The sequence below is a fragment of the Panthera onca genome, chromosome F2 (assembly GCF_046562875.1).
Source record: "Panthera onca isolate mPanOnc1 chromosome F2, mPanOnc1 haplotype 2, whole genome shotgun sequence".
Taxonomy (NCBI): domain Eukaryota; kingdom Metazoa; phylum Chordata; class Mammalia; order Carnivora; family Felidae; genus Panthera; species Panthera onca.
The window spans coordinates 66,962,094-67,023,325 of NC_138356.1; the positions used below are offsets into that span (position 1 = coordinate 66,962,094).

General features: G+C 44.2%; 1 protein-coding gene and 2 long non-coding RNA genes across 5 annotated transcripts; 2 read left to right on the plus strand and 1 right to left on the minus strand.

The window, feature by feature from the left end:
• Positions 1 to 1,331: 1,331 nt before the first annotated feature.
• Positions 1,332 to 52,874, minus strand: ANXA13 (annexin A13). Of its 3 annotated transcripts, XM_060611254.2 has the most exons (12): positions 52,756 to 52,874; positions 51,249 to 51,371; positions 28,926 to 29,001; positions 21,005 to 21,099; positions 17,073 to 17,243; positions 14,722 to 14,755; positions 14,537 to 14,616; positions 13,860 to 13,928; positions 13,106 to 13,207; positions 8,238 to 8,313; positions 4,791 to 4,903; positions 1,332 to 1,918 (listed from the first exon to the last, which is right to left on the minus strand). In XM_060611254.2, the coding sequence occupies exons 1-12, from the start codon at positions 52,768 to 52,770 to the stop codon at positions 1,799 to 1,801; spliced, it is 1,074 nt and encodes a 357-aa protein (XP_060467237.1). In that variant the 5' UTR covers positions 52,771 to 52,874; the 3' UTR covers positions 1,332 to 1,798. The 3 variants fall into 3 exon arrangements, with proteins under 3 accessions (XP_060467237.1, XP_060467238.1, XP_060467239.1); XM_060611255.2 differs by lacking the exon at positions 51,249 to 51,371 and having other exon boundaries at positions 52,756 to 52,805; XM_060611256.3 differs by lacking the exon at positions 52,756 to 52,874 and having other exon boundaries at positions 51,219 to 51,293.
• LOC144615088 (uncharacterized) lies at positions 25,451 to 28,679 on the plus strand. The gene is made up of 3 exons (XR_013553484.1): positions 25,451 to 25,701; positions 26,862 to 27,042; positions 28,551 to 28,679. It is a non-coding gene; the product is annotated as an uncharacterized LOC144615088 (long non-coding RNA).
• On the plus strand, positions 28,937 to 51,212 carry LOC132664481 (uncharacterized). Its single transcript, XR_009603700.2, has 3 exons — positions 28,937 to 29,022; positions 48,628 to 48,717; positions 49,799 to 51,212. It is a non-coding gene; the product is annotated as an uncharacterized LOC132664481 (long non-coding RNA).
• Positions 52,875 to 61,232: the final 8,358 nt, after the last annotated feature.

Below are 61,232 nucleotides of genomic sequence, written 5' to 3' on the forward strand. Positions count from 1 at the left end.
ACTGGTTGTCTTGTTTCTGTTTTTAAAAGCAGCTTTGGCAACAAATAAGTAAACATGAGTATGTTCTATCACTGAGCTTGGCTCTAGAAAACCTTTTTATGTGTTAAAGCTCATAATGACAACAATGACTGCTAGACTGATGAAGCAGCATGTGGAGGACACAGATGTTATCATAACTTCTTAATGTGTCAGTCACCATTTTATAGCCACTAGAAAGGCACACCATGATATATACTTTTATACTGAGAGTTTGGGCTATTTGCTGTATGTTGATTGCACCACCAAGTCAATGGCTAAAGCCCCAAACTGATCATGTTTCTCACTCCTTAAACATCTCCAGTGACACCCCCCCCCCCCCATTGCCCAAAGGACCGGGCCCACGCTTGGCAGGCAAAACCATTGCTAATGTGATCCAAACAAACTTTTCAGCAGCTTCATGGCCTGCCTCCCCAACCCTCTCCCTCCTTTCACCGCATCTATGCCCAGGAGAATGGATTTCACCACTTCCTGAACATATCCTGCTCCCTCATGCTTCTGAGCCTCTGCTTTTACCCTTCTTATTTTGTTTCTCTGGAGAACATTCTTCCACATTCTTCAACATCCAGCGTTAATACATCTCTGTGAATTATTCCCCAATTCCTTCAGGCAGACCTGTGTGTACCGTCTTTTTGCTAATGGGAAGAGAGCTTTACCTGCCTATATTAACTTACTTGCAGCATTCTGTTGAATACAGAGGCATCGGTCTACATTACTGGCCTGGGAATGAACTCTCCAGTTTCTTCAACTGATACATGGGAGTAATAGTAACCTTATAGGGCTGTTGAGAGGATTAGACATGAAAGTGTGCTACTGAGCAGTGCCAGACACAAATAATTGCCCAATGAATGATAACTGTAATTATTGGATCAAAGCGTCCATGTTCTCTTGACAGACCCCTCTACGTCTAGTAACTCATGGCTGTGAGACAAACATCTTGAACAGAGATTCTATTGGTGTGGAACCAATCCGTTTGAGAGTCAGACCATTGACCTTGATCCTGTTGGCACCATGCCCAGCCTAATTGTATTTGAAGATCAGAGGTAAGGCTCAAGTGGGTCAAATGTCTAGAGAAATAAGAAGAACCATTTATACAAGGTAGCCGTGAATCTTACCCCTAGTTACATTCCACACGGGCACCTCAATTGTTTCCTTACTGCTAGCCTTGATTGTTATCTTTGGTGGTTATTAATTAAGGTTGTTATATGCATTTCCCACATATGTTTGAATTTCACAAGTCATATACTTCCAGGACAAGAGCCAAAACGAATCAACCCAGTCTTTGGAAAAGCAGCTGATGGGGGCATAATCCACTTTAATTAACATTGAGCATTTGAGATTGAACGCACAGAAGGAACACTGATGAATTGGTTAATTTTGTCTTCCCTGTACCTTAACCATTCAGTCTTTACCCGCCTCTATTTGATACATATTCTTCTGAATGTTTTATTACAAGTATAGTGTTTTCATCAACTGCGAATTTCATTTGTGCTCAGAAAGCATTCAGGTTGCCACGCTAAAGGAAAGCTGAAAGGCAGCTCAGATACTTGCTAAGCCAGCATTCAGGGTGACCTGCACAAGTGTCTTGAGGCTGCTGCCCTTCACCTAAACAGCTTGGCCTGGCTACAGTATTCAAGCTGGCAAGAAAATAAGCCAGAACTCTTCAGTAGTTTTTGTGCTGGAGTCACATTTGCAAATCTGGTTTGAAATGGACTCTTGACAAAGGTGGCTCCTCCCTGTCCTTCCACTGCTCTGGCTTGCTTCAGTGCAAGAGGGCCACCAGCAGTTTCTGGAAGTCCCCAGACGTGTCTGAGCAAACCATGTCAGACAGAGACTTCTGATACTTCTCTTGGAACTTTGCCTTTATCCCCTGAAGGTCCACCTGTAGGAGAAATGACGACAGCAGTGAGGACAAGAACATCTATAGGGTGTTCACTATGAATGCAGGTGGTCACTGTTCTGAATACATTACGCTCATTTGCTCATGTATGCCTCAACACAACCCTTGGAGGTAGGGGCTATCACTATTATTACTATTATTTTATGAATGGGAAAAGGAAAGCCGAGTCCAGCTCCGGTTACAGAGGTGAATATATATATATATATAATATATATATATATATATATATTATATATATATAAATTTATTTATGGACACAAAAACTTGAGTTTCAGATGATTTTTATGTATTACAAAATATTTTTCCCTTGAGTTTTTACAGTCATTTAAAAACGAATCATTCTTAGGTAGCAAGCCTATATAAAAACAGGCCCACCTGCAGGTCACAATTTGCTGACTCTTGGTATAGGGTTAAGAAAATTATCAACACAGAGATTTGAAATGAAGCTTTTGTTTCCTTCTTGTACCCTGATCAGCAAGACCATTAATGCCAATCAATAAAATTCAAATCAATACCAATTTGTAGGACTTATTTTTGACCTAATTCATTGAAAGCTTGAAAAACCTGGGTGCTGGAAATGGGCAGAGGACTCAGAAGAAAAACAAATAAAAAGATTGTTCCGCTCCAGATATTCTTAGAACCTAGTGAGGGAGACAATACTGGCAACAGAAAAGATGTAAGTACAGAGAGAACACAGTGTGTCTCGTAAAGGAAGCAGAGAGCTCTCTTTAACCAGGAGTTGTGTTCTTTTTATAATTTTTAAAACTTTAGACTCTATCGTGCATTCCAGACAGATCCACAACCCATCATTCAGCCTTCTGGTTCTTTTTCCTCCTGCCCCAGTTGGAGGCATGAACTAAGAAAGAAGATGAGAGCAGAAGGCAGGGGAATGAAGGATTGTGCCAAGCGGATGCTGAGCAGGAGGGAGGCTCCGGCAGGATGTTGCCTGTGCCCCCTCCCCGTCCCCCGACTTGTCTGCTACTTGGCTGGGGGAGGGGGCAGGACGGTGTGGGTCAGTGCGGGGGTGGGATGGGGCACACCGGGGTTCTGTTCTAGTATTATGGGGCTTTGGGGGAGATTAGGGTATAGCCAATATATCTGGCTGGGCCTGAAGCATTCCAAGGAGATGCTTAGTCTCCTAAACTATCCCAGGACATGTGGCCAATACTAAGATGGGACAGAGCTCTGGTGGGCCCTCCAGAATGTTCCAACCCTCTGGGGTCTTTCAGAATCCCCACCCTGCTCCGTGTTGCACATGCTTCTATGAGCCTCAGAATCTCTTGAGACTTTGGCAGGAGCATGGGGGGGATGGGGATGGTTTGCTAAGAGACAGACAGAGACCGTGGAGATCTGGAGAGACAGTGGAGGAGAGAACTCAGGAGAGTGGCAGAGAGATGGGGAAGGGAAGGAAGGGAGAGCAAGAGAAACAGACAGTAAGCCAGAAGAAAACTATGAACAGTGGAGGGGGAGGAGAAATTCCTGGAATAGAAATAAAAACGAAAGAACGGTCTTGTTGCTAAGTTATATTTAAAAATGGTGTCAGATGTTAAGTATTATTTGTCAAAGCCATGGGCCAGGATTTGGGTTGGGATCTGTCCCCCTTCATTTAACAATTTTTTTTTTTGAGGGAAGATGTCTGTGGTTTTTCAAGTGCTCAGTTACACTTCATTCTCCAAGGCTTCTCCCAGTGTGGTCGAGATGCCATTTCCCCTTCACTTGTCCCTTCTTCCCTCTGTGACCCCTGTGCCAGAGCATCGGTGCTGAATCTCAACAGCTGCTCACAGGCCGTGGGTGCTCATCTCCCTCTTTCTTACAGTCATGCATTCCCAAAGGTGGGCGATATCGCTCCCAACAGGGCAAAAATGCATTCTTAGAGGGTGAAAAGAACCTTAATCTTTTTATGTCAAAGCTCGCGCGTGCACACACACACACACACACACACACGCGCGCGCGCGCGCGCACATACATACAGAACAGAATCTATAGATGTATTTACAGAACACAATATATACATACAGAATATGACAGAATATGTGTAAACGGAACATAAACAGATACAAAGTCCCTCTGTGGTGTTCATGTTTTGGGGGAGTGGCAATTAGGAAAAAACTGGGCCCCCAAAGGCTCCTTAGTGGGACGATTACTACTAATAATTTTAAAAAAGGTTGAGGGACGCCTGGGTGGCTCAGTCGGTTAAGCGTCAGACTTCCGCTTAGGTCGTGATGTTGCGATTCGTGAGTTTGAGCCCCGCATCGGGCTCTGTGCTAACAGCTCGGAACCTGAGGCCTGTTTCAGGATCTGTCTCTCTCTCTCTCTCTCTCTCTCTGCCCCTCCCCTGCTCGTGCTCTGTCTCTCTCTCTCAAAAGTAAATAAACATTAAAAAAATTTTTTTAAAAGGTTGAGAAATACTGTCTTGTACTGATGTGTCTTTTGTGCAAAGCTGTGCTTCTGTGGTGTGTTTAATTAAAGGCCTGGCTGGGGAGTGAGGCAGTCATTTGCTCATTGTCTCTGCTGCTGGGTGACCTCGTCCGTCCCCATCCTTTCAGTGTCTCTGGTCCGTCTTCCTTACAGTGGAGCCGAGCGTGGGCTGCACTCCCCCAGGTCCCCCTGCACAGGCCCTGAGCTCTCTGGAGCCACACATGGCAAAAATAGAAGCAACTATCATTATTGTGTTTTTATAAAAAGAAACAGATTGAAGCATGGCACAAGGTCTTCCACAAAGTCTGGGAAGGCGAGGGCTGTCTCTGTTTCACTTTTTCTGTAAATAAACCCTTAAGAAAAACTTTGTTGATGACATCAGCGGTGGCCAAAAGAGAAGTGGTGGCCCATGTGCTGGGAGTGGAGTGTGTCTTACCTCAGCCCTGGTCACGATGATGTGAATTAGTGTCTCCTCATCGGTGCCTGCACCCTTCATGGACTTGTACAGACGGTCAGCAAAATAGCCCTCCTGGTCCCGGGCACACCTCACTGGGCAGGACGAGGGGCAAGAGAAGGTGAGGCTTTTACATGTTGTTGAAGAACATGGAGACCCTCCGAAGGAACAGAGCTGGCCCCCCGTATCACCTGGCTGTCCTTGGAGCTGACTCAGTTGTGAGACAGGTGTTTGAAAGGAGAAGACTTCACACTCTAGTGGGATCTGGAAGATTCCCCCGGGTCAGGGCACCTGGGCTCTTCAACCAAGAACTGAGTCAAAACCCCTCTGCTGGTCCCTGAAGACCCTTCAGGGGAGGAGGAACGCTGCGGCCACCCTCAGGCTTTCCCTGCCAAGTTCATGGTTCTTACCAGCAGGAGTAACTTTTCTTATCTGAATGAAATCTCTGATGCTGGCGTTGGGTTCAGAGGGGAAATACAGATTGGCTGGGGACTCTGCTGTAATAAAACTTCAGAATCTCGAAGACTCACTCAGCTGGACTGCCGCCAGGATGTGCTAAACATCTTTCCCGCCCTTTGTTTTTCCTCACTGGGTTTGCTCGGTGAGTTTCATCTTGGAATCTTTTCCAAGTGCCCCACAGTCTGAGCTCTCCATCTGGGATGCGGCCTCATGAAATGTTCGATGCTGTCTACAGACCACCTTCCTGTGTTCTTGCTAGCTGCTCTTTTCTGGTCCTCCCCTTGCCTGCCAGCTTTGATCTAATCCACAGATCAGTGAAGCACAGTGCCTCTCTACTCCTGGGGAGAAATCATTGTTCCTCTCCCCTCCTCCCATGCTTGGGGGGCCCATCAGGACAAACACTTTGGGGAAACGAACCATTTACTCTTTAGGTGTTGGCATTTACCTAGAACACTTAACATTTTTGATGTTAGTGATTGATAGCAAGTAATACATTGAGCGTAAGTGTGGGATGTGCATCCTTGATATGTCCTGGGATGGGAACTCTTGTTTTCTATGTAATTGCCTATATGATTGATGCTTCCGAGAATTAGAAGGGAACAGGATTAGGGAAGTAGCGTCTAGGTTGGGGGTCTGTCTCTTTTATAGGCCATGTGGAAGCCACCAGAGTTTCAGGAGAACAGAAAAGCCCAGCCCCAGGTGTCTGACCTCTTTATCCTGAGAACAATCCAAAAAGCTGCTGGATTGGTGGTGGTTGGTGGGGGGAGCCTGTCAATTTGGGGAGTGGCATACTTGAGACTCACTTAAGACCCCCTCCCAGGCAGGACACATTGATGCTGAAATGCCTAATGTCCGTGTGTTCCAACCCTTCATAGGTGTCTTCTCCCCTGACATTCCTTCTTCCTGATGTTCTGGGAAGAGAATTCTCAGCTTTTCTATTGTATGCAATCTATGCCTGGTGAATAACGTCTGTTGTTAGCTGCCGAAAGAATCCCTCAAGAGTCTGGATAGGGCTAGCCAGGGAAAATGTGAGCATATACCCTGTGGTATCTGGAAGGCAGGATAGCCAGCCATCATGAGGAGAAGACAATCCCTTGGGGAGCTTGTAAAAGTGTGGCTTCTGGGCTCCATTCTTGGAGATTCTAATAGGGAGCCTGAGATGGGGCCCAGGAATCTGTATTTTCACACACCTCTCTACAGGTGATTCTGGTGCAGGTGGGCCCTGGAGCCCACTGGAAAAGTGCTGCCTCAGAGCATGCAAGTGGTAGGACTCATTTGGTCTCAAATTTAACCATAAACCGGCATCTTTATGAGTCAGGTATGAGTGGGGGTGGGAAGTGTCTCGAAAATACAACTGTAAAGTCATGCTCTACAGCTTGTGTGGTTTATACTTAAGGTCGTTTCTAATCACTTTGAAGTTTCCTACCACCGGAGCATACCTAAGTCCTGCATTTTATGTTCCCCGTCTCCAGGGATGTGGCCCTTCCTTCCTCTGTACCCTCCTCACTCCGGTTGTTTTTGTTTTTATCTTTACTGTAACCTAATCTGCTGATTTGTTTGTTTCCACCATGGACTTGAAACTTCCTAAGAGCAAGAACTGGACCTATTTACCTCTGATCCCCTCACCAAGCGCAACCCCCAGCCCCGGTAGATGCTAACTAAATGTTAAACAATTGAATGGTTTTGTTACTGTTAATAATATTGATAGTGGATTATCATCATTGGTATAATCTTCTGACTGGACTCTGGTATTTTCCTGATTCTTTGCACTGCCAGCACAGAAAGGAAGAATTTGGAGCCTTTGAGTCAGGCTGTTAGTGGATCCCTCCATTTACTTAAGAGACTCATCTTTTAAGCCCCAAGGACAGTCGTCCATGTATGTCCAGTTGGGGTCAGGAGTGACACTAGGGATGTTTAGGCCTCTGTACATCATGGTAGAGGTCAAATTAGTAGAGGCCCTGCTAATTTGAATGCAAAATGAGGACAGACTGAAAAAAATCAATTGCTAACATTGTTTAAAAATTTTTTTAAAGCCCCCACAAAAAGCAAAACAAAAAGTTTGGCAGGTAGAGCACATTTTTTAACTTCCAGGACTACTTTTTCAATTCTTCCTCTTCCGGGGATCCGTCTTTCCGTTTCTTGTGCTATTTGAGATGGTGCCCTCGACTCCTCGCCAAAGGAGAGTATGGACAATGGACAATGGCTTCATTCCGGGGCTTGCAGAAAGGAAGAAAGGAGCCTGCCAGACACAGCCCCATGCCCGTCTCTCTGCTCTTTCCTGCCTATGGGCAACACCTGGAGAGAAGGTGCTGGTGTGCTTGCTTGGCACAATAAAGATCTGGTCTCCCTCCCCACTCTTTCTCAAGAGACCTCATTCATTCTAAATGTTGAAGGGAATCAAGTGGAAAAGAACACCCTCGAGCCATCAGGCATATGCAAAAACTTGTTCATAGGTTGGAAACCTGGCTGAACCACATATGGCTCCCTGAGACTAGACAATGCTGTAGCCTGTTGACAGATGCTCTTCTCGTTGACCCACGATCTTAATGAGACTGTAGTGGATGCCATGATGCATCGCCCAGAGGCCCTCTTTGGGACCAAAGCACTCATTCCATCTGCAGCCTACTGGCTGCTCACAGCTGAGTCCCTCCCCAGGAATGGCCCTCCAAGGCCCTGCCTTACCCACCATGGCAAATGCTCCGGGGTTGCGGCCAGCATCCACCGGTTGCTTGGTGTGTGGTTTAAACACCTTGCCCCCTTGCCTCCTGGCTCCAGGGCTCCATGGGGGACCAGCAAAGCCCCCGCCCCCCGTTACAGCTGCGTCATGCTTACTCTCTCCCTTACCCAATGCTGCTGAGGTGTGTTGTTCCCGAACTATTCCCTAAAGTCTTCCCACATGCAAACCTCCGACTCCGAGCCTGATTCCAGGGAGCCCACCCTAAGTCAGGGACTCTGCTAGGTTTACTTTACCAAGAGTTAAGTAGGCCTTCTGCACATCTCCCGACGTTTCTGCTTCAATGGCCTCTTCGATGTCTTTGTTGATGAGCTGGAAGGACAATCAAAGGCCAGCCATTATCACAGGTCTTGCTCTTGGCTTTGGCACTCCTGGGGTCACTTCTCTACAAAAAGCACTAAACTCTTCCAGATTTGGTCACGTGACTTTAAGGAACCTATCCTGCTCCGTGCCTTACATTTGAGTGGGGGCTCTTATGGCTGATGACTTTTGACCCCTAATGGATTTGATCCCTTCCTTGGATCAGGACAATTCCCTTGGCCTCAGTTTCCTCACCTGTAAAATTGGGAGTGGAAGAACAATGAATATATATTGTAAAATAATTCTTTACATCTCTATAATAGTTTAGTTTCCAATATGTTCTTAAAATTCTTTTCATTTCCAATTCTCTAGGAGGTTGTGGTTATTAATCATCTTACCCACACTTTTCTCATCTCCCATGTCCTGGGACTGGGGACTCAGCCACCCACAGTTTGGGTGACATAAGTAGTACAGGCTGTGAAGTTCACGGTAAGGACTTGGTCCAACGTTTTTGATAGAATGGGGCTGCGTGGGCTGGAAGCCAGGGGGCTGACCATGTCAAAACGTCACTTTCCTTCACTCTGGGGGTGATTCTAAATGATCCTATATTCACCACCGGCTCACATATCACTCTGCACAGCATTACACGCTGGGTTTCTTTCCAAATATTTACAGAAGCTGAAGTTCAGAGTGTATTGTGACAATGCTTAATGCAAGTACCACCTGGGCCAAACTCAGGGCAGGCAAATAAAAGAAAGGAGAACTCTTTGTTGGGTTTGGGGAAGTGCAGTTAAGCATTAAGAATACAGAAACTTCTTTCTTAGAAGTTATTTTTTGAGGCTATGACACAACGGTAGTTCCATAAATAGTTGGGGCCTTTGAGGACACACCAGTCAGAGTGTACGTAGTTTATTCTGAAAACACTAGTAAACAAAATATCCTTTTTGATGCAAGCACAATTGATGTGGGGGGGAGAGAGGTCGAGACGTAATGAGGTTTCTCGGTCTCCTTGTCGTGGTTTGACACCTAGAGGTCTGGTGTGGGTAAGGGACGTAGACGGTGGGGATTGGCTGGGGGCTTTCATTTCTGTCCCTTCCTTAGTTGCTCCTGGCCTCTCCTGGGTTTGATGTGGGAGCTGGTGTTTCGAAAGGGACTGGTACCACTTTCCCATGAACAGCGTTCTTGTTCTGTAGGCTGAGATTGCATTTCAAGAGGACATCTTGTTCACACGGGTCTGCGTTTACTAAAAAAATAATCCTCACTTTAAACCGCTTTCTGTTTCTATTGTTAGTGCTGGGACAGCATTGCCAGGTTTCTGCTTTCTCAGTCTTTTTGCCACACAACTCCAGGGGGCACTGTTCACATTGCCCCCTCTTCTCTATCAACCTCCTGCCCACATTCCCCTACTGGTAGCTATCAAGGCACCTCCAGGGGCTCCAGAGAACACAAATGGAAAACAATCGACTGGCCCAAGTGAATCTCCTTTGCAAATGGCAGGCTTTTCACTTCAGTTCCCGGAACACTTAATTCTTAGGGGGCTCTTTAGACAGATCAGGTTTTCTGATCTTAGTACAAAAAACATCACTGGGGTAGATTCCACACAAGCCTCAAAGGCCTCTCGTTACCAGGTAGCGTTGACCGTAGGGAGATTACTAGAAGAATAGGGGAGACATTTCTTTCTTTCAAAACCTATTCACCCATAGCGACAGCATTCTCATAGCAGAATCCTATGCCCTCTGGGTTTGGCCACAGAAGGTACAGGACTGTAGGCTCTGGAACAAGCTCAGGACAGGAGAGGACAGGAGAGAAGTAGTGACTGATGCGGTGGGGACGCAGTGTGCCCACGCTGTGGGTATGTGTACCTACAATTCATACTAAGCCCTGGGTAGGGAACTTCCTTCAGCTTTATAGCTGCACAAGCCTTTCATGTTTGGTCACCTTCGGGACGGTGATATTCCTGCCTGGTGTAGCAGGGCCGCAAATGCAGTTTCTTGGTGAGGATTTCTGGGAGCGTCAGTAGTTAAGACTCAAGCTTAGAGGGCAAAACCCTAAAGTTTTCATGCCAAAAATAAAAATTCATCTCTATGCCAGGGCAAGCTACGCAACGTAATAGACTCCCATGATCTCATGCTAGCGGTTTATTGCTTTTAGCCAGAGACCCTTGTGAAAACTTATGAACTAGGGTCATGAGATCAGGGTGAACTCACAAAAATCAGTGATAAGAATCAAAACAGATGATGTTCTGGGGAAGTTTTGGGAGTAGAGGAACAGGTAGTATTTTAGAGCTAGTTTCATGTAAAGAATCGCTAAATCAATAAATTATTTTATTGTCCATTTGGGCTTTATTGGTTCACATAAGGAGACAACTAACAGTTGCTGGTGTTTACTGAACACCTATGGCATGCCAGCACTTTATTTTTAGCACTTTATTTCTATTAATTCATTAACCTTTACTAACCCTATGAAGTAAGTACCATCGTTATCCCTGTTTTACAGTTGGGGAAACTGAGGTCCGGAATCCTTAATGACTTGCTCTGGCTCATAGAGCTAGGGGTCTAGAGCAGACCTTTGCAATTTTAACAGGCACCAGAATCACCGGAAAGACTTGTTGAAACATACACTATAGGACTCCATCTGATTCAGTAGGTCCAGGGGCGGGGCTGAGAATTCCCTCTCTCTTTTTTTTTAAGTTTATTTATTTTGAGGGAGAGACAGCAGGGGAGGGGCAGAGTGAGAGGCTGAAAGAGAGAATCCCAAACAGACTCTGCACTGTTAGCATGGAGCCTAATGCGGGGGTCGAACCTACCAACCGTGACATCATGACCTGAGCCGAAATCAAGAGTTGGACTCTTAACCAACTGAACCACCCAGGTGCCTCCCTCTCTCTCTCTCTCTCTCTCTCTCTCTCTCTCTCTTTAAATAAGAGAATTCTCATTTTTAACATGTTTGCAAGTGATACTGATGCTGCTATTTGGGGATTAATTTTGAGAACAATTGGCCTGGAGAATATCCTTGTAGGTCGTTAGCAGTTCGTGTATACACACACACACACACACACACACGCACACACACGCACACATGCACGCACACATGCACGCTAACATGTATGTGTGTTTCCACAGTGATCACCAATGGCAGCCATCCCCAGAAACTCCATCCATGGCACACACACGCACACATGCACACACACGCACACACACGCACACATGCACGCTAACAGGTATGTGTGTTTCCACAGTGATCACCAATGGCAGCCATCCCCAGAAACTCCATCCATGGCTCCAGCCACGTGGGAAGAGGGTGTAGGTCATGGAGAAGTCTTCCAGCTCAGAGTCTACCCCGTTCCAGGAGCAGAGGCCAGGGGAACGCAGGGTCAGCTGGCTTTGATCATGACTCTGGGCATGATTTGAAAGCAAAAGGCCCTCCAGGCTTATATACAGTAATGATAAAATTCCCAAGCTTTATTGTCTTTTCATCTGCTGGCAACACATAGGAAATGCTATTTCGAGTGAGGAGTGGCCAGCTCCCGCCGAGGTAGAAGCTCGGGCTGGGGAATCTTGCTGTTCTCATCCACTTTCTGCTACCGGCTTGCTGTGTGGTCCTGATAAGTTACAGATGGCGCCTTACTCGTAACAGACTTTCCTTGTCCAGCAGTTGTAGGTAACAATGGCTGCTTAGCCGACATTACCGTTACAGGATTGCTGTGAAATTGGAATGAGATACAGGGCACAGAAGTGCTTTGAATAGTTAAAAGCACTCTACAAATATAAAATAGGAGACCAAAAAAATCTGATACTCCACAAAAGGCTTCTTGCAATGAAAGACTGATTTTCAAGGAAGGACTCACCACTAAATGCTTTGAAGTAACTAACTCATCTTGTTGGCTTAAGATTATCATCAGATAAAAAATAATTGTAAACAGCAATTTATACACATCTTTTCAGGAGTATCTCTGAGGTATATCTCATCTGTCTTGGGAGTGGTAGGCACTCTGTTAACCCAACTGTGAACTGGAATAATAGTAAGAGAGAACATTTGTGTGCTTACCACATGCCAGGTACTATTCTGAGCCTTTTACATTTATTATTTAACTTTTTTTTTAATGTTTATTTTTGAGAGAAAGACAGAGAGAGACAGAGCATGAGTAGGGGAGGGGCGGAGAGAGAGGGAGACACAGAATCCTAAGCAGGCTCCAGTCTCCGAGCTGTCAGCACAGAGCCCGACGCGGGGCCCCGAACTCATCATGAACAGTGAAATCATGACCTGAGCTGAAGTCAGACGCTTAACCGACTGAGCCATTGGGGCTCCTCTATATTATTTAACTCTTGAAAGAAGCCCAAGAGGGTGTGACGATGAAGATTATTGTCCCATTTTACAAATGAGGACAGAGTCTGCCAGTGATAGGACATGGATTTGAACCTGGATGTTGACTCTAGGGCTTTGCTCTTCAGCTTGACACTCCTCTGTTTTCCTAGCCTCTGCTGTTAAGCAGGGGTTCCCAACCTTGGCACTACATTTGGGGCCGGATAAGCCTTTGTTGCGGGGCTGTCCTGTGCATTGTAGGATGTATAATAGCCTTGACCTACTAGATGCTCTTAGCGTTGCCTCCCCAACACCCAAGGTGACAACCCAAATGTTTCCAGACATTACCAATTATTCCTTGAGGTGGGGAAGAAGCAAAATCATCTCTGATTAAGAGCTGCTGTTGTAAAACACCCCCACAGTTCCTTATCCCTGATCTGGACTTCTTTTGGAAATAGTAGTTTTGGTGTGAACTCCATTGCCCTGGTGCTTGTTTACTTACAATCTGGTAGGCTTGAAAGGTGGCCTGTAATTGCTTGTGGCTCCTCTTGGCCAAGACTTCATTGAAGGCAAGCTCATCAGTGCCCCAGCGGTCCTCCCCTGCCTGCAGGACAAATGCAAACATTTTGGAAAAGCCTTTTGCGTAAAAGACTGAATATACTGTTCTATGACCAGGCCTTGCTTACAGGCAGTTATAAAATATGCACTGAATAGAAGTCAAATTGATCAACTAAGCACTATACCTGAGAGTTTACTTCACACATCTATTTATAATATTTATACCTTCATTGTTCCAAAATGGACCTGAAGCAGTAAACTCTGAAATGCAAGAATAGGAACAATTCTTTTTTTTTTTCTTTAATTTTTATTTATTTTTGAGAGAGAGAGAGGGAGAGAGAGAGACAGACTGTGAGCCAGGGAGGGGCAGAGAGAGAGGGAGAGAGAACCCAGAGCAGGCTCCAGGCTCTGAGCTGTCAGCACAGAGCCCGACGTGGGGCTCGAACCCACAAACCATGAGATCATGACCTGAGCCGAAGTCGGACACTTAACCAACTGAGCCACCAAGGCGCCCCAAGAATAGGAACAATTCTTACAGGTTCACAAAGACTGTATATATTGAAAATACTTTAAAGATCATGCTTATTTCTCAAGAAACTCCCATTTGCATGAAACAGAGGAATATTTGTTGAAAATAGTGCTAAGAAACTTTAAAAAGGACAAAGAATTGGCGGGGACTGGTGCATCTGCACACTTACATCATACAGATCCTTGGCATCCCGACCAGCTAGATCTCTGTCCACCTCATCTCCTTCATCACGATTAGCCTAGAAAAATTGACACGTTGTTATTAACTTGAGTTCCCACTTGACCACAGAAAACAAAAAGAGAAAGTCCTGGAAAGCTGGGGGTGATTTCAGAAGGGTGGTCTGGAGGAGATGGAACCTGGCAAAGTGGCAGTGTTGCTCTTTGCTGCCATCTTTAGGCACAACTGATAAACAGGGTAGCTTCTGAAACAACACTTGAGTTTTTCTCGTAGAAACCAGGGTGGCTCACAAACCCCACTGACCTCTAAGCAGGCTGAAAGCAACCTCGTGATGTTCCCTGGAGTGACTCCATTGGAAAGCTAATAGTGATCCTTTCAAAATATCTTATTTCACCTCTTGGGGGTTCCCAGTGCTGAAGAACCCTGAAACTTGGTCATGGAAGGTTCTGAATTCTAACCTGAGCCCTGTGTGGCCAGCGGAATCCTGAGTGGTCCAACCCTTATATGACCCCCTTCCCTTGAGTGCGGCTAAGACCTGTGAATATAAGCTGTCACTCCCACGATGTTATGTTATCTTAATATAAAAAGGAGATTTTACAGGTGCAATTAAGGTCTGTAACTAGTTGTGTTGATCAAAGGAGATATTCCCCTTGGTGGGCCTGATCTTACCTGTAGCAGGGACACCAGAATTTTCTTTAGGGTTCCACTTGTATCAGCTTTGACATCTGATTCAAGGCTCCTGTCAAACACTTTCGAAGAAGAAAAAGGGAGGAGAGAAAGCAGATGATTTCATTTCCCAGAGGTATTTTGAAAGGAACATTCTTTATCCAAAGTCAGAACAAAAGGTCACTTACACCTTTGGTAGGCTTCTTTAATGGCCATGATCTCCTAGGAAGGGTAATAAAACAAAAATCAATACTCCAAGGTGGGGTTGATCAGTAGGAGACACAGAGATACACAGGGAAGTAGCCAGAACCTGTCTCCAGACACAGGATGCCTTCGTGACTTCCTCCAAAGAGAGCCATCCTATGGCTCAGGGCCTAGGCCTGGGGCGGGTCCCTGGAGGTGTGAAGAAGCCCCCGGGTGCAAACATCTCTAACCACACACCAAACACACGCATACATTCTCCTTAGTTAAAAGCAAAACTACCACAGCTAAGCTAATGTCTTACTTTGCTGCCTCCTCCCTCCATCTCACGCTCCCATCTCTACTCAGGAGGCTAGTGTCACACAGTGGGTATCTTCCCAAGCATTTGTCCTTGCATTTGTATACAGACAGGTGTGCTACTGAAAACATATAGAATTGTTTTGTGTATGTGTTTCCAAAGTGGAATACTGTATGTGTTGTTCTTGGACTTATTTTTTCACTCAGTAATGTGTCTTGGGGATCCAGCTACGCTTATCCGTAGTCACCTAGTGTTTTTTAGGTGGATACAAAACGTCCCGGCCTCCAGCAAGCCACGGTTTATTTAGCGAGCCTCGGATGGATGTACATTCAGGTTGCTTCCAATTTTTTTCCCTACTTGACACAAGGCTTCGTGCAGTAAACAATGTGCTGCGTGCAGGGCTGCAAGTTTCTCTCTGGGGTGTGTCCTGGGAAGATGTGCTTTGTGTTTCAATGACTCAGGCTGAGTGGCCCCGTCAGGAGCTGCCTCAGTTTACATTTAGGCCAGCAGTGTCTAGGAGCAGGCGTTCCCCAGATGTTCACTGGCAAACTGTTTAAGAGTTAGCAGCAGGCCAGGGAAAAGGCAGTGGGGACAGTGGGACGGGGGGAGCCTGGGGGGCCGGAGGATGTGGGAGTTGCTGGGGGCTGACCACTTGTGTCCGTGAAGCTCTTTCTGTTCTTCTCCTTCTAACCCACTTCCAGGATGTGCCTGGACCCAGGGCCTGCTCTCTCCCTACTGTTCTTTTTATTGTCAGATCGATTTGATTGTGGGGGAGAAAAAGAGCTTGTTTGTTGTTTGAGAGCAGGGCTTGGAAGAAACTAGGCTGAGGGGGAACCACATGTGGTCAAGTGAGATTAGAAAAATAATGATCAGAACCTTCTCGCCAAGGCAGCCTGCCGATTACCCTAATATTGGACGCCTCCTGGCTGGGACTGTGGAGCTTCTGGAAGGTGGGGGACCTTGACTGGGAACACCGTATAACTGCAGGACCGGACTGATACCATCCTCCTTCGCTGACCCTTCCTGAACAAAAACTCCTTGAAATGGAGGCTTTTTATTATCTTGTGGAAAGAAAAGAAGTCCAGGGATGCTGAGGAAAGGGGTTCAGGGGTTTGGGGAAATGTGCTGGACCCCACAGACTGAGCAGAAGGAACCAACCCAAGGTCATCTACATGCAAGGCTTTTAAAGTATTGTTCTAGCATCAGAGATCTGTTGAAGTTTTTCCTTGCTGTTGGCTCCAAACACTGCTTCTGTTTCCTACCTGGAGGCCTCAAGGATGTTGGGGACTTTCTGGCTTTTTCCTTGCTAGACTTCCCCCATTCTACATGATGAGTGGTTGCAGCAGAGAGTGGGGGTCTCCAAATAATGATTTGTGGACCCTCTCTACTCGTGATGAATTCCTTGGCCCTCGTGGCTTCTGGAACCAAAGATGAATGAGCTTTGACTAAAGCCTTAACAAAGGCTCTTTTCAGCTCCTGAAATGGCAGCATGTGCCCAGGGACAGGGGGAGAGGTCTGCTGATAGAAGTAGATGGAAACCTCCAGGAAGGTGCTGGCAGCCACGAGAGGTGTTCACGGGGATCCCCTCTGCACCAACTGCTTCCCTGCCTCTTTATGGTCCTTTTTGTACTCTATGCTAGATGACAGCCATGGACAAGGCAGCTGCACAAACACGCTTAGCCCATTTATTGCATTATTTGTGCCGAAGACCTGCAAAGTCAGGCTGGGTGGAGGAAAGCAGAATCTTGCCTCCTGCATATAAAACTATGCATTCCTTTCACAAATACAAAATCTGCGTTGACACAGCTGTTCTGGAAGGATCTATTCTGTCAAGCCAGAGGTGGAAACACGAAGACTGACAGCTGGAAGATTGGAAGATCTCTCCTGCACGTGCCAAACAGACATGTTTCTGTCCAGACACTTGCTCACCTCACGAATGGAATGTGAGGTGTAGTTTTCCTTCTGGCTGCTGCAACCCTCTCTGATGGGCATCTGGATGTTCCTTCAGGGGCTGGGGCTAAGGGCTTGGCTGGCACTCACCTTATTGGTTCTTGTGCACAGGACCTCGATGATCACTGCCTCATCTGTGCCCAGACCCTTCATGGCCTTTTGCAGTTGGCGGGCATCGTACTCGCTGGGGCGGTCCAGGAGGGCCAAGGCTGTCTTCTCAAAGCTTCCACTCAGTTCGCTCTTGAACACCTCCTCCAGGTCCTGGAGGAAGATAGCGGGAGCCCTGACTGGGGAATGGCCCAAAGCAGAGGACAGGCTTCCCGCTGCATGGCCTTAGGGTCAACATGAAGATTGCCAAGGACACATGGGGAAGGGGAGTGAGCTGGGCAGAGCTCTAGTGACATGAGTGACCTGCTCTGGAGGACAGTCGTCACTGTGACTTCCTCTGGGACTGGCAGAGAGGCAGAGAAGATCCCTTGCTCAGGGCTGGAGACCCCAAAGATGAATCACAATAACAAACAGCATTTGCTGGATAGTTTAGGGTTCAGAGAGCCTTCTCGCTGAACTCCAGAATAGCCCTGGCAGGAGAGGGGAGAGGTATTGGCATCATTTCTATTTACTGACCTCAAAAAAATGAAGGACTCCCCCCCAAACACTTGCGCGACTAGAAAGGCCTGAAACATGAGTTTGTTGTCTCTGGGGGATCAGATCATTTGTCATCCAAATTTAAATGGTTCTTGTTTTGTTTTAGAGAGAGAGTGAGTGGAGGAGAGGGGCAGAAGGAGAATCTCAAGCAGGCTCCACGCTCAGCATGGAGCCCAACACAGGGCTTGATCCCACACCCTGGGATCATGACCTGAGCCAAAATCAAGAGTGAGACGCTCAACTGACTGAGCCACCCAGGCCCCCCCTGAGGTGGTTTTGAGAGTGAATGGGGGAAATAATAAACTAGCAGTAATTACAGTGGCATAACACGAATAAACGAGGGCCACCCTGGGCAAACCAGATGTGTAGTCACTTTGGTTAACTTGTTAAATCTGGACAGGGACACATGTGGGAAAGCACTCAGGTAGGGAGAAGAAATGAAAATACATTAAGGAAGAAATGAAGTATATGAAATGCCCACTGGCGTCTGTTTTTAGCAAGTGTCCATCTTCAAGGATGTTTTTTGGGAGGTGCAGTCTTATAGGTGAACTGCCTGCTCCAACCTGTGTATCTCTGACATGATGGGTTAGTGACAAAAGGGACAAAAATTGGTGTTCAGTCTAACTAGTGTCGCCAATGTCCCAACTTTAGTGAAGGACCTTGAAGAGGGAACCTCGTGTCCAGGTGTGGGTCAGACTGGGGACTCACGGAGCAGTCAGCAGCTTAGGAACTCAAATTACATCACAGAGTAGGTGTGGCCACTCAGCAATGTGGCATGACGGCTAATGATATGATCACAGCAGCCGTGTGACCTTGGAAATGTACTTTAACCAATTGTCAGTTTCCTTCTCTGAAAAATGGGGGTCTGATGAGACTCACCTCTTTTTTTTTAATGTTTATTTTTTGAGAGAGAGAGAGAGAAAGACAGAGCACGAGCAGGGGAGGGGCAGAGAGGGACAGAGACACAGAATCCAAAGCAGGCTCCAGGCTCTGAGCTGTCAGCACAGAGCCCAACTCTGGGCTTCAACTGACAAACCGTGAGATCATGACCTGAGGGGAAGTCCAACGCTCAACCGACTGAGCCCAGGCACCCCAATAGACTCAACTCAGGGTTGTTGGGAGAATTAACTGAGACAAAGCCCAAGCCTGGAACACTTTAAATGTTCAGTAAGTGGGTATTACTATTATTCCACCCTGAAAGGAACTTTCTAAGAGAAGGCTAATCAACTGTTTCTTTTATGAACCTCTGAGTTCTGAGCCTGGGAAAAAAACCCGGAAGATTTTGCCTAATGAGTGGGGTTTACAGTCTTATGTGGGGGCCATGGTTATCACTGCCTCTGTCTTCAGGCAGCTGCTCCATCTAACGCTGCATCCCCTAAAGGCAGGCCTTTGGTCAGTACTCTACAGTGTGGATCCATCCAAAGACTGGAAATGTTTTTTTTTTTCAGGTCAGATGGGCATTGCGTAGAACTTCAGAGAAGAGAAACCCCAGCTGCCTACTCTTACAAGCCACAAGCATGAAAACAGATCCTTGTGTGTTTACATTCTGTTTGGACACAGAAGCCGGCTCAGGATATCTCAGCTCTAATCCCGGTTTTCCGGCTCACTAGCGGTGTCACCTTGGGATGCGAGTTCTCTTTGGAGCTCGGTTGCCATGGGGACTTTGATTTGCCTGTTTCTAACATCTTTGAGCTTCAGATGTGATTCTAGACCCCCTCCTTGGCAGTCTCAACTGTCTGAAACAGCCACGAACTGGAAAGTAAGCAAAGATTGGCACGTGTTGGTATTGCAAAGTTTGGTGCTAGAGCATGCCTACTTTATCTTTAGCAGAGCGCCTAAGTCCTCACCTCAAACTCATTTACTCTGCTTTCCACTCAAGTTTAAGAAGCCTGTATCTGACTTTCCATGTCAGTAGGGTGGGGGTACACATAGCACTTGAGAGGCTGCTACAGTTAGGTGTGCCGACAAGCATAAAAGTTCAACATCATTCAATTCAATTCCATGCAGCTGAGCTGAAGATTCACAGACTTTCATCAATGTCATCAAGGAATGACACTGACAAGCCTGATTCTGAAGAGAGAAGCAGAAAAACTATAAAAGTGCAGCCATGTGGGCCATTTAGTGTAGAAATAAATAGCTCCTCTCGTGGCAATGAGTTCTTCAGGAGTGGACATTGGCCCTGGAGTCAGAAGACTGGGATGGGAGTGTCGGTTCTTTTTCTTACTAAGTGTGTGATTTTGCTTGAGTCATGGAAACAGAGGAGCTCCAGGTTTCTTCTCTATAAAATGGAAACAATCGTACCTAGGATAGCTTCCCTTTACTGATACGTGCTGCCGTTAGCCTGTTCGATTCTCTCAGCAACCTGAGAATTACATTTCATTCTGTATGTGAGGACACCAAGGCCTAAAGAGATTATTGTCTGCCCAATGTCAAATAAGTAAGAAAACCCATCTCTATATCTATTTATACATGGAGGGATTGAAACTGTAAAGGTTTTATAAACATGTATTAGAATATAGCATGATAATTAATATTCATTTTGCACGCTGATAATTCTAATGACAGTAAAAAGTGGTTAAATTGTAGGGGCACCTGGGTGGCTCAGTCGGTTAAGCATCCGACTCTTGATTTCAGCTCGGGTCATGATCTCATGGTTCATGAGTTCAAGCCTCCCATCAGGCTCTGTGCTGACAGTGCGGAGCCTGCTTGGGATCTCTCTCTCCCTCTCTTTCTGCCCCTCCCCTGCTCTCTCTCCCTCTCTCTGTGTCTCAAAAAAAAAAAAAAAAAACCTAAAAAAAAAGAAAAGGTTAAATTGTGTTCATCTTATATTAATAAAGAAAATAGAAAGCCTACTGCATACTTAAAAAAATCGATACATAACATCAACAACAACAAAACAAATGAAAGAAAAGACACATAAAGAAAGAAAAAAGCGGTCATGCTTGACGAAATGGAGGTTTTTTTCAGTGTTCTATAACAATCACTTATGAAGAACATATCATTCTTGAAGACAGATGGATAAATGAAGAATTCTTGTATAAAGACCCACCTGTGAAAACTGATTTTCAAGTTATTGGCCTATCTGTAAGTTAGTATGTAGAATTATCAATGGGAAAATGACAGAGGGATTACTAGGAAAAGGAAGTCAGTTTTCAAAAGGAGTTAAAGAATATTGATTATATAGGCTATGAAGTTAACAAGGCAATTTCAGTTTTTCTGAAATCAATTAAAATTGTAAAGAGTGGTTTACTTTTGTTTGCTCTTGAGCTAACTGATTAAAGCTTTAAAGATATTCTCTGCTGCCTTGGGAAGGTAGAGAAAGCAGAGACCTCCAAGGCCAAGGCTGTGTGCCCGTTTTCAGGGACGCTTGGAATCACCTTGCCATACGTTGCCTTGTACTTTTGCTTTATTTGTTGCCTCTCATCCGATGTCCTGCTTGATAAGATTTCAATGATGGCTGCTTCATCGGTTCCTAAAGTGCAGGAGAAAGAGACAAGGCCAAGAGTGAACAAGAAAGAAGATGGAGGTTGATTTTACTCAATTCCAAGGAAGCTGGGGCATTGGTTAGAGGCTTCAGTGGAGCCTAGATGCATCCCTTAGCTTTAATATCTCGTGGAGAAGTGTGTTCTTTTCACTCACTTGACAAATATCCATGGAGGCCTCACATGGCATGAAGCACAGTGCTAGACATTGCAGTGGAAAGAGAAACGAGTATGGCCTTAATTTCACTCCCAGTATTCAAGAGAAATGAAAACAAATGGCCACACAAAACTTGCACACAAATGTTTGTTGCTTCATCATTCATAATAGCTGAAAGGTTTCTAACAACCTGAATGTCCATCAGTGAACAAACAGATAAACAAATGTGGTATATCCATACAACGGAATATTACTTGGCCAGAAAAATGAATGAAGTCCTGATACATGCTACAGTTTGAATGAACCTTGAAACATTATGCTAAGTGAAAGAATCCAGTCACAGAAGAACACGTATATATATTATTCCATTCATATGAAAGTCAAGAATAGGGAAATCTATAAAGATAAAAAGGAGATTAGTGTCTGGGGAAGGGCTGGGTAGGGAGGTGACAGCTAAAGAGTAGGAGGTTTCTTTTTTGAGGTGATGAAAATGTTCAAAGTTGACTGCAATGATGATTTCACATATCTGTGAGTATATTAAAAGCCATTGAATTGTACATTTTAAAGGGTGAATTGTATGGGATGTGAATTTACACCTCAATAAAACTGAAAAATCTGAAAAAAAAAAAGTATGGTCTGTTCCTTGGCCTCCAGGTACTTAAAACTGAGTAGAAGAGAATAAAATATAGGTCCACATTGCTACAATATGAAGCCCACCCTTAAACTTGTCAATGTCAAGAGAGAAGTCCAAATTGGGACCATGATGGTTAACTGTCTCTTTAAGCTCCTGACTGTTACATTAAAATTTTTTTTATATTTATTTATTTTTGAGAGAGCATGAACAGGGGTGGGGAGAGAGGGAGGGAGAGAGAGAGAGAGAGAGAGAGAGAGAGAGAGAGAATCTGAAGCAGACTCCACGCCATCAGCACAGAGCCCCATGTAAGACTCGAACCCATGAACCACAAGATCATGACCTGAGCCGAAGTCAGACACTCAACCAACTGAGCCACCCAGGTGCTCCCTGACTCTTACATTTTTAGATTACACTCTTTCTAAAAAGTTTTTTCCTCTGATGTTCCAAAAGTACCACATGCTCATTGTAGGCAATTTGATCAGTATCAAAAACTATAATGAATAAGAAATAAGGGGAGAATATCCTTTTCAAGAACATGGAGACAGGATTGGAAAGCTGATCCAAGGATTGCAGGTGTGGGAATGAGAAAGTCTATTTAGCCAGCAAACCCTGAATTAGATTCTTCAGCCTGGATTCAAGTAATTCTTCTACCCTTATGGACTATATGGCATTGACTGTATATACCACTGACCCTTGAATAATACAAGGATTGGGGTGCCAAGTCTCCTTGAAGTAGAATATTCATGTATAACTTTTGAGTCCCCCAGAACTTTAGTACTCAAGTAATAGTCTACTATTAACCAGAAGCCTTAGTGATAACATAAAGTCAATTAACACATCTTTGTATGTTTTGTGTATCATATATTATTATAGTAAACTAGAGAAAAGCAAATGTTACTGAGAAAATCATAAGGAAAATACATTTACAGTACTGTACTGTAAAATTCTGCATATAAGTGGACCTGTGTTGTTCAAGGGTCAAACCTGTTTTGTTCAAAGGTCAACTATATATAGATATCACTGAGTCATTAAACCCATGATTTTGCTGATATTTTGTAAAGGACAGGGGTTGAATGAGTAGATTAACTCAGTAGTGCTCAGGTTGACAAAAATCATGGAAGGTGGTAGCTGAATGATTGGGGTTTGAAAGCCTGCTACAGAATGTAGACCTCTGGCAACAAAGGCACAGGGAGAGTGCCATGTGAGGACGGAGGACTGGAGAGATGCATCCATAAACCAAGGAACTCCTGAGGCCACCAGAAGCAGGGTAGAAGCCTGGAACAGGTCCTTCCTAGTGCCTTCAGGGGGGAGTATAGCCTACTGACTTCTTGACTTGAGACTCTGGCTTTCAGAACTGGGAGACAATAAATTTCTGCTGTTTTTAGCCACGTGGTATGTGGTACTTCATTATGGCAGCCCTAGGAAACTAATGCACCCATTATCCTCAGCAGTGTCTCAAGACTTCAAGAAGGTCTTCACAGCCAGAGTCTGGAGAATCCTGCATTGGCCTTTTCCCAGCCCTACTCCTAATGGCCGCTCCCTGTGACTAACTAGCATGTGCTTGGTCATTTTTGATTGGAACTGACTTAGTTGAACTTGCGTGATCGCTCCTACCCAGCTGAGAGCTCAGGATCCCCAAGAAACAAGAGATGGTAGATGCATTTCATAGAAGAGTTGGGAGGAAGAAAAATCTGGGTCATGGGTGTGGGGAAACTGTGGAAGGGGGACATAACCACAGACAGAGGGACGGGAACAAAGAGACTCCCCTATTTCTTTGCTGGTGAAGGCTTGAGGTGTTCTACCCCTGCCTCGATTCTGGTATCAGTCCTCACGGCAGTATTTGGGGAGACAGGGATAAGAGAGCTGCGTGCTTGTCCTGGCACAGCCATGAACTTTGTGTCCTCAGACTATTCACTTAGTCTCAGGGATTAGTTCCACCTTTATAATTCTGGGAGGACCTAGCTGTTTGATTCCAAATGGAGAAATAGAAAATTCTAGGATGAGCTCACCTATAAGAACAGCAGTGATTAATTGCCTGCCTCGTTCTGGTTCATTTCCAGCTCTGTTATTTATGTTGTTCCTCTTAATTTTTTCCTGCTGTTTCAGCTTTACAAGGGGTATCCAATTACTTCCTCTGTGACATTTTTTTTTTTTTTTTTAACTTTTGAGTGCCAGAATTCTCACCTCAGAAGGGGTTTCTTTTTCTGGTAAAAATCTCTTGAATCGGTCCCTTTCTTTCTGTGAGGGCTGCTCCTGCCCAGGTCCAGGGCCTCTGCATCTCAGGTCTGGATTCTTACAGGTGTTATCCCTAAAAGGAGCCTTCCTGCTTCCCAGGTGGCCCATTCGCTATATTGTGCCAGCCAGAATCTGGGGCTCATCCCTGGCTCGCTCTTTCCCCTCACCCCACTCCAATTAGTTACCACTAAGACCTCACTATTCTACTTCCTTGATATCTCTCAGATCCACCGTTTTCTCTCCACCCTCACCTCTGTCACATTGCTCAGCGGAACTACTGATATCTAAATGGGGTTCCTGCCTTATACACACCTTTCCAGCCGGCATGCACTGTCCCTAGAATGTGCTTGCTTATGGGCAGCTCACCTGTATCAAAGCTTGTAATAAAGGGCCCTACAAACCCAGAATAGAGTCTCAACTCTTCAGTGGGGCGTATGAGGCCTTTTAGAGTAGCTCCTACTTGCCTCTCAAAGTCATGTCCCTCCCACTCATGCTCTTTTGGGTTCTCCATAAAGCACGTGCAGCTCCTAGAACAGGCAACACTTTTCTTTCTCACCTCTGGCTCTTCCTTCTACCTGGAACACCTTTATCTTTGATCCTCACCTTCACTCCATTCCTCGTTCAGGACTCAACTCACTGGACTTTTCTGGAACGGAGGAGTCACTCCACCTTCTATGTCCCTCACATGGTCTGTTCTCCGTCCCATTTCTGCCATGCCACACTGCAAGTCCCATGGGACAGAGGAGGGACTTGCTCACTGCTGTATCCACATAGAAGCCTCTCAAAATTCATCAGATGACTTGTTGAATGAATGGATATTTAAATTCCTGCATATAAATGTGAATGATTGAATGAGTGGAGACGTTTGCATAGCATCATGACGGAACCTTGTCCCTGCATTCGTGTAAGCTGCGCTTGCTGCTTGGACCAATAGGAAATCTACTCTGATGCCAGAGTCCACCCATAGCAGGATAATTCAGGAAAATTGAATTAAAATTTTAAAAATAATGTTTTTTAGATTTTCCTTCCTGGAATGCATTAGAAAGTGAGACCGGAGACCAACGCCGTCCCGGGATGGCTTAGCATCACCCTGGAGGTTGGGGGGAGAGCCTGGAAATGACTAGATTTCCCTCAAGCTCTTTGAATCTGGTCTCAGGTTTATGCTGGGAGCCTTTCCCACTACCCGACCAAGAAGCGATTTACTGAACAATGACCTCATTTTACATTTCACAATATGTGTGTCATATAAGCAGTCTGTGCTGCTGAACGGTTTCCTGTAAACATTTACAATGGTTTGAGGCACTGGGGCCAGTCCCCAGTAGTTCTGGGAAAGACTTTTTAGAAAACAAGAAGGAACCTCTGCCCCAACTGCACATTGGACACTGCAGAGTAATTATACAGTAGAGGTCAGGCCCAGGGTGATAATTAGCCTTGGGGGTGCCAGAGGGCCTCCTCGCTTTTGCACTCCCAGCAATTTTCTGGGAGGAGACAGAGCTGAGTTTCAGCAGGATGGAGGCCGCTGGGTGTGAAACGCCCTCCGCTTCACACTGGGGGCCCATGTGCCACGTGAGTGATCTGAGTGGTGTGCGGGCGGCGGTGGGGGTCTCCGCTTTCCCCACAGGCCCCTCATGCCAGCCCCAGGGGCCTGGCTGAGCTGCGGAGGGGGGGCAGGCTGTGGGCTTCCCAGTCCCTCAGTGTCTCCTTTGAAAATGGGAGTGCAGGGAAGGCAGGGGAAGCAACGAGTGGGGGAGAATCTTGCGTGGCAAGGAGGGTACTTGTCTACTGTGTTTCCTGAGGCTCCTATAATAATTACCACAAACCCTGTGACTTAAAACAGCAATATACTCCCTCACAATTCGGAGGCCAAACGTGTGAAATCATGTCGGCCACACTCCCACCAGAGGCTCCGGGGTCAAATCTGTGCCTTGCCTGTTCTAACATCCAGAGGCTGCGGACAGTCCTTCGCTCGGCATCTGGAACATTGCTCCACTCTCTGCTTCTGCTTCACGTGGCCTCTTCCTGAGTGTTTGCTTCTGCCTCTCTTGCTCTCTCTCCTTCTAAAATTTTTATTTAAGTAATCTCTGTACCCTGTGTGGGGCTTGAACTCAGAACCCCGAGATCAAGAGTCTCGTGCTCCACTGACTGAGCCAGCCAGGTTCCCCTCTCCTGTCTCCTTTAAGGACATTAGTCAATGGATTTAGGGCCCACCCAGGTAATCCAGCTTCATCCTTTCTCAAGTCCTTAACTTAATTACTTCTGCCAAGATCCTTTTCTCAGTTAAGGTCACATTCACAGGTTCTGGGTGGATATATCTTTGGGGGGAGCACCATTCACCCTGGTACACTCTCAGTAGTAAAGAGCAAAGGCCACTCCGGGGGTGGGGGTGCTCTTTGCTGCCCATACTGATCTAATTGGCTTTGTGGGGATTTTGGATCTGAGCTTATCCTTTAAAAGGAGCAGATTAGCATGTAATGAGGGCCAGAGTCGTGCTGAGACAGTGCTGCCTTCTGCCTCAGCACCTGTCTGCAAGGAGGCATTATTAGCCCATTCTGCAGTTGAAATGGGGCACCAGTAGGTAGCAGAGCAGGGGCTCAAACCCAGGTCCGAAGTTCATTCCCATGCCTGGTGAGGGGAAAGGGAACTGGGCTCAGGGTTACCAGATCCCAGTTCTAGGTCTGGTTCCACTCCGGTGTGTCTTGAGAAGCGTTAACCTCTGTGGCTCTCAGATGGACTAGACCTTGCTCCCAAAGCGTGGTCTTAGGATCTACGGCATCAGCATCACCTGGGAGCTTACTGGAAATGTAGGATCTCAGAAACCACTCGGAGCTACCAGTCAGAATCTGCGTGTTAACATCCTGGCGACTCAAAAGCATGTTACATTTTAGGAAGTCATGAACTAGAACTAAGGTAATCTTCATGGCAACTTTTCCTTCAGAGAGACTGTTTCTGTGTTTCTTTGAGGGAGAATGACAAGCATCCTTTTACATTTCAGAAAGGATAATGGGTGTCGGGTCCATACGCTGTCAGGTTTAAGGCATTCTCTTCAGAGAATAACCTCTGAGCCTCAGCATTCTCTCTGTTAAGTTGTTATAATACAACTTTATAGGGTTGTTGAAAGGGTTACACGAGGTGATGTGTATGCAGTGACCAGCTTAGCACTTGGCGCATAGAAGGTGCTCTACAGCAGTAATCAGCACAACAGTGGTCCCACCTTCAAGCCACATCCAAAAGGGAGAAGAAAACACTGGGTGGCTTTGGCACTCAGTAGGTACTCTATGTTGAATGCACTGAGTGGCTGAAAGCACAGGGATGTATCACTAACTGCAGCTGAGTTATTCCCACACCCACTTTGCTCCTGTCTCCAACCCACATCCAGGTGTCAGGACCTCACTTGAGAGGCAGCAGGGAAGCACCTGTGAGGCTGGCTCAGCCACTCAGTAAAACTCAGAACTATAAACATCCTGCCACTTCCAGGCAAACATGGCTCCCGGCAGCTGTTGTCCAAATACAACATGAGCCAGGTCAGGATATGAGCAAGAAACAGCTTCTCTCTGCTGAGCTTTTCTCTGATGCCCCCCCAAACCAAGCAAGCTAGTTGTCATCCTTCATTTCCAGCTCCCTCTCCCTCTGATTTATTCCAAAACACTTACTATATAGAAATCCCTTTTACCACTCTCCTACAGGGTCTTCTCCAGCCCCAGCTCCCTTGGGACTTCTCCAACATTTCTTGGGCAAGACAGACTATTCTATATTCAGATAGTTCCTTATGTTGAAGCGAAATATGTCTTCTTAGAACTTAGTTCTTTCTGTGGAGTCTCAAAGAATTTACGGTCATATTTGTTCTACCACAAGTACCCATTCCTAGGAAAGTAAATCTTCACTGATTTACTTCTAAGTAAAAATCTAGCACTTGTTTTTGCAAAACAATATGCCAAGTGAAAGAAGCCAGACACAAAAGGTCACACACTGCATGATTCCCTTTAGATGAAATGTCCAGAATAGGCAAATCCATAGAGACAGAAAGTAGATTATGATTGCCTGGGCCTGAAGGGAGGGGGGAGTGGGGAGTGGATGCTAATAGAAATAGGGTTTCGTTTGGGGGCAGTGAAAATGTTCTGGAATTAATAATGATTGTTATCGATCCTGTGCATATACTAAAGCCCAGATTTCTGGGACTAGGAAATTTTTCATCAGTGATCTCCTTGGGTCTCAGAGCCTCTCTTCATGGTCTTATTCCTAGATGCTCTTCCCTTCATCTTACCTTGTTACTGGGGTTACCTTATTCCTGATCTCTTTCTCAGTCTCCTATTCTTGGCTATGCACTTACCTGAGGCATGATGTAAATAGTTTCCCTGGCCTTGACCCTTGATTCTTGACCTCGGCCACTGTTTTATGTTTACTCGATCTACTTCTAGATGCCATTCCAGATCCCTAATCCAGCTTTCATCAGACCTAATGCCCTACCACCTCTCATGAGAGGGACCAGAGAGACTTGGATGACATTAGGATTGCATAACTACACTTCTCATGAAGTTTCTTCCACCTTAAGGTCAGATTCAATGTCATAGTATCCAGTTTTTAACTATCCTATTGGACCTTGAAAAGCATTAGGATCTGATTATAGTTTGGGTATCTTTTACAAAGAGAACCCTAGAGGTAATTAACTTGGGTTAGTTCGGAATGTACAAGATCAGTGGGAGGTCATCTTCCTAAGATCATGGGAAAGTTGGACACGAGATCAAATATAATCAACTTCAAAAGTAAATTTAAAAACAAAATAGATTCCATACCCATTCCTTTGCAGGCTTTGTTCAGCATTTTGGCATCCTGATCCACATCAAAACCTTGATGACTTCTCGCTTTGGCCTGGAGAAAATAATTGAAAAGGTGAGTGGACTGGACAATATGGGCATTCTTGAATTATCTCTGGCTGATGTTGGCAGCTATTTAGAAGATGAAGAAGTCATCCAAATGAGGGACCAGCTGCCACTTTATACATAGGTACATGCGGAAATCAGCTTGGGAAACTCTGGCCCCAGAGAGACGACTGGTACTCCTTGGAGCCAGCTGGCCTTGGATGACCACTGAGAATGGGCCTCTCTGTTCATAAGGACAATCAGCCTGGCCATCTCTGGGTTGAGACATTTGGACATCAAGCCTACCTTTGTGTGACTGCCTCTGAAACAGAGAATAATACAGTGGGCCAATGTCCTGGAATGCTGGTTCTACCCTCTTGTCATGAGACACAAGTGTGTCTAGGGAGGAAGTGTTGCCAGGCAGAAACTGAGGGTTCTAAGATTTTATGACAGATGCATCCATTTGGTGACCTGGGCTAAAGCTTTGCCATCCACACAACGAGAGACATAACATTTAGTTTGCCAGAGACACCTACTGACCAGAAATAGCAGAGTTACTGGTTTTTACTGTTCCTCAGGGAGAGAAAGTTCTGTTCGTATACTAAGTTAGGGCTTCTCCTTTTACTTCAGTCATTGGTATAATAGATGCACTAATTTGTCCACAGCTACCTAAGTCTATGTTATTATTATCTGCTTACAATTTTTCTTTCAGCTGACTTAGCTGGGTTTTACTTAAAGTTATTTTTAAAAGGAAATTTTCTATTAGCACTAAAATGGAAAAACAATATTGGTTGCCTAAACAAAAGCAACATAAAAATAAATGCATCACTATTAAAAATTTAAAGATGTGAGGTTAATTGCAGTGACACAACTATTAGCTTTGAACCTACCCTGTGTTTTTGCAATTCTTTCCCTTTCCTCACAGAGATTATCTTTGATGACACGTGTCACTTATTTCCCACCCTTCAATGAAGGAGTGATCATGCTACTGTCTACACCACCTACCCAATTCCCCTCTCCCGCCTTTCGTTTTCCTTGGCCCCCATTGGGAAGGCATAATAAACCACATAAAGCACAGTAGACATATTGTACTTATTTGTCTGGCATTGCTATTCCTTTGGTGGAGGGCTTCCCTTTCCCCCATTTTATGTGTTTTCACGGGGGCTGTCAGTCATGAGGCTTGAGCCTCCTTGTCCCGCCCTTGGGTGGGCACAAACCCTGCCACTCTGGCAACTGTGACTGGTTCAGGAGTAGAGTATAATCCAAGCAGTAGCAGAGTCTTTTCTTTGGTTGATATTGAGATAGAGAGAGAAAGAGATGTCTTCTGACTGGGCTTGTTCAGCTGAAAGAGTGAGTCTAGGCCTGCTGGTTGCCATTTTATCCTCTGCATGAAGGGACATGAGTTCAGAGTGAAGCAAGGCAGAGACAAAAAGAGTGGAAATATGGAGAGAGAAAGAGAGACTGAATACCACTGTATAAATCCTCGGACGCAGCAATGCCTGTTTCCTAGCTCTTCCCATTTTCATTAATGAACTACGACTTTCTCGAAGTTAGTAAGTTGGGTTTCTGCCCTTGCAACCAAAAGTGTTCTGAGTAATATCCACAGAATAGAAGAGGGCTGACTTCTAGGCCTTTCTTAATAGAGATTCATGTAATCCTAGAGCCAAAGGGATCTTCTAGGGCCGCCAGTCATCTCTCTGCCTTATGGGATCCCTCCATTGCACAGCCCATTTTGAAGTATCTCTTTCTGAAGCATGCTGGGAAGGGGACTTACATCTCTTGAGCACCTGCCACATGCCAGACAATTTCTTCGTTTACAGACCTTTCTTCATTATTAACCCGGAAGAGTAGCCATTAGGAGTCTAAACTTACAGAGAAGGACATCAGGCAGGTTAAGTAAGGAAGGTGTCTGAACACTTGCGGGATATCGGCAAGCCCAGCATGGTTTGCCTCCTAAAGCCCATGCTCTCAGTCCCATGCACCATCCTGCCTCGTGCTCTAAGTAGGATGGGGGCCTTTATGTGCAGCATTTTTTTCTTTCCAAATCTCTTGTGTGGTGTGAGAAAGCTATCTGGTGCCACTGAAGGCTTGCTGGCAGGACCATCGACAGAATTTTCAGGGCTCGATGCAAAATAAAAATGTAGGGTCCTTGTTCCAAATGGATTTAGAACTTCAAGATGGTGACATCAGAGCGTTAAAGCAAGCGCGAGGCCTTTCTGAGTGCTGGGTCTGTGCACCTGCACAGGCTGACACTATGGAGCCCGTCCTGCCTGTTGATCAAGTTCTCTGAGTGTGGGAGAGTGGCAAATGGCAATCTCAGAAGAGTGAATGGTGTCTTTGCTTTTCATTAGAAGGATTTTGTGGAAGGTTCGGGGAGTGAGGTGCCATTGAACCAGAGCAGCACACATCTCCTCTTAATAAGCTGTTCATAAACCGTTCTGATGTCATTTGAGCCTCATCAGGGCAAAGAATCTGGTGGGACACTTATATTTGCCCCACCTCACGTAAATTGAAACAGAGGCACAGGGCTCTGTGAATAGCTAGGGAGGTTGTGCCCTGGCTGAGGGGCAGGGGGGCTGGAGTCCAGCTGGGATTACATTTGCTAAGCCAGCAGGGCTGCTTCTCCCCCAGAGAGACACATTTTTTCCTCAGTTGCACAGAGATGCAGCCAGGACTTGCAGAAGCCCTGTGGAGACTTGCTTAAGATCCCCTGGCCAGGTGATGGCTGCGGGGGAGCCAGGGGTAGACTCGTTCTGTCAAGTATGAAGAGACACTTCCGTCCTTCGTCCCCTTACTGTTTTAGTGAGGTGGGTCCTTGATACAAAAATAGAGTTAAAGGAGCCAAAAATAAAGGGGGGGGGGACCCTCTGAACATATCTAGTTTATCCAAGGCCAAAAGATGAAGTGTCATTTAGTCCCCAAATAACAGTGATATTGGGGGGGTGGGGGTGGGGAGGGCAGTGGGAGAATGTTGAACTACACGTTAGGAGCAAAGATGACGTGGAGACAACTTTTTCTTTTTTGCTTAACTGAACATGCAGCATTGAGCTAGTGAGACCCTGTTGGACTTCCAACCTATAGAACTATAAGGCAATACGTTTATGTCATCTTTAAAAAATTAGTGTACAAGTCTGCATCTGACACACTTCAATCTGCCATCAAGGCAGGTGGAAGTTAGGAGTTCGTAGGTTCCTTCTAAGGACCACTCTTAGCCATGTTGGTTATCTTTCCTAATCCAAAGAGTCTTGTTCCTCATAACAGCAGGCTATTTGATGTCAGAATAAAGAGATCACATGATGGGACTTATTTAAAGGCAGGGAGGGAGGCGAGAAAATAGGCTGTTAGGAATTTCCCCCTCTGCGTGGCTGGGACTGCCTCCACAAAGGGCATATTATTCATCAGTGCCACCCAGTGTTGATGCAAGGGGTGTCCTTGGCTTGTTCTAATGAGCTGGGTAACCATCTTCTCTGGAATGTATACGGAGCGGACATTCCACCCTTCATTGTTCATTGTTAGTGATCCAGGCAGCTGACTTTGGGACCTCAGGCCCATTTGCCCATCAGATTTCATTTTTGAAACCTGAGGCCATGGAGCAGAACTTCCACATAAAGCAGGTCTGCAGGAATATGAGTCAGGCACAAAATGGGGGTACAGGGGACTCCAGTATGAGGACAGATAGGACTGTGATGATTTGAGCAAATACACAATGTTCCACTTGCTTTCAACTTTAGGCGAAATAGAGGCAGAACAACATTCCTTTTTTGTTTTCTTTTGATTTGTTGTTTAACAGCATTTACACTGACACTCAAGGGACACATTAAAAAGACAAGATGTCAGATGTTAATAAAAATGATTATAGAAGGGGCGCCTGGGTGGCTCAGTCGGTTAAGCGTCCGACTTCGGCTCAGGTCAAGATCTCGCGGTCCGTGAGTTCGAGCCCCGCGTCGGGCTCTGGGCTGATGGCTCAGAGCCTGGAGCCTGCTTCCGATTCTGTGTCTCCCTCTCTCTCTGCCCCTCCCCCGTTCATGCTCTGTCTCTCCCTGTCTCAAAAATAAATAAACGTTAAAAAAAATTAAAAAAAAAATGATTATAGAAGTCTGGGCTTTGAGCCCACATGAATCCAAGTTTGAATGTGGTTCTATCCCTTAGCAGCCATGTGAACTTGGGCCAATAACCTCTAAGTGATCATTTCCTCACCTGTGAAATGGGGGCAATGTCTGCCTTGTAAGATTTGAGGCTTATGCGAGATAACATTTCAAAGGCCAGATAGATAAGGAGCCACAGAACTGCTAATTTTTCCCTCTGCTTCTTTGGGCCATCTCTTGGTTTTTTGCCTTACAGTGAGGTTAGGTTTTCAATTCTGCATATTTCCACTTGACAAGTTTGAAAGATTTACGTCTATCTATCTATCTATCTATCTATCTATCTATCTATATCTGAGAGATGTCTTCCAAACTTGAGATTGTAAGATGTAGATCTATCTCTAGTGCTCCAAACTGTATTTGAATCCCAGAAATAATTGCTATTACTCATGTGACCTTCGGCAAGTTTGGGAGCCCCTCTGTGCTGTGGTTTTGTCATGGCAAAATGTGGCCAACAATAGTGTCCACTCATAGGTCTCTTACGAGAATTTAAATGAAGTCATTCATACCAAACATCTAAATGAAGCGTAGCAGAGAGCATGTTCTTAAAAAAATGTAAAGGATTAATAATGGAAGGCAGATCAGCAAAGAACCTTCTAGAATATTTGAAACCGTCTCCTGCTCACAGGGTTTCTACCTTGTAAATGGCACTCTAAGGACTGGTTTTTCATTGATCACCTGCAGTTTGGATCTAAAGCTCCAGACACATATTTCACACCAGGCAGTGAAGTGGTTCACAATTCAGGCTGCACGGAGTCAGGGACCTGGGATGACACCCAACACCACATTTTGTTAACTGCCTCATTTGATTAGTGTGATAATTGGCACCTCATGGGGTGTGAGGATCTCACTGAGATACAGCCCGGGTGGGTCACTTGCCAACGTACCAGTCAGGCTCACAATGGGAGCGAATACCATGAACTCTACAAGAGGCACTGCCTGGTGCAAAAATGAGCTGGGAACTTTCCGTCTTGTTTTTGCTTCCTTCCTTCCTTCCAGCATGTCTACCTGTCACTTCTCTGTGTCTCCATGTTCCTGCATCTTAAACAAGGAAACGAATGATCCATTTTTCTGGAAGGAGGAGTTATACAAAATGAACTGAGATGCTATGAGCCTGGAGGCAGAACGAATGCCGAAAACACCCACTCTGTGAAATGACTCAGAGACAGGCCAACTTCAGCACATCGAGTGCCTAGGAGGGAGGTTGGCTGTTGTACCAATTCAGATACCACATCCCCTACCCTGCCCCACCAGCCACAAGGGCCAGAGTGGTGACACAGACAGCCGACCAAAGGCTTCTCTCCTGGTCCAGGTCAAGGAAAGCTTAACTCTTGGGATCAAAGGGAACATTTTAAGAAAATCTTCCTCCAGCTTGCAGCAAACTCTGGGGATGGAGTTTGTGAAAATTTAGCTGAGGGATATGATTGGCAGACTGTTGCTATGTATTATGTGGTAACCAGGATGTTCCAGGACCCAGCCTTAAGCGCACTCCTATTTAAGGCCACTCCCACTCATCAGTCCTGGTGACCTGATGTATTTGAAGAGCATCAAGACTGGGAAATAAGAATATACTTCTCACGAGAGACATGGGAATTAATTAAAAAGCAATATGCCACAGGCAAATTAGAATCTCCTCTGAATGGTTCCTCTTCTCTGCCCGCTTCCTTCTTCTTTCCGCCTCTTTTTTTCCTCCCTCCCCTTCCTTCAACAGACAAGTAGTGAGGGTCTGCTGTGGGGCCAGCACTGCCCTGGTGAGGGGGACTTGATCAATGAAGTGCAGGTCTTGTCCCCAGGGAAGTAAACATGCAAGCAGATCAATGACAATTCCGTTTATAATGGGGCATGCATGTTGGGTGCAAATCGCTGAAAGGAAGAAGGGGAATTTTTAGGGAGAAGTTGACATTTGTGCTCGTTCATGAAATATGAGTTAGGCAAGCATAATACATACGTATGTACATACACACATATATACGTACATACATACATACATACACAAATAAGGAGGGGTGACCTGCCACTGAACTACTGCAGAACGGACATGATTGATCTAAACAATACACAACGATGTAATGTGGACTTGGGAGTGGGACCTACAGCGTTCAGTTATGCTTTGCTCCTTACCGGTTGTACGACCCCTGCCCCAGGCAAGCTGACCCATCTCTCTGAGCCTTTGTTGTCTCAGGTTTAAAGTCGAGGTGCACCTGTGCATGGGCAGCGTGAGGTTTGGATGCAGTCGTGTTGGGGATGTAGTGCCAGGTTACAGTGAGCACTTGGTTGGTGGCACGTAGGAGGTGCTCAGTGACATAAGGATGTAGGGGTCATTTGTAAGCCCTGAAGTATTATCAAAATGTAACGGGAGTGGCATTTTGTTTGCTCTTTCCAGTGCAGTTCCCCAGAAGCCCTGGCTTGCTGCAATTTGCTCGGTAAATATTTGAAAGTGGTTGCTTGGTTTCCAGGCTCTGAGACAGGAGGACTCTCAGGAAGCGCTGGAGAGCAGAGGGCTCATTGTTACACTGATCTCAATGGTGTTGCTTTTGGAGCCAACATGAAATCAGGAGGAGGCTGAGGATGTTAAAAATGAGAGCCAGGATTAGAACCAGGTGGTGGCCTGGGCATTTTAAACAGGAGCAAGGTGGAGGCAGGCAAGGGTTGTGCCGGGGAGAGCCTCAGACATGCCTGAATTTTGCCCAACATAAGCAGTGACCGTTGCCCCTGCTAGTTAATGGTACCTTGAGCCAGTGCTGGTGATTTGGGCTAAACCTGCATAGATTTTAGTCGTTAGAGAGTTAGGGAAACTGAGGTCCAGTTCGGGAAAGAGACTTCTTCATGGTCGCATTGGTATCCATCCCCCCAAAGATGTCTACCCTTGAACCTGGCATGATGCTATTTTTCTCTCCTTACCCTTTCTAAGCGTCTCTTTTCCATCTGAAAGATAACAAGGTCTTGGGGGTTGTTACAAGGATATGCATCAAACATACTTGGCGGGAAGCTGGGCACATGGTGAGTGTTCAGTGTTATTTTTATTACTTCCTTCCATCTTGACCTGATTCCTATGGAGTGTTGAATGAGCCCCTGACATGTTGCTTTGTGTGGCACCTTTAAAATAACTGATTACATAATTTTGTCCTAAATCAGAAACCATTTTGTACTTAACAGATAAGTAGTAAGCTGGGCCAAGCGTTGAAGAGAAATTTAAGGGATTAACACTTAAAAATGAGAATGACAGCAAAATACAAAGCACTTACTATGTGCCAGGCACTGGCCCAAACAACTTAATCCTCACAAAAACCCTATGAGGTAAGCATTATTACCTCCTATTTTGCAGTTGAGAAAACCAAGAAACAGAAAGGTTAATAAGTTATCTGAATCACACAGTTACTAACTGATGGAATTCAAACCTACACAATCTGGATCTAGAAATTCCACCATTGGCTTCTCATTAACTAATTTTTTTTGTCTCTTTCAAAGTTATTATTTTTAAATTTAATGGTAGAAAATCTCAGTCCAACCCTCAGAATGCTAGTATTTTATAGATACGCCAGCTAAGACCTGTGATTTGTCCACTGATCAGGGAAGCCAAGGACCCCTTGCATAGCTGTGAGATCAAGAAATGTTCTTGATGAGACAATAGGAAGTGAAGTGGAAAATGAAGGCCAGCTACCACTATTTGCAAGGCAAAATGGATAGCCTCTCCCTGTGAGCAGAGCATATGTGTAGGAAAGGCACTGTTGTCAAATTCTGCTCTCAGTATCTTTTTGAGTCAAATGGAATCATGTGTTCTGCTTTTCATTTGTGAACTAAGACTAATACCTATGTAGCAAAATCTTGGGAAGATGAAATAAGACAATGTGATTCATTATAGCATTATTCACAATAGCCAATACAGGGAAATAACCTAAGTGTCCATCAACAGATGAATGGATAAAGAAGACGTGGTGCGCACACACACACACACACACACACACACACACACACACTTACACTTACACACAAAATGAATATCAAGCCAACTTACAGAAACAGAGACTAGAATGGGGGTGGGGGAGAGGGGAGATGTTGATCAAAGTGTACAAATTTCCAGTTATAAAATGAATACATTCTGGGAGCCTAATGTACAGCATGGTGATTATGGTAATAATACTGTACTATATACTTGAAAATTACTAAGAGAGTAGATCTTAAATGTTCTTACCACAAAAAGAAATGGTAGTTATGCATAATGCAGGCATTAGCTAAGGTTATAGTGGTAATCATTTTGCAATATATAAGTGTCTCACATCAACACACTGTTTACCTTATATTTATGTGATGTTGTATGTCAATTATATCTCAACAAAGCCATATGAAAATATATTGTGAGGGTTCTGGGCAGGGATATTTCATTATGATGATCCAGAGCTGGCAGGGGAGAAATTGGCTTTTCTGCCCTTCTCTAGCAGGCTGTCAGGACACCTCCTCCTTTTCTTCCTCCTTCCCCATCTTACCTCAAACCTTCCTGTTCCCTGTTTACTAAAACATCTTGCCCTTTGAGTAGTAGAGAGATCATAGCTAAGGGACTGTGGTGTGCCAAGGGGTTGAAATTTAGCAGAGGCAGTCTGAAGACAGAAAAGCATGAGGCCAGCAGGATGACCAAGGTTTCCAGCATGTTTATTCTTAGGGGTGACTGCTTTCCAGCCTGATAAACTGTCACATGTTTTCATAGGTAAAATTTCATTTCTCCCTACCTGCAGGAATCTAGGCACACTGACTGCAGATTTACCTTATTAGGAAGGGTCCATGAATGTTCAGTGGGGGAAGAAGAGGAGGGGTACTGCAAGCAGACTCCTCACTGTAACTTCCCGAGTCCTCAGAGGGCCAAGGGGTTTGGGGGTTGACGGGCCTCATGCTCCTCCATTTCTTAAACACCTGGTTGCCCACTGTTGAGTCCACTGGCAACAGTGGAGAATGTATCTACTTAAGGGAATTTGCTGAAGCTATATCTCCTCTCTGAAACCACTTATGACCCTCTTGGGAAAGATTGAGGACTTTCTGCCAGTTGGGCCTAAGGTGGCCAACTGATTGCCCAAGACTCAGGGTTTCCTAGGATGTGAGATTTTCAGTGCTGAGACTGTGATGGTTCCAGGCTAATCAGGATGGTTGGTCACCCAAGCTGGAGCTGACTTTGCAAGCTTTCAAGAGACAATTGTGTGCATCTCTTCCCAACTCTGTGTTCAGTGAGGTCATGTTGGTAACTTGAAATCAGCTGTGATTTCATATTCATAGTATGGAAATTGGCTCATGGCACAAATTGGGTTTTTGTCCTCCCCTGCCCCAAGAGCTGGTTGTGAAACATTTTCTGGCACACCAGTTTCTTTTTTGTGCTTATACTCCATTCTAGAGACTTCTATCAGATCTTCTTAAGATACATTATTATATTTATTCACTAATTTATCTCCCTCCCTAGATTGTAAACCTCTTGGAACCAAGAACCATGTCATATTCCTTGTCATATCCAGCACCTATCATAATGCCTGACACATTATAGGCACTTGATAAATGTTTACATATTGATGGAAGCTCATTTGAATTCTCTGCAGCTATAGGGTATTTCTCTTGCCTTCTAGAGGCGGAAGAATCTTCTTCCTTTGTATGTTACAGAATATGCCACACCTCTTTTCCTTTGCATCCTGGCCTCACTCTAGTTTGTATCAATGTCAGGGGTCAGTGGCAAGAGTGGGGACAGAAGAGGGGGAGAGTGGAGTTATCCAGTTAGACATCTTGAACTGATAATGATGTCAAGCCTCCTAGGGTAATGAAGCAGAGAGAATGATAAAAGGAACAGTAAACTTAACCAGGACACCTGGGAGAGCTCAACTGGACCTCACCTGGAGGCTTAACAAGAAACACAAATGGAAGTGAATGCCTAAGGCTTTTAGGTCTGGAATAGTTTGAGCTAAATAGAATTTGATGCTCTTAGACTTAAGACCTATGGAGGAAATAGTGGACTCTGAGGAAGATGCCCTGAACACAGATGGATAGCTTTTCAACCCTGGATACACATCAGGATCATTTGAGATAGTTTTTTTTTTTTTAATTATTTGAGAGAGAGAGAGAGAAAGCAGGGGAGGGGACAGAGAGAGAGAGAGAGAGAGAGAGAGAGAGAGAGAGAGAGAATCTTAAGCAGGTTCCATGTTCAGTGTGGAACCTGATGTGGGGTTCAATTCCATGACCCTAGGATCATAACCTGAGCTGAAATCAAGAGTCAGACATTCAACAGACTGAGCTACCCAGGCGCCCTGAGATTTTTTAAAATAGACAAATGACTGAGTCCCAACCTGATCCTATTAAATCAGAATCTCTGATGTAAGTATTTGCAAAACTTACTAGATAATTCCAACGTGAAACCAGGGTTAAGACCCACTGGTCTGACAGAAATTAGAAACTTTCCCATTGACATCCCAATGAATCAGAAAGACAACTTAAAAATGTGCTGAGGCTTTACACAAATAAGAAATCCTAGCCTTTGTTAAAGGAGCAAAAGATAAAGGGAAGAGGTTTATCATAGATTCTGAGGGTAGAAATTCAACCCAGGGTTTTCAAAATGGGTGACATGGAACACTGAATGTATTAAAGCCTGTTGGACTTTCAACTGAAAAAGGAATTCTTTTTAAAATTCTCTCTCCGTTCATCATATTGAGTCATTCTTTGCCTCGTGATAGTATGTCTTTCACACTCTTTCAACCCAGAGATTGGCAAACTATGGGCTATGGTCAAATTCTGGCCCATCATCTGTTTTTATAAATAAAGTTTTACTGGAACATAGCCAACCTACTCATATACATTTAGTCAAAGGCTGCTTTCACACTTCAGTGGCAGAGTTGAATAGTTGTAACAGAGGTTGTGTGGCACACAAAGGCTGAGATAATTATTTTCCCAACCCCTTCTCTTCTTTATGCAAATAGATTTTTTTAATCAGAAAACAGATGACAGAATCTGAGCCTTCAGCTGGCAGTAGTATTTAGTTAGAATTTAATATAGTCTTTTTGCCTTCATTTAGTTATCCACATTTATATCAACTGATAATAGATTTTCCATTTATGATTCTAACATAAAGTTTCTTTTTAAGATTAATTTTTTATGCCACAAAATGAGTGAATTTAAATAAAAGAGATAATAGAGCTATTAGCAGCATAGACAGCATATGTGTTTGGCAACATTCATGAAAGTCATATTTAAATCTGAAGTTTGGGAAACATTGAATGTATCCAGTCCCCTCATTTTACAGGTAAACTGAGGCCTAATTGTTGAGTCATCTGCACAGGGTCACTTACTTGCTTATGGAAAAATCTGGAGCCCTCCCTCTCAGGACAATGTTCTTTTACCTCTCACTGGTTACTCATTTGTACTTTGAAACTAATTAGCATGAATGCAAAGTATTGTACTATTCATGAATTCAGAAACAGAAAGATTCTGGCAACATTTCCACGGGCATGTTTAGTAGACATTGATGGGCAATTTGAAACACAACAGAGGGGCCATTCACATCTTTAAACATGAATCTTGGGTGATAGTGGCATATTGTTTCATTAAGTTGATTGTTTCTTAGGCATGGTTTCCTTGGAACAATACATTTGACTTTTTTTTTTAAATCTTGCTTTTTTGTTGTTGTTTTAAATAAAAATCTACTTAAATGCTTATAGAGCAAAAAGGAGACCACTAATTAGAAAAAATATATATATTGCATTGTACTCTGTGGGGTCTATTTAAACACAGTTTCAATTGTATAAGAGTATTTGGTATTTCACCATGTGCTTATTGTTCTATTAGCATTCTCCATGGTCAAAGCAAAGCTGATTCCTCCATTCTTAGGCCGTCTGCCCACTTGGACCCTTTCAGAGATCTGTTAATCGAGGAGGTCGACAGGATAGCCAGTCAGTGTGTAGGAAGCCTGAGAGTTCAGGCTAACCTTAAAAGGTGATAAGAACACATAGAACTGTTACACTATTGATCTATCCTTTCAGAGATGCAATTTTAAAGTGACACATATGAGGGGCACCTTGGTGGCTCAGTCGGTTAAGCGTCTGACTTCTACTCAGGTCATAATCTCATAGTTTGTGGGTTCAAGCCCCACATCAGGGCTGTGTTGACAGCTCAGCGCTTGGAGCCTGCTTTGGATTTTGTGTGTCTCTCTATCCGTCCTCTGTTCATGCTGTCTGTCTTTCTCTCAAAATAAATAAACATTTAAAAAATTTTTAAAAACAGTGACATGTATGAAATATGTGTTTGGCCATCATTCTAAATGGATAGGAATATTTGCATCATTTGGCAAATAAGTCTGAAAATAGAAAAAAACATCCACTTGAATCAGATCTTGATATGATTTACATATGTATGCTGACTGTGTATTCTTGAAAAATGAGTGAAACTTTTCAGGTTAAAATAAATGACCTGTCTTCTAAACGTGGGATTATCTATATGTTGGCATTTTGAGAACACTTTTAATGAAGATTGATATTGTTAGATCATTTTCCAGAAAGACAAACTTTCTCAGGCTATGCTTTCTGTGTTATACATTGAGTTAGTGTGAGTTGAGTTGGCATTATGCATTGAGTTGGTGTGATACCTTGAGTTGGTCACCTATCAAAAGGTGACTAGAAGGTGGGGACCTGACCTTAAGGAGATCTGACCTTAAGACTCTCCAACATCTAGCGCCCTAAGGTGGTGGGCACCATCATTTCTGAAGGTACTGACAATATATTCAGAAGTACAAACAATGTGACTGGCCCACCATGCACTGAGCTCTGATATAGGGAGATTATATGGGGCAGTCCTTTCAGGGACTACACTCAGAGGAGAGGTGAACAAATGGACTCATGATTGTTTCAGTCAGTGACTTTCCATTGAGCACTGCTCATCTGGGCAGGAAAACTTTGCTCAGCTCAACGGCCTCAATGCTGGATATTTCTGTAGAGAAGCCTTTCTCACTCTGGCCATCAGAGTTACTTATGGATTAACAGTCTTTTAGGGGGAAACCGCTGCCCCTCGCCTGCTGTTGTCACTATCAGGAGGACAAGGGTCAATCTTGAAGATGGGTTGGCTCTACCCTGTGATAAGAAAGGCAATCAGTGTGAGGGAATATCTAGGCCAGAGGGGCAGGAATACATGGTTGCAGGTAGAAGTTCAGTCAGATAAAGACATTATGGGGTCATCTCCTGCCCTATTGCCTTGCTTTCCCTAAGGTCTGTGTCTCAGAAGCAATTCTGTCTCTCTGGGGACATTTGGCAGTATCTAGAGACATTTTTTGTAGTCATAAGTAAGGGAGTGCTACTGATCTCTAATCCTAGAGATCAGTGATTCCTCTAAACCATCATATAAGGCACAGAACATCCCCTCACAGAAGAATTTTCTGGTTCCAATATCAGTAGTGCCAAGATCTAACATGATGAGTGTCTACCACCCTGGCCTAATGACTGCAACAATGCTATAAACATGTTTCTTTAAAAGGTCTTGAGAAGGCTGGGCTTCTGGTGCAAATGGCACATAGGTACTGACAAAGGCAAGGTCCCCAGTGACAAAGAGCGAATTGCTGTGCTTACATAAAAGGGAGGATTAGAAGTGGACCATGATGTCTTTCTTCCTTTAATTTTATTTCAAAGAAACTAGATGACAAATCTGAAAGGTAACTAGGTAACTAGGAGGAAGAATCTGACTTAAAGTTGGTCATCATCCTGTCATCATCCTCTGTTCTTTGTCTGCATCACAGTTGTAGGCTTCACAGCCTCAGCTGGCAGGGGCCTCATCAGGCAGCCTCAGCTGACTCATTCTTAGGGGCCCTTTAGTATGTGGTGGGCTGGACAGCTTAGAGTTTCTACTAGAGGTGGAATTACATGCCCTGTATGGAAACAAGATTGCATCCTGGGGGAAAGTGACTGCTTTGAGGTTGTCCACAGATTGTTTTGGGAGTCAGAGACCTCTAAAGAGTGTTAAACCTCCAGATATCCAATTACTGCTGTATTGCATCAATGAAAGTGAACTTGGAGGATAAGGTGATTGTGGGGAGATGATGGTCATTCCTCAACCATGAAAGGAACCATGCCTTCAAGAGTTATGAAAAATGAAGCACTTTTCTCATTAGAAGAGAACTGTCCATTTCCTTCTTCTATTGCCAAAGGCCGTTTTTCTGCCAATTCAATGAGAGTATAAACTTGGGATTCATTGCTTGCAGGAAAAAAAGAAGCAAGTGTACTCTGGGGTCCTCAAGAGTCAATGATAAGTGGGTAGACAGAATTGGAAAGAGAAAATACTGGGGGCTGAGCTGGGTCATTACAGCATTGAATGGTGCTGTGTAAAAGGCATAGCCAACAGTATGTGGACAAGTTTTGATTTGCTAAAAAGGAAACAAGGTAAAATAGCTAAATTTGCTTTGAGCAAATTTCTGTCTCCAGCAGAATCAAAACAATGAATGTTATTCTTTCCCCTGGTAAGAGTTTAAATATTCATTGGATCCAATCCTATTAATTACTTCTTTAAAATTCTTTTAAACATTTTAATCTTCCTTTTCATTTCCACCACAACCATCCAAACCCCCATTACAGGAAGGGTGAATTATTTGACTGCCTTTCTATCTTATCTTTGAGTCATCATTCCCTTTCTATTTCAGTCCATCCAATACGGCAGCAGACACAGCAGTAGTAATATTAATAAAAATCATAGTTATAAGAAAGCAATATGATAAAGCAATATCCCCAAGCCCCAAGGATTGGTAAAGCCAACCTCTGCCACGGTGACAGTTCAAGGATTAGGTACATGACCCAAGTCAATCAGAATTTTTCCCTGACCTGTTATAGAAACTTAGGGGGGGAAAAACCCTCTTTTCCTTGATGTTGTTAACGTGGAGCTATGTGAGGCCATGGCCTTCTCTGTGGTGCCCAAACTATCTGTGGCCATGCCTCCCTCTCACCAACAACTTTTGCCTCCCACACCACTGGGGAAAAAGAAGAGGTTCATTTTCAGTGGGAGAGAATGAGCCCAACATGTTGAAAGAAGGAGAGAGAGTGAGAGAGTGAGATTGAGGAAGAACGTGCTAGTTGACAAGATGATATCTCCAGCCCCAGGGATGAATCACGATTCATGGCTGTCCTCTTCCCCTCGGCCCGTGATTGGTCTAGGGACAGGCTTTTGACCAACTCTGACTAATGAGATGGGATGTGATGCCTGCTTGGGGGCTTTCCAAAAAGATTATTCTCAGTGCTAGGGGAGTGGTAAGAAGAAACGTACTTTTTTCTCTGTCCCCTTCCCTCTTACTTGTGATCCTATCACGTGTGATCATGAACTTAAACACAGACCACTATCTTGTACCCATGAGGGGAGCTGCTGCGAACACATCAAGGGTGGCAGAATGGAAAGGTAGACATGGCATGGGTCCTTAATGATGTGACTGAACCACTCAACCAACACTGGAATCCCCTCCTTTCAGACTTCGTGTGAAGGCTAATAATTAAATGTCTTTGTTACTTAAGCCACTCTTAGTCTTGTAGTCTACTACTTGTACTCACATACTGACTTGAAAACAAAACAACTATGAATTTGTGCTCCTCAAATTACCTCAAGTGCAGCCTTCTCTTTTGAGTTTCAGATCCAGCTACCTGCTAGGTGTTAAACCCAGGTGTCCCATGGATATCTCAAACTCAGCAGATCCCAAAGCCAAATTCATCCTCGCATTGAGCAAACTTCCAGTTTGTTCTATCCCCAGGATGCACCCCATTCATCTGGGTACATAAGCCAGGTACCCGAATCACTCTGTAGTCCTCCTTGTCCCTCACCTACCTGTCCACTTAGCCAGTTACATCTATTTGACCTTCCCATCAGTCCTCTTCTCTCTGATCCCACTGCCACTGTTTAAGTTGGGAACACAGGCTCATCATCTTTCTCCAGGGCCACTGCCTCCTAAGTGTTTTATTTGCCTTTGGTCAGGAATCTCTCCAAAACTTTCTCTACCAGCTTCTAGCATGGTCCATCCAAAGTGCATCTCTGACCTTGTCATTCCCTTGTCTGAGATTAGTTATGGCTCCTCTATTGCCTAAGATACTAGTTCTCAAAGTGTAGCCCCTGGACCAGCAGCATTAGCATCATCAGGTAACTTGTGATAAATGTAAAATTTGGGGCCTTGCTCTACTGAATCAGACACTCTGCAGATAGGGCCCAGCTCTCTGTTTAAACAAACCTTCCAAAGGAATCTGATGTATGTCGTTTAGAAAACACTACTGGCCTAAAGCAAAAAAACCCAATTTCCTTGGTGTAGTAGGTTGAATAGTATGCTCCCCAAATGCGTGTCTACTTAGAACCTCAGAACGTGACCTTACTTGGAAATAGAGTTTTTGCTGATGTAATTAGTTAAGAATCATGGGTGAGATCATCCTGGATTTAGAATGGGTCCTAAATCCAGTGACTGGGGTCCTTAGAAGAAGAGAAGTAGAGGGGAGGGCCATGGGAACATGGGAACATGAGATTGGGACTCTCCTGCCCTGAGCCAAGGACTGCAATGCCTGGGGCCACCAGAGGCTGAAAGAGGCAAGAAAGAATTCTTTCCTACAGTCTTCAGAGGAAACGGTGGCCCTGCTAACACCTTGATTTTAAATCCCTAGACACCAGAACGTTGAAAGAATACATTTCCATTGCTTTCAGCCACCCAGTTTGTGGTCCTTTGCATATTAGCCCTAGGATACCAATACACTTTGCATAGCAAACAAGGGCCTTTAGGACGCCCCTGTGCATCCGAGTCGCTGCTCCCTGATCAGTGATCTATCAAAAATATGCGTGGTGCGCCTGTTATGTGTCAAGCCCCAGTGATGGAGCCCTGATGAGCGGTGGCAGTGCGGGCACTGCAGAAGCTCCCGGCCAGGGGGAGGGGCTAGCAGCTGCACAGGCAGGTGATGTTTGACGGATTCAGTGCTCTGCAGGGCAAGAGGCTTCTTGTACCTCTCTGCACGTACTCTGGCACCATAAAGATTGCCCTTCTGCACCTTAGGAAGCCTCTCCCACTCCTTCCTCCCACACAGAATCACTCTCTCCCCTAAGTTTTGGACGTGTTTCTATTAGTGCATTTGTTGCACATCGTTGTAATTGTTTACTTGTTTGCCTCCCTTGCTAGACTGTGAGCCATTCAGAGGGCATGGACTGTGCTCTTTTATTCCTCTTTTTATCAGTGGTGCCTCAAACAGCACCTGGCTCATGGGAGTTTCTTTAAAAAAAATGTGTTGAACTGATAACGAGGATGAAGAGTGGTTTCCTTCCTCTGTTGGCAGAGGGACTCGAGCTTACTTTTCTCCATGCAGCGCTAGGATGAGTTGTGGGAGAGACTGCAGCCTGGGGTCAGTGGAAGGGGCAGAATGGGGCAGTTCCCTGGACTGCTTTTGGTGTCAAAGGCCCTGGAGGAGGGTGTGGGACTAAGTAGGCTTTAAAAGCCATCATCCGGGCATCTCTGCAGGCTGAGTGATGGGAATGGTTCAGTCAAAGCTGGGGCACAGCTCCAGCCTACGCCTGTGAGAGACTTTTGCTTCAAAGTTGATTTTCTTTCTTTTTTTCCCCAAAGTTTATGTATTTATTTTGAGAAGGAGCGAGGAGCAGGGGAGGGGCAGAGAGAGAGAGAGACAGAGGGGCGGGGGGAGAGATTCCCAAGCAGGCCCCACACTATCAGCACAGAGCCCAATGTGGGGCTCGATCTCATGAGCTGTGAGATATGACCTGAGCCAAAATCAAGAGTCAGATGCTTGGGGCGCCTGGGTGGCGCAGTCGGTTAAGCGTCCGACTTAAGCCAGGTCACGATCTCGCGGTCCGTGAGTTCGAGCCCCGCGTCAGGCATCTGGGCTGATGGCTCGGAGCCTGGAGCCTGTTTCCGATTCTGTGTCTCCCTCTCTCTGCCCCTCCCCCGTTCATGCTCTGTCTCTCTCTGTCCCAAAAATAAATAAAAAAACGTTGAAAAAAAAAATTAAAAAAAAACAAACAAACAGTCAGATGCTTAACTGATTGAGCCACCCAGGTGCCCCTCAACACTGATTTTCAAACTTGAGTGTACATCAGAATCACCCGGAAGGCTTGTTCAGGTGCAGTTGCTGGGCCTTCACCCCAGAGGTTCTGATTCCATAGATCTGGAGTGGGGCCTGATAATTTGCATTCCTAACAGATCCTAGGTTATTCCAGTGGGGGCCACATTTGGGCACATCCCTGCACTAGAGGAACACATGACATAAGACCCATGGTTCTCAACTTTGGGTACATTAGAAATTAGTTGTGGAGTTTTTAAAAAGTACAGATACAGGAGAACCTTACTCACACATTGGTCGGGGCGGGGGGTGTAACTGGTCATAGGGATTTGGACTCCAAATGAGTAAAACATTGGTTTGAGTAAGCCTTTCCCATAAAACATAATGAACTGATGAGTTGATCACACGTTTATTGAGCATTTGCTATGTGCCAGGGTTTGTGTCAGTAATGGGGATACAGAGATGAACAAGACACTGTCCTAGCCCCAATGAGCCATCAGTCCAGTCTGGGGAGGATGTGTGAACAGCTAGTTCTAAAATCCTGTGGGAGGGGAGTGATGACATTGTACACAGAGTAGCATGGAAACACTAAAGGGGAGCATCAGATCTAGGGGAAGAGGAGGAAGCTCAGGATGGGGGGTAAAGAGGAGATAATGGTCCACTTCAAAGATTTAGAAATCCCAGTAGGTTAGCATCTAGTTGGTATAATGTGAAGAATTTCTACCTAAATCCAAATCCATGCTTCACCTCTCCTTGGTCAAATTACCTCATCTCTCCATGCTTCACTTTCCCCAGATTGCAAAGGGGATAATAATCCTGTCTCCCTCACAGAGTTGTGTGGACCAAAGGACCAAAAGGACACGTGTACATGGGGGACTTGGTAGAGTCAAGGGCTCAGAGTTCATGCACACAGCCCGGGCTCCCAGAGGAGCTCACAGTCTAGCAAGCACTTGAGAAATGTCAGTTATCCTCATCATCCTTCCAGAAGGCCCCCTTGAAGCCTCCAGTTATGCCCACCATCACTGGGAATTTGAGTTCTGGCTGCTGTACAGCAGGGCAAGCATCTGCTAGATTCCATCCCCTACACCAAGTGGCCAACCGCCCCGCCCAGGCTCCTACAGCGTTAAAGCTCTTGTGTCAGTTTTTCAGTTTGCAAGTTCTTCCTTCCATTGGTATATTTGTCCTTGGCAAACTTTACCCCCACCTTTAAATGACTTTAAAATGTGGGCGCCTGGGTGGCTCAGTCGGTTAAGCGGCCGACTTCGGCTCAGGTCATGATCTTACAGTTCATGAGTTCAAGCCCCGTGTCAGGCTCTGTACTGACAGCTCAGAGCCTGGAGCCTGTTCCAGATTCTGTGTCTCCCTCTCTCTCTGCCCCTCCCCCATTCATGCTCTGTCTCTCTCTGTCTCAAAAATAAATAAATGTTAAAAAAAATTTAAATGACTTTCAAATGACTGCTTTTTATCTTCCAGAGACAAGAAACCCCTAAAGCCAACATTGTGTGTGATTGTGTCTCAAATGCAGCCAACTTTGAGTGGGAGGCTTGTTTTTAAAGGAAGAAGGTATGCTTTAGTGCATGCCCTGTTTTGACATCAGAGGCCCTTTTTGTTTCCTTCTATACCCACGGTGGTGTTCAGGACTAATTTGGGGGGATAAATGATCTCCTGATAGGAGAGGTAGGACTATGTGGTCTTAGTTTCTTTCGTGGTTTCTTTAGGGTTTGAGAATCACACTTCAATGCACACTCTCGGTTAAAGCCATACTTACTTTATCCCAAACTCCCAGTCACATTTTTACATCCCTCCAGAGCCTACCTTCTTTTCCCAGGCATCTGGACCTATTCCCACCTCGTGTGTGGCTCCTGGGTGTTCCTAATCCACCTGCCTCGGAGCTTGCCTGTTCATCTGCTCCAAGTCCCAAACTGTTTTCCATTTTAGACAATATTTACATTGGCTAAATATTGGCACAAGCAAGTCATAAAATGTGGCATGCTCACAAACACCGTGGCAGATCGCTGAGCAGATGTTCTAACATTTACCAGTCGGTTTTCACTTATGGACATTTATAATGACACCTGCTTTCATTGGCGGTATGCTGCTCTGTTCTTGTAAGAATAGTGTTATGCTCCAGTTCCGCGTTTCTCAAACACAGCTGCACGTTTGGAACCACCTGGGGAGCATTTGCAAATCCCAGTGCCCAGACCAACCACCAGACCAAGTAATTCAGACTCTCTGGGGGTAGAACTCAGGCTTCGGTGTTTTTTAAAACTCCCCCGGTGATTCCAATGTGCGGCCAACTGTGAGCACTCATTCCCCAGTTTAGTGCTTCTCAGACTGTACTGTGCATAAGAATCACTTGACAATCTTGCTAAAACGCAGATCTGATTCGGTAGGTCTTCAGGAGCTTTGGGTTCTGCATTTCTAACAAGCACCCAGGCCATGTAGATGCTACTCCTAGTCCAGAGACCACACTTGGAGTAGCAAGGCAAGTCGTGCCTAGTGCCTTGAAAATAATTTTCCAGAAATCATTTGTCCTCTTGAGTTTGTCCATGGCTCCCTCCCTATTGCTCTGCCCATACGCCACAGCCACACTCCAATGGTGAAGGGATTTCACTATTGATTTCAATTTTCTATTTTCCTCCAGATAGCGATTCTTCTGAAAACAACCCACACAAGAGAAGAGTCATCTAGCTAAATCTGAGCAGATTTTCCTGTGGATCTTATTTTTCTGTCTATGCACAAAGCTCACTGAGCACAAGTTCATGTCCTCTAGGCTAAGCAAACTCTGAATATTGCTTGATTAGCAAATGATAGTAATCGCGATTATTACTGCTCCAAATAGGTTAATCACAAACACGATGTCTTCAGTTGAAAAGAATCATTAATGATGGCAAAGGGATTGGGGGAAAGCGCAAAACAAAAAAGTAAATTTTCAATTCTCAGAATTGGCTAGGAAGCCCTCTGTATCACAGCACCTTGGAAAATGTAATTTCCTGGCCAATATCCTACTGGCTTTGGAGTATTGTTTGTCAAGCATCTGTCTGTGCATCCTGGTCTGTGGACATATCCTTGGGACTTTGTAACTTTCCTAGTAGGCTTTTAAAATATGTATTTACTGCTGGTAATAACTTAAAAACTAAATATAAAGCATATTGAGTCATTAGGATGACCGAGGCTAGCACATGATTTCAACGCCTGCATTTGTGTTTCTATTTATGAATGTGTATATGCCGAATAGCCATATTTTAATTGTTGCAAGCGAATGATAAAAGAACAGAGAACAGAGGGAGGTTTAATACAAAAATCACACATTTTAGCCAAGAGAAGCCCCGATTGTTTTATAGGGAGTCTTACAAACAAAAGTTTCTCAGTTTTGGATAGAGAAACATAACAGTAAAACTAAGAAATCACATCATATTTTAGACATGCTGCAACACAGAAGAAACCACATTATAGCCATCAGGACCGTTTTAACATTGAGTGCAGTCATTTAATCCCGGCAAAATAACATGGTCTGTTATGCTAAATCAATAACATGCATTTATTTGCACATTAGCAACTTGTATTTTACTAGTATTTAATTTTACATATTTGTTTTGGTTATGTAACTGCTTCAAAACTACCAGCATTATAGTTTGAAGCTTGTACATGTTCAAGTAACTTTCTAATACGAGTAATTCAAGTCATTACCAGGACGGTTTTCTGTCCAAAAAGGTTTTGCATTTACTTATTTTGAAACACAGTCTTAGAACATATTCATTCCTTGTGCAATGTTAAATTCCATTAGTATTTTCTAAAATGTCCTACTGGCCATACTATAGCACCATGCTCTCCATTGTAAGGCACTATTAAGGGGACACCGATGGGAATGGAAACTGAGCTCCTAGATTACATTTTTACATTAGCTACAAACATTGAAACAGACATTTGTTTGTGTGGGGAAAGATTTCTTTGCTTGGAAGTAATGCCTGATGATGACATTTTCAGGCCAGAGGATTGTGGAGGATCCACTGTGACAAGTCATTGGTGAATAATACTGGGCCCACGAGAGAGCCCAGTCATACCTATGATTTGGAGGGAAAATCAGTGCTTACAGGCTGTTGGGCCTCTGGCTCTCCATTCCCTGGTGCGTGGCTGAGAGGCTTCACGGCTGCCGAGGGTTGGATGTCCCCTTTGGGCAAATGTTGACTACCTTCTGAGAGGGAGTAAGACTGGCTCTGAAGATTCAAAAAAGAGATACATAAAAATGCTAGAGCACTCACACAAGCCAGAGGCCCCATGGGGTTGACATTCAAAAGATGAAAATGTCCTCCTGAACTGCTATGGCAGGGACCACTTATTCCTGAGGCCCTCTGTGGCTATCAGCAATATCTTAAAAGTAGGCTTCAGGGGCAGCTGGGTAGCTCAGTTGGTTAAGCGCCCGACTCTCAGTTTCAGCTTAGGTCACGATCTCACGGTTTCATGAGTTCGAGCCCTGCATTGGGCTCCTTGCTGACAGTACAGAGCCTGCTTGGGATTCTGTCTCCCTCTCTCTGCCTCCCTCCCACTCACGCTGTCTTTGCCTCTCTCAAAATAAATAAATAAACTTAAAAAAAAGTAGGCTTCAGTTTCTCTGAAAGATATACTGAATGTAAGGCTCATAATCTTGACTAGCAAGAAAATGTTATCTACAGAAGATTTTAAATATAACACCTCCCCAAAGAAGATATTTGTAGGCTTGCAACCATTGAGTGCAAATTTAGTTTATAGCAAAGGGAAAAAAACCTTCATAAACAAAGCGATAGTTTACAGAACATTTTTGAATTTTTTTGTCTTTGCTTCTAGTTTACATACAATAAGTCATTTCTTGCCAGGGGAAGCTACAGTTGGTGCAGTAAAACCTTATTAAAATTTTTATTGCAACAGTTTTAGATATACACTTTTCAATGTAAAAAAAAAAAATCACAATTTAACTCAGACCTGCCTTGTGTGTCGTTGGTTTCAAATGGTAGTATTTTAGTCAATTTTTAGTCATTAATAGTTTATAGACACAGTATTCACATGAGCGTAGACATTTCAGAATAAAAACCTAAATGTTAAGTCCATTCCTTGGATATCTGCAAATATCTGAATATTTGATGCTGCTTAGAACTAATACTGCTTAGAAATAATATTTTCACTTTTCAGTCCAAGTTCTATGGCCTTGGCCTCATAGGAGTACTTTTACCTTGGTTTACGGATATTTGTAACATGAACCTGTCTTCCCCACAAAACCCTTATGGGCAGAGCCTACCAGATTTTGTGCAACTTTGCTACAACTAACAGCTTTAATCATACATTCCACAAACACGTATTAACCATTTGCTCTCTGTGGGGCACTGTTTACTATCTTGTTTTAAATACTTCTCTTTAGCCTCTCCTGAGAGATTTTTGACCAATGGAGAAAAAAATATATTCCAAATGCATTTTAAAAGCATGGTATGCTGTTGTGAAAACCAACAGTGAGGAGTAATCACAATGGTATAGTGCAAAATTATTAATCACGATTTCATAGTTCAAATTTCTCCACATGCTAACTAAAATGAAAACTTTGTTTGATTCCCAAAGGCAATAAATACTTACATGACGATTGCCCATTTTCGTTTTTCTAAGATAGTTGTTCTGTATTTCATTAAGAGATCAGGTCTCCTTCAGGCCAAGTTTATAATAGTTTTCCCAGGGCGTAATATCTCTTGTGTTTAATAAGTAACTTTTGGCATTGAATTTGAATACATTATTGGGGATGGGTAGGGAGTGGTGATAGCTACAAATGAGCTTAAGCTTCCCAAGCTACTTTGTAGACCATCTTTTTAAAATAAAATATTTATTAATACATCAAGTATGGGCTTTTTAAGTTGAATAGAGAGCTGCTTTTCGACTAAAGGGCTAAACCTGTCTCACTTCTGGATTATTGAAAGGGTCATAATTTGTTTATTTTGGGTGTTTATTTAAAATTTTATAGCTTGTAATAATAAAAGCATTAACCAAACAAGACTGAAAAATCTTACCGTCTTACTAATATCACCATTATTATTACACAGAATCTTTTTGAGGGCAAAATTGAGTTATGTTAACATCATCTTTATAATCTAGCTGGTTTTTGAATTAAAAAGTAATATGTGCAGATGGTAGTTTTTTTTCTAATAGTGTGAAAAGGTACTGTGAAAAGTAAACCTACTGACTTCCCAGGCCCTCCTCCTGGTGGCTTCTTGTGAGTCCTTCCAGAAATTGTTTGCATTTTCTTTTTTTCTTTTTTCTCTTTCTTTCTTTCTTTCTTTCTTTCTTTCTTTCTTTCTTTCTTTCTTTCTTTCTCTGGACTGTGTTTTTTTGTTTGGTTTTGTTTTGCTTTGTTGTCAACACATGGGTTTATACAATGCATTCTTTTCCATGCCTTGTATGCTTCATATACTAAAGACATAATATGACACGGACACATTTCTTTTTCAGTGACCACATAGTAGTTTACTATGAATATGAACCAAACCTTACATCATCAGTCCACTATTCAAGGTCATTTTGGGTTTTTTGTGTGAGTATTTTCATTTATACATCTTTGCCTGTGTGTGCGTGTTTATCTATAGAATAAAATCTAAAGATGTAATTGCTGGACAAAGAGTAAATGCATTTACAATTCTGACGGATCTTGCCCAGCTGTCCTCTGCACAGGTATTGAAACATTGAACTACTCTCAAAGTCCAGCTAACCCATGAGCCTGACTTCATTTTTTAAAATTAATTAATTTAATTATTTTGTGAGGCTGACTTTTTTATTTTTATTTTTTAAAAATGGTTATTTATTTTTGAGAGAGACAGACACAGAATGCGAATGGGTTAGGGGCAGAGGAGAGAGGGAGACACAGAACCCGAAGCAGGCTCCAGGCTCTGAGCTGTCAGCACAGAGCCCAACGTGGGGCTCGAACTCACCAGCTGTGAGATCATGACCTGAACCGAAGTCAGACGTTCAACAGACTGAGCCACCCAGGCACCCCAGAGACTGACTTTCTAAAGACAAAATGTATATCCCCCTAAAATAATATGCCAGTGTCCATATTTTTCTACATACTGGCCACACTAAATATTATTAGAGTTTTTCATTTCTTCCAATTTCAAAGATGAAAAATGGTTATCTCAGTGTTTAATGTACATTCCTTTCTTTTGATATTCTTTTTGTTTCTATATAGCATCATTTTAATTTTTTTTTCTGTAAATTTTTACTTAAATTCTAGTTAGCTAGCATATAGTATAATACTGTTTTCAGGAGCAGAATTTAGTCATTGATCACTTACATTCTTTTGATATTCTTGATATTATATATCACTTCCCTTAAAAGTCATTTGCATGAATTTTTCTGTGGTCTGCTTATGTCCTTTATTTTTATTTTGAGTTATAAGTCTTTTCGTTATTTATTTATAACAACATTTTATAATAAGATCTAGGCCTTTGTCAAATGTAACAATTATTTCCCCCCAATTTGTTGTTCGTCTTTTGTTTCTGTTTGAGTGTGTTTTGTGCATATATGTGTGAGTGCAAAAAGCGTTAGTTTTTATGGATGTATTGACTTGCTTAGAAAAACATCTCTACATTGAGATGGCCAAAACTTCTTGTACATTTTCTTCAAGTTTTTAATGGCTTCTTTTTTAAAGGCTTACATCTTTGATCCCTTGTAATTGACTTGATGTAGAATAAGGAAAGAATGGATTCAGATTTAGTTTTGGTTATTCAATAAAGCCTAGATAGTTATTAAATAATTCATCATTCCTCATCTAGCCCAAGATTCCATCTTTATTTATTTTTTTCAAGATTCCATTTTTTTATGCTAAATTCCCATATAATATAGTGTTAAAAATTCTGGTAGGTTTATTAAATTCTGATTGTATATATTTATACTTTTGTTCTTTCACCTTTATCTATTGAGTGCCTTGGATGTGCTAATTGGTAGGACTATAACGGGGAGCAAGATAGATTTGAATTTTCTCTTCCTAGAATATAGTCCAATGGAGGAGCTATTCAAAAAACAAACCATTACAACATATTGTACAGCCTGTGAAGAAAATCAGCAGGATGCTATGATAGAGGATAGTGTGTGTGTGTGTGTGTGTGTGTGCGTGTGTGTGTGTGTGTGTGTGTGTGTAATTTACTTTAAAAAGAGGTAAGGCTCTTCAAGGAGATAACATTTAAGCTGTGAACAAAAGGATGAGAAGGAACCCATCATTTGAAAAGAGAGTGTTCTAAATCAGATGCTCATAGTTTACGCTGAGGATCAGAAATAAGAAAGAGCTTTGCTAATTGCAGGAAAAGAAAGATGGTGAGTGAGGCTGGATTCTACAATGCGCCAGGTGGGGGGACAGGTGCAGGAGGCAAACAAGACAAAACCCTCCTCCAGGAATTTGCAGTGAATGTGGGGGGAGGGGAATGACAAGAAGACATGAATTAACAACTTAGACTTTGACCATTCTCTATGATTTTGGCCTTGAAGTGTCTAATTTGGGCTCTGCAGCCCAAATTGGGACTCCCAGCCCCAGACTTTTCAGGGACAACTTGTCTTGCTCCATGTCTCTCTGCTGGTTTGGAACCACCCTCTGCGTCACTAACCCTTCCTAGAGTGCTTGATCAGTGCAGTCTCCCTCCCTCCCTTCCTCCCTTACCCCAGGCTGTCAAAGCTCAAAGTTCAGGAGGAACAGGGCAATTTCGTGTGCAATGATCGAAGTGGAGATAAGTTCTGTTTAGGGCTCACAGGAACTGGTACAGTAGAGATATAGTTTATGGCCCCAGGGAGGTGAGATAGAAAGCTTAGAAGCCAAGTGAGAAGTTGACAGACCCTTTTATTTTTCTAGAATGCCACCACTATAGCCACCTCTTGATAATTTCACGTTGCCCATGCTCAAGTTTGGATCTGACTGGAACAGAGCTGTTCTAGTGTGATCTTCTTTCTGCTTCCCCAGCTGGATGGGCCCACAGGAAGGTGGCTGGAATAATTCCCAGCAAGAGCAGCAGGAGGAAGGAAAGGGAATTCCCTGTGACCCCAGGTCATTTCTGGGAGGTTGTCATGGTTGGGGGCCCAGCGGGAAAGGAGAGGATCTGCCTGGGAAAGATGGGAAAGAAGAGTAAGCAGACATTTTAGGAGAGAGGGCACAGAACAGTGAGGGAAGGGTTTTTGTTTGTTTGTTTTACTATCATCTTACAGATTTAGTGATTCCAAATTATTTCAGGTGCCTCATATTTTTCTCTACTAGACCTCTACTAGGTCTGTTCATTTACATCTCTTGAACTTTGGTGGTTTTCTTTTTTTTTTTTAATGTTTATTTATTTTTGAGACAGAGAGAGACACAGCATGAGAAGGGAAGGGGCAGAGAGAGAGGGAGACACAGAATGTGAAGCAGGCTCCAGGCTCTGAGCTGTCAGCACAGAGCCCGACGCGGGGCTTGAACTCACGAACTGTGAGATCATGACTTGAGCCGAAGTCGGACGCTTAACCCACTGAGCCACCCAGGCGCCCCGAACTTTGGTGGTTTTCAAAGTGATGATGTCAGCCAAAGTTCTAATCTCCTTCTAACCTTATGGGTCTCCATAGCAAGTCACAGATCAGTCTTGTCAAAGAAAGTCTCTCCTTCTGTATCACCCACCAAGGTTAAGCTTCTAACACTTCTTAACAATGTCATTTATGGGACACCTGGCTGGTTCAGTTGGTTGAGTGTCTGACTCGTGATTTCAGCTCAGGTCGTGATCTCACAGTTCATGAGATCGAGCCCCGCATGAGGCTCCATGCTGACAGCATGGACAGAGCCTGTTTGGGATTCTCTCTCTCTCCCTCTCTCTCTGCCCTCCCTCCTCAAAATAAATAAATGAACATTTTTTTAAAAAAGGTCATTTATAGGGGCACCTGGGTGGCTCTGTCGTTTAAGCATCTGACTTCGGCTCAGGTCATGATCTCACAGTTTGTAGGTTCGAGCCCTGTGTGGGGCTCTGTGATGACAGCTCAGAGCCTGGAGCCTGCTTCCAATTCTGTGCTCCCTCTCTCTCTGCCCCTCCCCTGCTCACGCTCTGTCTCTTTCTCTATCTCAAAAATAAATAAACACTTTTTTAAAAATGTCATTTATATATTTGTCATGGTTTAAATTGTATCCCCCAAAAGGCAAGTTGAGATCCTAATCCTCAGTACCTATAACTTTATTTGGAAATAGAGTCTTGGCTGATGTAAGCAAGTTAAGATGAACCCTTTAGGGTGGGCCTGAACCCATTATAACTGGCGTCCTTATAAGAAGAGGAACACATGGGGGCACCTGGGTGGCTCACTTGGTTAAGCGACCGACTTCGGCTCAGGGCATGATCTCACAGTTTGTGAGTTTGAGCCCTGCGTTGGGCTCTGTGCTGACAGCTCAGAGTCTGGGGCCTACTGCAGATTCTGTGTCCTCTCTCTACCCTCCCCTTTCTCTACCCCTCCCCTGCTCATGCTCTGTGTCTTTCTGTCTCTCAATAAATAAATGTTAAAAATTAAAAAAAAAAAAAAGAAGAGGAACACACCACGTGAAGACACAGACACACAGGGAGAAGGCCATGTGATGATGGAGGCAGAGGTTGGCGGGATTTAGGGTGTAAGGTGAGGGACGCCAAGGACGTCCAGCCACCATCAGGAGCCAGGAAGAGGCAGGGAAATATTCTTCTCTACAGGTTTCAGAGGGAGCACGGCCCTACCAGCCCCTTGATTTTGGACTTCTAACCTCCAGAACTGTGAGACAGTAAGTTTCTGTTATCTTAAGCCACCCGATTTGTGGTACTTCGTTATAGTAGACTTGGGAAACTAATAAAACCTCTAAAAGAACAAAAACAAAACCCAAACTCACCAGCTGCTGCGATTACCGCAACACGTTGTGCTGTAGAATTTGTATTTAATAAAATTTCCGTTTAGAAAGACTTTGGGAGAATTTCATATTATGTAATCAAAAGACCATAAGTATTTCAGATTATTTTGTAGGCTTACCATGCTCATTAAAATAACGAAAGCACACAGATGCTACTTTTCTAAAGATAGCAGTCAAGTCGCACATTTTTACAGGGATAATTAGCAGTATTTTATGGACGTCTGGTCACTTAGAGAGAACCCAAACATTATTGTTGATTTTTGGACTGATATTTTCCTCTACGTAAAAAAGCCAAAAAATGTTTGTCTTTTTGGCGTGTTTGTCTGTAGTTGTTTTTCCCTCCACATTAGTTCATACATTTTCAAGTGCAGAGGCAGGCCTGTTGCTTGGCGAGTCTTTGCATTGTCTGTGTAGAATGGCTACTTGACTGAGACAAAAACACTGGCATCTGCAGGCAGTGATTATAGCTGCTGACAACAGCTGTATTTCCACACTCTTCTACTTTTCTAGTATTAAAGACCCTGTAGGGCGCCTGGGTGGCTCCATCGGTTAAGCATCTGACTTCGGCTCAGGTCATGATCTCACAGTTGGTGAGTTTGAGCCCCACATGGGGCTCTGTGCTGACAGCTCAGAGCCTGGAGCCTGCTTGGGATTCTGTGCCTCCCTCTCTCTCTCTCTGTCCCTCCCCTACTCATGCTCTCTCTCTGTCTCTCAAAAAATAAATAAATGTTAAAAAAAAAACTTAAAAAAAAAAAAAGACCCTGAAAGTAACACATTGTCCGGCAAGCATAAAAACAAATATCTCAAGGTATAAAAAGTCTTCTTAACTCAGTGACTGGTTAACCTGTACTTGTGCATTTGCCACAGGCAGGATACTGTGCTAAGCTAAGGACATGTGGACAATGTAAGACATAGGTCTTATGTTCTAGTAGGGGAAATAAAACATCCATGGAAGAAAAAAATGCCTCGATTTGATAGAGCATTTTGTGGCAGAAGCACCATGGCACTGGGAGAGCAAAGACCTGGGTCTAGGGTGGTCTCGGTTACAACTTAGGAGTGTGCTCATATTAGAGTCACGCTCTCTCTGGTTCTTTGGTTACTGTTATATAAATGTAAGAATTGAACTCATCTCTACATTTACTTCCAGACCTAAAATACTACGAACAATTAGGAAGGCCTATTGGGACTCTTTGGGTTACAAGTGACTCAAAACTTGGCTCATAATAACTTAACAAACAAGGAATTTATTGGCTCGTACAACTGGAAAAGTTAGTTAGCTTCAGGTGTAGCAGGATCCAGCTACTCAATATATATCCCCAGGATCTATGGTCTCTCTTCACTTCTCAGTTCTGCTTGCTTCCCTCTCAGAGGGATCCTCCTTCTCAAGGGCAAGATGGCCGTCGGTGGGTCCACATTTTCTTCCTCACAATTCCAAATCCAGTGAAAAGAAAATGAGAACTTTCCTTTCCTCCAAATTCAAATACACACCCTGATCTGAATCCCTGGTGCCAATTAGTACTCATACTCTCTCTGAGCTGGCCACCGTAGCTGGGGGGGACGTAGTGAGGACTGGATTTCACGTCACCTCTAGAGCTGAGAGAGGAGTCAACCCCACCCAAACCATGTGGTCTGAGAGTGGAAGAAGGGGTGGGCACCCAGAGAAAACTTGTGTGCTCTTAATGAAAGAAGGGTGAATGTATGGTAGACTGCTTAAAGCAAGAGATGCCCATTGCAGAGGGCCAACAGAGCAGCATCAGGGAAGCAAGAGGAGACAATGAAAGGGAAACGGGAGAGATCCTGAGGATGGGAAGAGAGGTGGAAACAGTAGCCCAGAGTATTTTGAACCCAGTGAGAGGCTGAGATGCGACACCAGAGCCTCCAAAAGAGGAACAAAGTGCCCTTCCCTTGGAGCTGTCACTTCTGGTACAACTTTTTATGCATCCTCTTGGGCAGCCTGCCTGTGGTTGGCCACTGCTAGGGACATGCTCAACAGCTGCCCATGCACCTGTGCGATGCCCCCTCTCTAATGGCTCCATCCTTCCTGTGGATTTTGTCCTGTGAGCTTTGCTTCAGTGCTGGCTGATAGACAGGGCTCCACTGTCCGTCATTCCGTGAAGATGAGCCACCACGTTTGGCCTACACTGCAGAATTTCAGAACTCCACTGTCATTCATTAGCACATGTATCATTTGCTACATTGGGAGTATTATAACGCTGTGCTAAGCTCCACGGGGCAGAAGAAAGGAAGGTAGAAAACAAGGTGCTTTCCCTCCAAAAACTTAGCATTACCTTTCTGTAGGGAATAAGATACAAAAAAATAGTAGGAAACCAGGATGTAATTGATGTACAAAATGACTACTACAGACTATATTATAGACTCTTATAGACGAATACAGACTAATACAGGCTATTCTGTAACTAGTAGGTTACAGGAGTTGGGGGAGAAGAAATGGCAACCCAAAGGAATGAGGGAGGCTTTCATGGGGTCATGGGCCTCACTCTGGGAATGTGGAGTGGCCAGGGCTGGAAGGGCCTTGAGGGGAAGGGCATGGAGGGGATGGCATTGGAAGTGGTGAATGAGTAGGGAATGAGCAGGAGGTGGCCAGAGGGGCAAGGAGCAAGCTGAGGAGCTTGGGAAGTTAATCTAGATAGGAATGCCTGCCCTTGAATTCCTTGCAAAGGGGAAGCTATGGAAGAAGATCCAAGATTTCAAGTGCGAGTTGCCGGTGTTCAGTGCTGCCATCTTTAGTTATGGAACTGTGTAGGATGGAGCTGCTCTAGGAGGCAATGTGGGCACCCAGGTACCAGACAGCCTGCAGAGAGAAGAGTTTCCAGGGCAGGAGGAGGAAGAGCGCTGGATTTGGCTGAGAAGTCAGGGATGGCGCTGTTTGATCCATCCGCACAGAGGGATGGTAGTGTTTTGAGATGTGTGTGGGCAAAGGAAGCAGAAAGAGAATAGAAAGCTGAGGTCAGGACTTGGGAGGCACATTTGGAGGGTGGTGAGAAGACGTCAGAAGGTTCATCGGAGGAACAGAGACAGAAGGAGCAGAGACTAAGAGCAGAGCAAAGTTGGAAGACTGTGATGTCTCAAAAGGCAAGAATGTTTCAAGAGGGAAAGTAGTTAACAATGCTAAACGCACCTGAGAGAAATACGAAGCAAACCAGTGTCTAAAATACGTTTTAATTGTACAAATTCACCTTAC

What these genes read in the sequence shown, in the direction of transcription:
- ANXA13 (XM_060611254.2), bottom strand. An exon ending in CAAAGCCTGCAAAGGAATGG is followed by an intron (nt 21,100 to 28,925) that starts GTATGGAATCTA and finishes CCTGCACTTTAG; the next exon opens with GAACCGATGAAGCAGCCATC. An exon ending in CCTTTCAAGCCTACCAGATT is followed by an intron (nt 8,314 to 13,105) that starts GTAAGTAAACAA and finishes TTGTCCTTCCAG; the next exon opens with CTCATCAACAAAGACATCGA.